General features: G+C 33.9%; 1 protein-coding gene and 2 pseudogenes across 2 annotated transcripts in view; 2 read left to right on the top strand and 1 right to left on the bottom strand.

Moving 5' to 3' along the window:
* The first annotated feature begins 25254 nt into the window (after positions 1 to 25254).
* Positions 25255 to 26416, top strand: LOC149142728 (uncharacterized). The gene is made up of 2 exons (XM_089453239.1): positions 25255 to 25464; positions 25571 to 26416. Exons 1-2 carry the CDS (start codon positions 25269 to 25271, stop codon positions 26113 to 26115), a joined length of 741 nt encoding a protein of 246 aa, XP_089309365.1. The 5' UTR covers positions 25255 to 25268; the 3' UTR covers positions 26116 to 26416.
* Positions 26417 to 39058: 12642 nt separating this feature from the next.
* Positions 39059 to 39900, bottom strand: LOC149142727 (dirigent protein-like; annotated as a pseudogene).
* Positions 39901 to 70183: 30283 nt separating this feature from the next.
* Positions 70184 to 72089, top strand: part of LOC149142726 (stem-specific protein TSJT1 pseudogene) — a 2025-nt pseudogene continuing 119 nt past the window's right edge. Inside the window, exons 1-2 of the transcript XR_016265099.1 lie at positions 70184 to 70390; positions 72065 to 72089. The exon at positions 72065 to 72089 is cut by the window's right edge and continues 119 nt beyond it. The product of XR_016265099.1 is annotated as a stem-specific protein TSJT1 pseudogene (transcript). The remainder of the gene's footprint in view (positions 70391 to 72064) is intronic.

Raw genomic sequence — 72089 nt, 5'->3', positions numbered from 1 at the left:
ATTCCCCAAATGACTATGAAAGATGATTTGTATGTATCCCTTCTCATCTCTTATGACTCCACCATAACCAGCCACTCCAGGGTTTCCTTTAGAGGCTCCATCTATATTTAATTTCAAGAAACAAAGTGGAGGAGGTTGCCATAATTCCTTACCCATTATTATGTAGCTTGCGCTCTTGCTTATGCCTTGGGGGACCGGCAACTGGAGACCCAATTGCAAAAGTATATGTGCATCCTGGTTTAGAGGAGGGTTTTCTGGGGGTTTCTTTAGATAGGTACTTACAGTTTCTTTGAGTTGTCTTATAATCTGAGCTATGATGCTCTGTGTTGAGCCAATTCTGTTCTTGAAAATCCTGTTATTGCGTTCTTTCCAGACATCCCAGATCAAAAAACCTAGAATCAAAGTCCAGGCTTTGTTGACTGTTTCATTTTCTAAGAAATATTTCTGCTAATGATTTAAAGTGCCAATAATGCTGGAAGCATCCCTTTCAGTTTTCCTGAAGATTAAGGCTACCTAATTCCACAAGGTAGAGGTGAATGGGCAGAGGTTGAGTAGGTAATCCATCGTTTCTTCTTGTAGACCATACAACTGGAATCTAGATGGACCAACTAGACCTCTTTTCTGAAGATTTTCCCAAGTCAGAATCTTTTTATGATGCACCAACCACATGAACAGTTTAATTTTCATCCAGTGCGAGTTCTGCCATAGGTCCTTCCATATCTTATCAGGGTTTGGAAAGTCAAGCCCAATGGAAATTCTTTTGGCTTCTTTGAGGTTGAAGTTGCCTTCATTGTTTCTTCCCCATCTTAGTTGGTCAGACAATGTAGATGTTAAAATATTTCTTTGTTCCAAGATGACTGCAAGAGCTTCTACTTGGGCCTTCAAAGGGGTTTCTTCACTGTATCCCAGGTTCTTCCATGTTCTCCATTTATCCTTGTATCTTGTTTGATCCCAGAAATCACTTACCCTGAGTAAACCTTTATTTTCAGTGTCATTCTTAAGATTGGCTAATTCTTTTCTACACAGGTTAGGTTCTAGTTGCCAGTTATCCTCCCAAAACCATGCTATGTTTCCATCTCTGATCTCCCAGAAATTTTTCTTCTAAACTATGGCTCTATTCTCCCAAGCACTGTTCCAAATATGGGAGCCCTTGATGTGCCCAAACATCCGAATATGATCCCTTCTTGACAATTTTTTGCATACTTCTATTTCCAGAGCTTGGCCCATGGGGTTGCCGACTCCTTTAGACATCTCCATCAAATCTTTGCCCCCAATACTTTGCTAAGAGTTTCAGGGTCATGAAGTCTCAGACCCCCATGGTTCTTAGGTTTGTAGAGCTTATCCCAAGCTACCAAAGCCCATTTCTTTTTCTCTTCCACTTTGCCCCAAAGAAAACCTCTTTGAATATTTCAGATGAGTTGCAAAAATCCTTTAGGAGCAGGAAGAGCTAAAAACATGAAGGCAAAAATAGTTTGCAGGACAACCTTTGTAAGCACTAGTCATCCTGCTAAATTCAAAGACCTACTTGTCCATTTCCTGATTTTATCCTGCAGTCTATTAGTCACTTGCTCCCAAACTTCCTTGCTTAGAGGTTTATCAGTTATAGGTATTCCCAGATATTTGTACGGTAACTAATCTCTTTGAAAGCCAAGAATTCTAGAGAGGTTTCTCTGAATAGCAATGTCAGTATTAAAAAAGAAAATTTTTGATTTGGTGAGGCTTACCTCTGTACCAACGGCCATAGCAAAGTCATTCAGGATTTGTTTGAACACTTTAGCTTCCTTGGCCATGGGTGTACCCTGCAGCATAGTGTCATCCACAAATTGTTGATGAGTCTAGGCATCCCCATTTGGGGTGAGTTTGAGACCCTAGATTCTTCCTTCTATATTGGCAGATTTAATCGCTCTTCCTAATCCTTCCATCATGAGAATAAAGAGGAAAGGGGAGAGTAGATCTCCTTGTCGGAGGCCTCTGGAAGGCCTAAAGGTTCTGGATGGAGAGCCATTAAGCAGGATTGAAAAATTAGCTACAGTAACAAGGGTCGTTACCCATCTTATCCAGTTGTGGTCGAAGCCGTACGCTATTAGTACTTCCCCAATGTACGACCAGTTGAGCTTGTCATAAGCTTTTGCTAGGTCAAGTTGCATGATCATCCCCGCTTGCTTCTTGCTCTTAAGAGAATGAACCACCTTGTGAGCTTGAATGATGTTGCTTAGAATTTTCCTTCCTTCCACATAACCAGTTTGCTCCTTAGACACAAGCATTGAAAGTAGGGGCTTGAGTCTGTTTGAAAGTATTTTGGAAATAATTTTGTACACCACATTGCATAATGTTATGGGTCTAAATCTATCTGGTGTCATAGCTTTTTCCTCCTTTGGAATCAAAGCTATGAAAGAAGTATTAAGTGCCCTCAAAATGGTTTTGGATCTTCTCGAGTCCTCCACAACTTCAAGGATATATTGTTTGACTATTTCCCAGCATGCTTTGAAGAAGTCAACATTGAACCCATCCGGTCCTGGAGCTTTCCCATTTGCATTTCTTTAATGACTTCAGTAGCTTCCTCTTCAGTCACTGGCCTGTTAAGATTGTAATTGTCTTCCATGGTTACAAGCTTTGGAAGGTACTTTGTGAAGTTGTTGATAAACTGTTATTTGTCTATGAGAGGCTCCTCTATTATGCTTTGGAAATGTTGAACCAGAGCACATTCCATTTCTTTGTGGGTGTTGAGCTCTTTCCCTTGAGTGTCTCTGAGTTTTGAAATCTTGTTATGTGACCTATGATCCATGGTTTACTTGTGAAAAAACTTTGTGTTTCTATCCCCTTAATTAAGCCATTGCACTCTCGATTTCTGCCTCCAGACGATCTCCTCTTGTTGGCATCTGTCTTCCCATTCCTATTGAAGAGTATCACCTCACATTTTCCTTTCCTCGTTAAAGCCATCTGTGATAAGGATCTGATTGATTCCTTATTGTTTTTGTTCAACCTCTCTTTTAGCTTTCAAAATATTGCCAAACTCCTTTTTGTTCCATTCTTTAAGCCTGAGTTTGATGTCTTTCACTCTTTTTTGTAGAAGGAACATATTAGTGCCTTGAACAGGCAAATTTTCCACCCACCATTTACCAATATTACTGATGAAGTTAGGGTGAGTGAGCCAGACATTTTCAAACATGAAAGTTCTGTTCCTCAGAGTTCCTATAAAAGAAGCTTCAAGTTGGATAGGCCAGTGATCTGAGCCTCCAAAAGGAAGGATTGATGCAGTTAAGTCAGGGCCAGTGAGAAGGAGGTCCTCCGAGATTATAAATTTATCTAGTTTAGAGGCAACTTGAGAAGCCCCTCCCCTCTTATTGTTCCAGGTGAAAGTACCATTTATTGTCTCCGTGTCCACTAGCCTCATGTCATTTAGGAAGTTCTGGAAGGAAATGGAGTCTCTGCCTAGTGTTTTGGTCCCGCCTTTTTTTTGTAAGAGATATAATCATATTAAAATCCCCTCCCAAAATCTAGGGCATAGTAGGATGTCTCTCTCTCAACTCCTCCAGTGAGGTGAGAAGCCTAAGTTTGTCTTCAAGTTTTTAAGGACCATAGACATTTGTGATCATATATATTTCCTTATCACCCAAAGGTTGGATCACCATTGAAAGGTAGTGCCTGGATGCTTCAGCATCCAGGATTCCAAGTTTCTAGGGATTCCAGAGTGTGAGAATCCCGCGTGTCGTGTTGTCTGCTTTAAATTCTAGATACTCATACTTAGTGAGCCATTTGCTATGTATCTCTCTAATTTTATCTATTGAACATTTTGTTTCCTGGATAAACACCATGTCTAGTTTTTCTTCTTTTATTCTATTGCTAAGATTTCTTTGTTTCCTTTTACTTCCTAGACCCCTAATGTTCTAGGTTGTGAGCTTCATAATGAAAGATTTGTAAATGAGTAACTAGTAAGATCTTTCATCTTACCTGGGTTAATCATGAGTTTCCCACACTCTGTCAGCAACTCATTCTATCTTTTCCTTCCTCTTTTCCTATCTGGGTTCTTGGAAGAGTGTCCTGATGTTGCCTCCATCGTTTTAACCCCTCTATTTTCTTGGTTGTCATGGTTTCTTTTGACTCCAGAACCCTTTGCTTGAGATCTCTAGAGGAAGAGTTGTTGTACTCTGTCAAACTCCTCTTGTGGTAGAGAATCAATCCCTTTGGTGGTTCCCTGCTCCAAGAACTTTTCTATATCAAGATTCTCCCTCTCAAGAATCTCTTGTAGTTCGTGGTCCTCTCTTCCAACTTCACTTGGGTTCATCTCATGGTCCCTGCCAACTTCCATGATGCTTGGCAGATCTTCCTTTAGTTTGTTGTTCTCAAGTACATCCTCCATGCTAGCATATTTTCCCTTCTCTATAGGATTATCCTTCGATGCTTGGTTCATCGCATTTTTCCCACCTTCTTCTTCTGCAATCTTGAAACTGTTATGACTTGGGTGTTTATCCTTGCTATTTTTCCTTTGGTACTTTTTTCCTCCTTTCCCTTTGCCTCCCATCTTGGTAAAGCCTTCAGGGTCTTTGCCTTTGTTGGTTTTCATATTGTCCTCCAGTTTGTTTAAAGGGTAATCTCTGATGAGGTGCCCTTGTTCATGTCCTTTATCGCATCTGAATGTGACATGTTCATAGTCCACTGCCTGCACCCATTCTTCATTCTAAACTTCTAGAATGATTTCATCCGGAATTACTCCTGATAGGTCCATTTCTACACATATGTGAGCAAAGGAGGTGTATTTTCTTTGCAGAGTCGCCTCTGATTTTTTTAAAAAATGACTTAATTTATTGCCTATGGCCTTTAAGGATTCAGACATCCAGTAATCTAAAGGTAGGGAGTAGAGTTGTATCCATACCAGTACTGATGTGAATGTGAATGTTTCTCGTTCTGGGACAAAATTCATCACCCATGGTCGCATGTAGAGGCCAGCTGCAGCATAAAAGTATGGTCCTCCTTCAAACACTCTGTCTTTGTCCTCTAGGTTTGTGAACACCACTGTGAAGAAACCCTTGGACCCAAGGTGGAGGGTTATTTCCCCCTTAGATTTCCATTGGTTTCTTATCCAAACCTGCAAAGCCTTCTTCGTTGGCCATATCCCCATAAATTTACATATAACTGCGTATGTCGCCATGTGATCCATGTGCTCCTATAGCGCCAGATTATTTAAAACAACCCGGGGTTTAATGGTTGAAGTGGGTTTGCAGAGTCCTGTCACACTCCTGTGTTCAACTCTCTAACTGCTGCCTTATGTTCTCTTCTCTCCTCTAACTTCCTCATGATTCTCTTCCTGCTCATGAGAACTGATGTTTTCTGGCTTTTCAATGCTGAACCTCTTCGTTTCTGCCTTCATTAGTTTTTTGAAGCGATTCGAACCTACTTCCTTGCTTCTATTTGCCACTACATGGCTATAGGAGGGAGTAGAACCCCACCAACTCCCCCCCCCCCCTCCCCCCACCTCGCCCCTCCATGACTACCAGCAATAATCCCATGTTCATCCAAACCCTCGTTCTGCACTTTCCCCTCCAAAGCTCGCACTCGTCTCCCTTTTGTTTAACTTTATCTCAATAAATAAGTAAAAAATGTTAACATTTAGCTATATTGTTTAGATAATCATTTAATGAGTTTTCTTCCCAAAAATCACATCAAAACTAAACCCTTGTTTAACTTTAACTCAATAAATAAGTAAAAAATGTTAACATTTAGCTATATTGGTTAGATAATGATTTAATGAGTTACTGTGATGAATGATTTAGAGCCTACTTAGTTAATAAACAACAAATTATTCTTTTGATAGGTTCATTTTTTACATGTCCATTACTTAATAATGAGATATTTCAATAATGAGCTCAATAAAAATAGGTTAATGATTTATTTTGGTAAATGAATTCATTTTAATGAAAGTATATGTAATTAATAAACAATAAATTCAAATGAATTTGTGTTTAAAAAAAATTAAATATAAAAAAAAATAAAAAGAAATAAATAAATTATATTAATTTTTTTATATTATTAATTATTTTTAATATAAAATTTGAATTTATAATCAAACTAAGAATAAATTTCATTCAAACTAATTCATTTATATCTTAGAGATAATATTTAAATTTATTTTAATATAATATATATATTATAATTAAAAAAAACTTTTGTTATGGAAAAAAATATAATATAATAAATTAAATTACATATATATATATATATATTTTAATTGATTTATATGAAAGAAAAAAGACTGAATTTTATACATAATAAAATATTATATTAAAAGAGTTTGTGGTTTAAATAATTTTAATAATTAAAAATGTATTTAAAACCTCACGTACAAATCCAGTAAGAGGTAACAACACCAAAATGTATATGGACACAAACATTAAATGCCAAACGGTGCTGTCAAGAACCCAAACTCATGGCCGTCGGTCACGACTAGTTATTACGGCCATTGACATTGAAAATTTAGTTTGATGGTGGGCGCCGAAAGAGAGTAGCGACATATTATCTAACGTTATGTCAATATTTCGACTGCAACATTTTCAGGTTTGCCAGCTCTACTCACACCAAATAATTATTATAACTCTTCCATCCTTTCAATTGATACAATTCTTTAACATTTTCATGTCGGATTGCTTAACGATAATTCTTGATCTCGTTCGTGTCATGTTGTGCTGGGGAATGGATGCACATGTGGCCATGAAGTGCCAGAGGGGCAATGATTTTTCTGCCAACAGAACAGCGAGCGTGAATTCTTACGGATCCTTTGTAATCCACTTGGACAAAGTCGAATTGGGAGATCTGTGTTCAACCGAGGTTGTGATGCCAAACAACAAGCTCTGCTCCTCAGCAAAGACTTCCGCTCCCTCCACTGCGGAAAAGTTGAGCATCTCAACTCTACTTATGTGCAACCATGCAAAAACCACAAAGGATCAAAGGCTCAATTAGGCTCAAAGGATCAAAGGGTCAATTAGGCTCAATTTCAAGTTGTTTATCAATTTGCCCAAATTCCATGTTACATCTGAGTTTTCAACTTTTACACCGTAGTTTTCAACCCTTATTTAAGTCAAAGCAACCACTTGATTCTGAATTGTTACCAAACCAAAAAAAAAAAAATTGCCCAAGCTTCTTTCTTTGAATCTTTCTTTGTCTTCCATCTTCAAGCCCAAACCATTCCCCAAGCTTAAACCATTATTCAAACTTGCACCTATTTTTCCTATGGTGAAACCTAAACTATTTCTGAAACCTAAGTTTCTCAAACCTAAACCTCTATTCAATCCTCTTAGTTTCCTAAAACCTAAACCATTACCCAAGCCCAAATTCCTCAAACCTAAACCTTTACCCAAATTACCACCAAAGCCCAAATTCTTGAAATCCAACAGATTTTTATTCTTATTTTCCTGATTTCCTTGGATCTGTTAATTTGTTTTTAGAAGCCTCTCCAAAAGAAGCTTTTACTTAGAATTTATGTAGTTTTGTGTTTCTTCCTTGGATTTTTGTATTTCTTGCTTTATGAATTTTTGTAATGGTTCCTTGATATATTTTTCTATTTATTCCTTGACATAATTTTGTATTTCTTCCTTGACATAATTTTGTATTTCTTCCTTGTTTTCCTTCAACTTTTGTTTCACAATTTTACCTAATCTTTGCACTTGAAATAATTAATTTTCCAACTTAGTTACCTAGTATTGTACCTCTTTTATTTCTTCATGAAAAATGAATGAATCTTCTTGAGGTTTAAGTGTTGAAATAGATTTTGAAGCACCCATAGGAGCCATTCAAGTAAATAATAATTCTTCTCTTTTTTCTCTTTATCACAAATTTTCAATGACCAAAAATATATATTCCAATCAAAGGTTATCACTATAGTAAGTTTCTTACTTTTCAAAACTTGAAACTATAGATTATTTAGATGGCTAAAATTTATCTTGATGTGTCAATGGAATTCAAGCCCTTCTGAGTGTGAATCTCCAATTTAATGGTGGGCTATTCTTTATGTCTTCTCGCCAATTTCATTGGTTTGACCAAAATTTGATGTTCTAACTGTAAATTATTGTAAATTTTCTAAAACTTATATATTTTTTGGTCTCTTCCCAAGAGTGAACTTGTATAGCATGCCACATATCCAATTTTTTAAATATGATTCTAAAATGTCTACATGCATTACCTCTGTATGTCTCCTTAGATCCCTAAAGATTTCTTAGTTAGAAACTTCTCTAAAAGAGAGTTACAACAAAAATCCAAAGAACATTCATTTGAAACTAATATCATGACTTTTCACCATCCTTAAATTCCATCGGATATTTCTTATAGTGAGGTAGTATATGAAATTTGTATCAAATGTAGGTCTATATCTCTATTTTAGTACAAAAATTTGTGGTCTAAATATTCCTAGAAAAAGAATTATTGTGAAAGTTTTAGGATCACTTGTTTGAGATTAATTTTAATACAAATAAAAAATCCTAAATTTCATAATGTATTTCTTCAAAATTATAACAAAAAAATATGAAATTTTTATGAGATGTATCTCTATATCGCTACTTAATCTAATAAAAACCCATGGTCTCAAACCATTTAGATTAAATTTTATAGCAAAAATGCCAATATTACTTGTTTGAAATTGATTTCAAAATCATTCTCAAATCCTAGCTTCCACAAGGTATATCTCTAAAATTATAGAAAAACTAAATCTAATAGTTTTAAGAGATATACCTTGCGACCTCTTCTTGTTATCCTCAAAACTTCACCATCCAAAACTTCCTAGAAAATTGTTATAGTGAAAAAGTCAAAACTATTTTGAAGCAACAAAGTTCAAGGTTCATATGCTTTAATACCAAATTTTATGAAGTATGCACGTTAGAAATGATGAGAAACTAATAATTACAATCCACTTTAAAGGGGAAACCTCCTTTTATAATGAACACACCCTAAGACTAGGTTGCTTCTATGTTTGTGTGTGAGTGAGAGAAAAAATATATAATTATAATGAAATGGTATAGCGAAAAGTTATTTCTAACATGACCATATAACTCAGTATATAGGGATTAATAAGGAGTTTTAGTGTTGACATAGGGCTTGGCTATGGCTTATCATGGCACTTGTTTATGGCTTGTGAACTAACTCTAAAATTCCCTTTACTCTTATAGCATTTGATGGTAATTTTAGGCATTATGTTTTTTGTATGCACAATATTCACAAAACTCAAGACCTTAGAGTGTAATCAAACATAAGTCACTCTCCCCAATATGTCCAAGTCTTTGATGTCATAACGTTTTCTTTTCTATAAATACAATAGGGGTTCTTTCTTCTTCCATTTCTCCTCAAACTATCTTGTAGGATTCCCTTCTAAACATAGTATATACCACTACATCACTCAACTTCCTTACAAATATCAAGTTTCTGGTTGACTATGGAATGTCTACAACCATATGGAGTGTTCTAATCCTTCCAACCTTAAGTAGCAACTTGATTTTCCCTTGTCCTATGATTGTGTCTATTGAGTCATCTCATAGGAAAACGTAATTTCTATCATACCTTTTATATTTGAATATCCATTCCATATGGGGATTCATATAAAAGGAAGCACCTAAGTAGATTAACCATGATTCATGACCTTCATGTTTGTTTAAAAAAGCCTAGTACACATTCCCTCTTTTCTCTAAGGAGGCTTTGCCTTATATGGAATTAACATCATTAGATCCCTTCCTCCCTTTTATCAACACTTTTGGATCTATAATCCTTCTCCTAATCACTAACTTTACTACATTTCTAGCACTTCCTTAATGATTTTTCTAAAGATTTAGATCTCCAAGTCTACGAGTTATTTTTATTTCTATATAGGGAACATCCTCATATAGATAAGTCATCCATACTGTGAATATCCATGGTTTTCCATTTTATTTGTTTTGATAACATGGATAAAACAATGTCATCAAACATTAATGCAATTACATTACTTCCAATAGCTATAATTAGACTATCTCATGAATATGGAAACAAACATAATAAATTAATTCGCTTAATTTCATCTAAGATTTTAATATTCATAAACAATAACTAACTTATTATTTTGAGATTCCATAGATCAAAGAATTTCCCATTAAATTACTAAATTTCAATCTTAGAACTAATCATCATTATGTGTCACATGAGAATCACCAACATAGATATTATGTTCAAACATTGTTTATCACAAACTTAAGATAATTAAATCCTTAGCAAAGAAATGCATCTCAGCTGAACCAATAATAACTACTTAGAGATCTACCTTGGAAGCACTTGAAAGTCGCAACAAACACCTAATTGGTATCTATTATTTAGCTACCAAGCCACATGAAATATCATACATTGGAATTCCTCAAACATTTAAATACGCTTCATCACATCCAATACCACCAACAATAAACCCATCACTAACCAAACTAAGGTTATCTTAACTACTCAAACTATAAAGGCCACATTAACCCAATCTATGAACCCTTACAAATTTTGAATATCATCTATTTAAACTACTAACAAAACATTATCTATAATTCTAATTTGTAATGATATAAAAATTGCTAATTTCCAATATATATTGCTATTTGATAATTTGATTTTTAACCTTATCATTTAAGAAATCCATTATTCTCAAACTTCCTTCAAATAAAAATCAAATATCATTAAAATATAAATACACAACAAAAATAATTCTGGATTTAAGACCTCTGTGGTTGATTATTTTTGAATTAGTCACCGGAGAATCCACAGTAAGAACCATTTTCTGCCAACGTTTCGAATCCCAACCGGGATCCATCATGAGGACAACTTGAATGCTTAGATAGAAGAAGAGCAGACTATTAGGGTTTAAATAGAAATGAGGAGGGGAAAGAAGGGAAGAGAAGGTCGGCTCTCAATTTTTGAGAAGTCGGCTCCCTCATGATTAAATTGAATAATTAATTTTAATTTTAATTTTTTTATTTTTTTTTAAATAAATAAATAATTATTAGTATAATGATTAATATAAAAATTAATATAAAAATTAATTAATATAGTAATTTAATTATATTAATTATTTATTATTAATTATATTAATTATTGTTAGATTAATGTAATAGATTATTATTACTTAGTATAATTAAATTATTATTAATCACTATATTAATATAATTTATTATTATATTAATTAATATGATTCTAATGAAATTGTTTATTTTAATTTATTATTATTTATTTAATATAATAATTAATTATATTAATTATTTATTATTATTAATTTTATTAATTATTATTAATAATTATTAGTTAATATAATTGATTATAACTGATCTCCAAACCACTCTCCCTGTTGAGATTAAGTTATAATAATCAATAACTGATCTCCAAACCACTGTCCCTGTTGAGATTAAGTTATAATAATCAATTATATTAACTAATAATTATTAATAATAATTAATAAAATTAATAATAATAAATAATTAATATAATTAATTACTATATTAATTAATTTCTATCCATCATTATACTAATAATTAATTACTATATTAATTATTACATTAATAATAATAAATTAATATAATTAATTATTATATTAAATAAATAATAATAAATTAAAATAAACAATTTCATTAGAATCATATTAATTAATATAATAATAAATTATATTAATATAGTGATTAATAATAATTTAATTATACTAAGTAATAATAATCTATTACATTAATCTAATAATAATTAATATAATTAATAATAAATAATTAATATAATTAAATTACTATATTAATTAATTTTTATATTAATCATTATACTAATAATTATTTATTTATTTAAAAAAAAAATTAAAGTAAATTAAAATTAAAATTAATTATTCAATTTAATCATGAGGGAGCCGACTTCTTAAAAATTGAGAGCCGACCTTCTCTTCCCTTCTTTCCCCTCCTCATTTCTATTTAAACCCTAATAGTCTGCTCTTCTTCTATCTAAGCATTCAAGTTGTCCTGATGATGGATCCCAGTTGGGATTCGAAACGTTGGCAGAAAATGGTTCTTACTGTGGATTCTCCGGTGACTAATTCAAAAATAATCAACCACAGAGGTCTTAAATCCAGAATTATTTCCCTATACAGAGGGGATACCTGGAGTGAAATCAATCTACTCAAAAAGACTAGAGCTAAGATAGCAAGAAGAGCTGCTGATCTACATTTTCTTATCAAACACCCGCATAATCTCAACAGACAGTGGTTTGGAGATCAGTGGAAGCTGGTTTCCCCTGATCAAAGAAAAATTAACCCATTATCAATATAATAATAATAATAATAATAATAATAATAATAATAATAATAATAATTAATAACCTTATTAAATTCATATTATAAAAACATCTATTTTAAACATAATAATAATAAGCATTAAATATTTATTCTTTCTAATAATTATATAAGTTATTAATAAGTCAATAAGGATCAATATAATTAATTATTATATTAATTATTATATTAGTATAATTAATTATTATATTAATAACCATTAATAATAATTATTCATATTATTTAATAATAATTAATATATTAATTAATTATATTATATTATTTAATTATAGTTATAATCACATTAATTAAATAATTAATTATATAGTAATTAATTATATTAATTAATAATAATTAATTATATTAAGTTATAATAATCAATTATATTAACTAATAATTATTAATAATAATTAATAAAATTGCACATGACGTGCATGATGTAATGGCTGGGGCGGATGGCTTTCACACCCCCCAGTCAAGTTCGAATCCTGTGGAGGTTCTAAAAAAATTCGAAAATGAGTGGGTCCTACCGAAGCTTACAAAAAAAAAAAAAAATTAATAAAATTAATAATAATAAATAATTAATATAATTAATTACTATATTAATTAATTTCTATCAATCATTATACTAATAATTAATTACTATATTAATTATTACATTAATAATAATAAATTAATATAATTAATTATTATATTAAATAAATAATAATAAATTAAAATAAACAATTTCATTAGAATCATATTAATTAATATAATAATAAATTATATTAATATAGTGATTAATAATAATTTAATTATACTAAGTAATAATAATCTATTACATTAATCTAATAATAATTAATATAATTAATAATAAATAATTAATATAATTAAATTACTATATTAATTAATTTTTATATTAATTTTTATATTAATCATTATACTAATAATTATTTAAAAAAAAAATAAAAAATTAAAATTAAAATTAATTATTCAATTTAATCATGAGGGAGCCGACTTCTCAAAAATCGAGAGCCGACCTTCTCTTCCCTTCTTTCCCCTCCTCATTTCTATTTAAACCCTAATAGTCTGCTCTTCTTCTATCTAAGCATTCAAGTTGTCCTGATGATGGATCCCGGTTGGGATTCGAAACGTTGGCAGAAAATGGTTCTTACTGTGGATTCTCTGGTGACTAATTCAAAAACAAAAATAATAATAATAACAACATTACACTTATTCTTAATAATTACATCAAACAAATTTGTTTCTATGAAAATGTATAGATACTAAACAATTTTTTTTTTTAACTTTGTTTCCATAAATAAGGAAAAATAATTACATTTATCTATTTTACAAAATAATAAATTAATGAGTTTTTTTCTATAAACATGATAATTTTAGTTAATAATAAACAAATTATTCTTTTTATACTCTGAGTTAATAATGAGATATTTAGATAATTAGCTAAATAAAAATAAAAATAGGTGAATTAGTTATTTTGATAAATTAACTCATTTTAATTAAAGTATATGTAATTAACAAGCTATAAATTTATCTTTTAAAATGTATTATTTTATATTTATATATATACAAGTTTAAAGGAAATACACATTTAATTTTAAAATGTCTTATTTTATTTTATTTTATTTTATTTTATTATATTATATAATATAATATATATATATATATATATATATAATTTTAAAGAAAATACACATTTAAAAAAATTAAATTTAAAAATATATAAAATTTTATAACTATTTTTATTTTTAAAAAAGTATAATTTGAAGAGTGTTTGGGCCTAAAATCAAAAGGCTTCTATAGTTTAGTATAGAGGGATGTTGTAAGATGTTATAACATTAATAATGCAAGTGTTTCCATATACTATGGAGGAGATGTTTAGAAAGTTGTAATATGGATGACATTTAAACGAAAGGTATAGGGTTTCTACATCCATAAAAGGGAAGGGGCTTTTGAATTTTTTTAATAGGAGTAATGTTGTAATTTGGATAATGTTTATGTTTAATTTAAATTATAATATTTATTTGTATATATTTTTATTAATTTTTTACTTATTAAGAGTTAAAATGAATTAAATCTCTTAAGATGTAAATTTATTTGCATTTAAGATATTTGATTTTTTTAATAGGGTTTGTTAAATAGGGAGTTGAGATGGATTTATCACATTTCTATATATAGAATTATTTTTATTTCTAATTTTTATTAAAATCTTAATAATAGATATAGCTATAAAATGAATTAAGTCTCTTAAGATGTAAATTTATTTGCATCTAAGATATTTGATTTTTTTTAATAGGGTTTGTTAAATAGGGAGTTGAGATGGATTTATCACATTTCTATATATAGAATTATTTTTATTTCTAATTTTATTAAAATCTTAATAATAGATATAGCTACATATATATTTGATATTTTTGACATGTTTTATAACCTCAGAATGAAGGCTTTTATGATTCATGATTCAAAGAAAAAAAATTCTGGATAAATCACATTGTTGTTTTAGGATCGACGTGTTTCAAACCTACTGAGGTTCATCATGTTTTATAATTTCTATGATTGAATTTTTTAATGTGATATACATAGCATTGATTTTATTTAAAAAGAAAGAGAAAGAACACTTACAACAATGTAGAATAGGAAAACCCTAGCTACTACCCTCTTGCTCTTGAAATAAGCCTTGTGGCTCCTTCGTAACCACCTCAAGCCTTTGTTAACTATCATCTCTCGACTCTAGGCTATAGGAATTTACAGGGTAAGTTCCTTAGATAGAACACCAAAGGACACTACTCACAAACATATCACAGATCAATACACCAGTATTATTGACGTGGTTAAAACCCTCAAAGAGGGAAACAATCCATGGTCTAAGCCAACGCAACCACTTCACGCAATTTATTAATGTAAAAGAAAGAAAATTTACGTAATATTCTCTCATGAATGGTCCCCTAAAAAATGACCCTCCATGCTCTTTAAATAGAGATCATGGACCAATCGGGTGTTAAGCCACAGATCAAGTGTCGGTAATACCAAGAAGAGAATGAACCGTCAGATCACTTCATGTCTAGAACATATCGTGACCGTCGGATTGTAAGTTACAAAAAGTACATACTAAAGGAACACACTTTACCTAACTATACACTAGACTGGGTTATACTTAATTATTTCCTATGTGTAAGAATATCCTAACATCCCCCCTTAAGAACAACTTGGGATAAGATTGAAGGATGTAAAAACATGACACAATAGGAGAAGGAATGAGGCAGTAGAGCCTGTCCCCCTTAGTGACAATTTCCTGAACTCCAACCATAAATCGAAGTTTAGTAAACTTTGCCTTTGTGACAGCCTTTGTAAAGATGTCTGCAACTTGATCATCGGTTGAACAATGTTGCACTTCAATAACATGGTTATGAATGAGCTTTCTCATCAAGTGCATGTGTAGTTCAATTTGTTTGTTGCATTTTTGTTGGACTGGATCTTTGCACAGTTGAATGACACTTTGATTATCACACCAAAGTGTAGTCGGATGTTGCTATTGAAAACCAAACTCTCATAGGATCTGATGAAGCAACAAAGCTTCCTTATTAGCTTCAACGGTGCCATGATACTCTGCTTCTATGGAAGAAAGAGAAATGACACTTTATTTCTTGCAAGCCCATGGAATAGGTCCAAAAGCAAGTGTGAAGACATAACTTGCAGTAGAGTTCTGATCATCATGGTCACCAGCCCAATTAGAATCAGTGAAACCAACCAATAGAGGAGATGCTTCTGCACTGTAATGAATCCCAAACTAATCCTTACCTCGAACATAACAAATTATTCTTTAAGCTAATTTCCAATGACTTTCATGTGGGTTTTTCATAAATCGAGAAACAAGGCCAACAACAAAGGAAAGGACAAGACAGGTATGGGTGAGATACAAACGTTTTCCAACAAGCTGATGGTATAAGGTAGCATCAACTTCAAGGGAAGTACAAGTCACTGAAATTTTGACTCCAGACTCGAAGGGAGAAGTAGCTGGCTTTCAGTCTTCCATGTGAAAGTGGCGTAGAAGATCACAAGCATACTTGGACTCAGAAAGGGAAATACCTTCTTTGGATTGCAATAATTCAAGACCAAGAAAATAATGCAACTGTCCTAAATCTGTCATTTCAAACTTATTTTTAAGGTTGGACTTGACATGGTTTATAAGGGTTGGACCACTACCAGTAGGGATAATATCATCAACATAAAGAAAAAGAGTGATAAGGGACTTACCCACTTTCATTGTGTAGACAGTATTGTTAGAATGGCACCTAGAAAAGCCAATGTCTAAAAGAAAGCTATCCATTTTTGCATACCAAGCCCAGGGAGCTTGCTTGAGACCATAAAGGGATTTCTTAAGCCAACATCCAAGGCTGGAGTATGTTTGTATAAAGAGAGGAGGTTGTTCCATATAGTTTTCTTCATGAAAGTCCCCATGCAAGAAGGTGGATTTAACATCCATATGATGGACTTCCCATTTGAAAGAGGCAACAAGGGAAAGAACAAGGTGGATATAGTTCATTTTGGCAATAGGGGAGAAGGTTTCAGTATAGTCAATGCCTTCAACTTGTGAAAAACCCTTAACAATAAGACTAGCTTTATGTTTATCAAATTTTCCATCTGGTCCAAACTTGGTTCTATACACCCATATGCATCTAACAAGTTTTCATCCCTTTGGAAGAGGAACAAGGTCCGATGTATCGTTTTCCAATAATGAAGGATATTCTTGATTCATAGATGCATCCCAATCTGGATGGCCTGAAGCTTCTACAAAGGTGGCAAGATCATAATTTGTTGAAGCTTGAGCTAGTAAAGAAGAGCTTCTATCAAACTGATAACGTGTATGACGTTGATCTGTAGGATCACCTGCAAGAGCACCTATTGCATCCCGAGTAGCACAGACCCATTTTGGAAGCTAAGGAGCTGAAGGAGGATCCCGAGAAGGTGGAAGAGGATTGTCATAATCTAAAGAAGGAATATTTTTAGAAGTAGAAGGGATAGAGAGAGGTGGCACATTTTCCACACTAGGATCGTAGACCAATATATTTTTAGCAAACATTACATCTCTTCTAATGATAATATTTTTGGATTTAGCTTTAAGAAGTCTATATCCTTTGACATCTTCAAAATATCTAACAAAAATACATTTTTCACTCTTAGGCTATAAGGCTATATGTTTCTCATATGGAATATGGGTCCATGCTTCACTTCCAAAAACACGAAAGTGACTTACATCTGGTTTAATTGAGCTCCATGCTTCTTCTGGAGTGATACTCTTTAAAACGTTAGTAGGAGTGTGATTTACTATGTATTTGCATAGTTAATTATTTCTTCCAAAAAATTAAGACTAAGTCCTTTAGATTGAAGCATACAATTAGCCATTTCCTTTAAGATGTGATTCTTGTTTTCAGCTACACCATTTTGCTGTGGAGTATATGGAACAGTATGTAGGAATTTACAGGGTAAGTTCCTTAGATAGAACACCAAAGGACGCCACTCACAAAGCATATCAAAGATCAGTACACCAATATTCTTGATGTGGTTAAAACCCTCAAAGAGGGAAATAGTCCACGACCTAAGCAAATGTGGCCACTTCAGGCAATTTAATTCCATGCTCAGTGCAAAAGTTGATGAATTTGTTGTTAACATATTGTGTAACATACCTCTTTGGCACCATATTAGCGACCACATATTATGGCAAATACCTTCTGGACACAGTATGAAAAACCACAGGCTGTGTTTATGCACTATTTTTAACTTGGATTAAATTTAGATGTAACAGTTGTCACCTGCATTCAAATATAATCATTTCATAACAAAGTTAGCATAGGCCACTCTACCCATGCATACATCACATCACAGAGGAAGAATCAGTCATGATCATTCAAGATCCCTCATTCTAGTTTCCCTCCTTTGTAGATTCATGACAACATTAATGGAGATAATGTCATCAATATACTGTGACTAGATTTACCATATAGCATGTTCATATTCCTATTATACTAGTCAAAATTACCACTGACATCTATCTTATGCAATACAAATAAATAGCTAAAACGAGCCTCACTGGATGAAATTTATCTTATGGTGCATGATGCATAGATTACATAACCTGAACCATAGGCTCTACCATTTCAAACCAAAATCAATAATCCTACTACCACAGTTGCATGTAATGTTAACATGTGTATCTTAGGAATTATGCACAATTAGTTAAAAGAGCAGCATTGGATGCATAATTCATAGCATAAATAACCTACACCATAGTTTATATAATTGAGCCTTAACCACAGTTAACCAATTTACATAGCGGACTCAAGCACGATTATTCACTATCTCAACAAAAGACATGATAACACCAATGCTGCATAAGATCCACATATTATGTTTCTTTAATAACCTTAACTAGGATTGAATTTTTATGCAATGACTGTCACAGACGCTCATATATACTCAACTCATGCCCACAGCTAACATAGGCAAATCTACTTATTCATAGAAGTTATATGTACATTATTCAGTAAATTTATATGTAAGGACAATCTAAGCAATTTCTCTTATATGCTTCAGAATTGACAATATAGAGAGTAAGAGTCAACATACAAACATCCCCGGCGACTAGATTCTCTAAAAGGATGTCACTTGGAAAAAACCGAGCACCTCCACCCAACCTAGAACTGTCTTCCACCAGTTCACCCTAGAGCTGAGAGTTCTTCCCATGGATCAACTGCCCCTGTTGATCTTTGCAATGGGTATTTAATACCTTCTTTCATGATATGGTTTCTATTAGCGACATCCCGCTTTTATGGATATTTTTATTCAGTTTCCTAGCCTTTTCTCACAAAAGCTCACCTTTCTCTACCACAAGACTTTTCCTCAAAAAAACTTTCCTTTCTCTCCCATAAAGCTTTTATGTTTTTCTCCATGGATATTTATCTCCAATCCATCCAACCTATCTAGAATTGCATCTAGAAGCTTTATCATGAAAGAATTATCCTTTCCCATTCACCAATGGAACTTGGCAAGAATCTCATCTCTTGGCGTCTCACTTTTCCAAGTGATTAATTAATTTATTTATTTCATAAAGTATTTACTTTTCATATTACACATCAGACCTAGCTTTTCTACGCTTAGGTTTTCAAAATTTTACACATAAGGGAGGGGTGTTACATATTCTCCTTCGTTGTCAGATCTTAGCTTAAGAATTTGATGTCCATATTATTTCTCAACAAAGGCCTTAAAGGCCAAGAACATGTTAAAGACTTCATTCTTGAGTTTGAAGAAGTATACCTAAGTGCGTATAGAGAAATCATCAATGAAAGTTAAGAAGTACTTGTAGGCAGAGAATGAAACAACTATAAGTGGACCACATAAATCACTATGCACAAGTTGTAAAGGGGTTGAGGCGTTCTAAGATGCGCATTTTTCAAAACTATCCCGATGATGTTTTCTGAGTACACATCTGGAATAAACACCATCTTTACAAGATACCGTAGGAAGTCATCTCACCATATTTTCTTGACATAGATTTTGAAGGGAGTGATAGTTTAAGTGGCCAAATCGTTCATGCCAAAGTTTTCTCACTTCAACATTATGAGAAACAAATACCGAGGGAAGAGTTGATGACCCAAAGTTGTTAAACTTATACAACCTTATAGAATCATCAGCAATGCCAGTAGCTAAAATATGTCTAGGATCTCTTTGGTCATTAATTACAACACCATGAGGTGAAAAATCAATGGTTTTACGTTCACGTGAATGAGTTATCTGATATATAGATAGAAGGTTTTAGGATAAGGTAGGAACACATAATACATCATTAAATTGACCATTGTTTAGATGAATAGGTCGAGTCCCTACAACACTAAGAGATCTATCATCACAAACATATATATTTTTGGTGTTACAATCATTTAAAGAAGAAAACATGGCTTTGTTTTTGTACATGTGATAAGAATCTCTAGAATAAATGAGCCACTCGTGAGAATGAGGAGAAGAAGATACATTTATTGCATTAGCAGACCGAGATGCTTGACAACCACATGCATAAAGTGTTATTCCTAAAGATGAAGTTGAAGTTGAAGTTGAAGAGTGCTGCAAATGGATGTTATGCTTCTTCATTGTTGCTTCCAAGGCTTCCATATTCTTCAAGCATTTGGATTCTAAGTGGTCATCATGATTACAAAAGTTGCAATGCTTATTAGTCTTCTTCCCTTTTTTTTATTTGCCTTATCATTTTGTTGAGTTGATTTTTCATTGTGAGATTGAAATTGCTTAGGACCCTTGTTTGGTTTAGGACCATTCTTTTTAGGATGCTTCCTCTTAGGATTCTTTGAACTTGGTTGTTGTTGGGATGCCAAGGCTTTCTTAGAAGGGTTTTCAGTATTAATAAGACCAAGATGTAAGATTTTTTCTTGTTCTCTTATTAAATAATCACAAAAGGCATCAAAAGAGGGGGACTTGTAGTCTTGTCCTTGAGAAATAAAGGCTTCTCTAGTAGAATGGAAGGTGGAAACAAACACAGAGTAGGGTGGTCCTAACTTAGTAAGAATGGAATAGATAAGGTTGACATCTTCTTTCTTAACCTTAACATCTTCCAAGAGAATTCTAAGAGTCTTGAAATTGGACAAAAAATCTTCAATGGAAGAAAAATTATTGGAGTCCAATGTAAGTAACTCATTTTCAACTTGATGGGCTCTAATTTCATTTTTAATTCCAAAAAAATTATTGAGCTTCTTCATTGCTTCATCAGGGGTATCAATTTTTGCGATATGGAATTTAAGGTCTGGAGAAATAGACATCCCTATCAACCCACGTGCTTGATCTTCCATATTTTTTTATTTGTCTTGCTTATCTTCATCTTGAGGTTTAGACTCTTGGCCTAAGACTATTCTATAAAGACCTTTACTTCTAAGTAAATCCACAATGTAGGATAGCCATTGGAAGTAGTCGGTGTTGTCAAAATAACTAGGCATGGAATTTCCATTTTAAAAGAAACTGAACTTGCATATGCTAAAAATAAGTGTTCAAATGGAAAGATCTCGAAAAATTAGGCCGATTAAAAAAGAACAGTTTTGAAAACGGCTTCCGAATGAAGAAGTTATGTCTTTTTGAAGAAAAGTTTTTGAAGATGCCAATGAATGATGTGAATGTTTGGAAGGGGATGATAATGTTATATTTAAAAAATAATTCCCTCGGCCCCTCCAAACTTAATCTAATTAGCTCACTTTTAAAAAAAGATTACTTTATGTAACTCACTTTTATAAATAAGTGAAAGTCACTTTTACAATGGTACTTTATGAACTATCTACTAAATTGTAACTTTAATAAAAGATAAAGTGACTTTAGAATTATAAGTGAATCAATTTTTATAATGAGTGAGAATAATTTTACATGAAGTAACGTTAAAACATAAGTTACATGTGTTTTTTGAAAAAATAACTCAACAAAAAGAAAGACTTGAACCCAAGACCTTTATTATCATAAAGCAACTTTAGAACTTGTGAGCTAGTTTAAAAGGTTAGTAATTTTTGGAAAAGAGGAAGGGTTTTATTTATTTATTTTTCACTGAAGCTTTAGGGTGCGTGCTTACTTGAAAAACCCCTTTTTGCCTACAAAACAAGAAAACAACCGCATAAACCAAACGAACAACCAAAAGTAACCAAGTCTTACAACTTAAAGTTAGGTTTGGCCAGAAACTAGATGTTTTTCTCAATGTTTCTGATTTTCCGAGATCACACTAAGGCACGCCGGAAAATAGCATATGCATGAGAAAAATCATTTCTTTCCGTTTTTGGTTTTCCCAGATCACACACACTTGCGGGGAAAAATCATACACAGAAATGAAAGGTATAGATTCAGAAATAATAATGAAAAAATTATAGAGGACTATAAACCGAAATAAACATAGATAAATAACTATAACTGCAAATAAAGACTGTATACCTCCAGATCTTAAAAATGTCATAGCTAGGGCTACCAGAAACGTTTTCGCGTGAAACAAATGGAGTTCCTCACTGGAATGGATGCTTCTAACACAATATAGCAGTCCTCTTGGCCTGAAAGTGGTTGAAAACAGTAGATCTAGGAAACAACAATCAGATGTAGTTGTGTCGGCTTTGGATTTGGATCACCAACGGATACGGTCCTCGAATAGCTCTGACACCATATCAAAATTTACAGGGTAAGTTCCTTAGATAGAACACCAAAGGACACTGATCAAAAATAGATCACAGATCAGTACACGAGTATTCATGACATGGTTAAAAATCTCAAAGAGGCAAACATTCCATGCCCTGAGCCAACGCGGCCACTTCAGGCAATTTATTAATGTAAAAGAAAGAAAATTTACATAAGCTCCTCTCATGAACGGTCCCCTAACAAATGACTCTCCATGCTCTTTAAATAGAGATCATGGACAAATCGGGTGTTAAGCCATAGATCAAGTGTCGGTAATACCGAGGAGAGAATGAACCGTCGAATCACCTCATGTCTAAAACATATCGTGACCGTCGAATTGTAAGTTACAAAAAGTACATACTAAAGAAACACATATTACCTAACTCTACACTAGACCAAGTTATACTTAATTATTTCCTATGTGTCGGAATATATTAATATAGGCGCCCTGATCTCAAGCCCTAAATTCAACAACGAATGTGACGTTTTCTACCTCTTTGTGAAACCTCTGGATGGAACCCCTCTTTGTCTCACAATGAACAATAACTCAATGATTGCAGATATTAAACTTTGAATTTTGAAAGCAAGAGTTCTACCCTTTTCTCAGTTTAAGATTGTGTATGGTATGAGGCTACAAATTGACTCTTCTATGCATGCTTTAAGCATAGGAAGGGACGCTTTAGTCCTAGTTTCCTTTGGTCTCTTGGGGAGTGCCTGAGGCCAAACCCCTTCATAATCACAAACCTTCCAAGCTTCAACTCAAGCAAAAGTTCCAACTCTGGGCCTGAACACCCATCACAGAAGGAATCCTTCAGTGAAGCAATGAAGGATGGTGGTTTCAAATATGCTCCTAAAACCATCTTAGGCCCATCCTTCATCATTGAACATTCAGAGGAAATTCCATCTATTAAGGTAACTGAAGATGTCTCTATTACGCATGCCTTTCTTTATGCAAAAAATGCAATAATCTATGAGTTTAATGGGTTTTGGCCTCGAGCTCCAGCCTTGAGAGATAGGTTGAAAAAAACCTGACCAACATATCACTCTCTCCACCTCTGTTCTAAGGGATATTTTGTTGTTTTCTTCAAAAACCGAGAAGACCGTCTAAAGGCTCTTGAACAAAGACCTTGGTTATGGGGGCATTCATGCCTCTCTTTAGAACCTTGGTTTCATGAATTCAACCCTCTAGACATGGAGGCATGAAGATTCACATTTGGGTTAGGCTGTCCAAACTGCCTATTATTGTCTTCAACCCTCAGTCACTAGAGGAGATATGCAACACTCTTGGGAATTTCATCAAGATTGACAAAGAACATCTACACATTTGTAAGAATTTGTGTAGAAACGGATTTCAGTGATGGCCTTCGAGACAAAATCTGCATAGATTGGCTAGAGGACTCCCTCATGCAACCTCTAAACTATGGAATCACATCCTTTAGATGCACATCTTGCCAAGAGGCTAGACATCTTCAACACAACTACCCTTATTCTTCCCCCTCGAGGCCACAAAAGAGTCAAACCTAGAAAGGTTGGTAAGTTTCTCAATCTTCCAATCAAAGACCTACTTCTCTAGAAATTCTAGTCTCGCAGCCCCAAGCGACCAATGAGTCAACCCAAGAAGGGCCTTCTACAAGCACACAGATCCATAAGTCTTCATCTACCTCTCTCTCCTCCAAATGTCACCGAGACCATCTCCCTTGAGGAGGAAGATAAGCATTCTCACACTTCGAGTCAACCCATAACCAAGATCATCTGGAAACCTAAAGCTCAGTGAGAGGTAGTTCCCTCTCTAGAGGCAGACCCACAGAACATGGATTATCCTTATATCATCTCCAAGGAGGACAAAAACATCCTCATGAGTCTCACAATTTAGATAGCTACAAAGAAACAAGTTTCGTTATAGAAGTCAACCCTCGAGAGAGTATAGCCATAATGGCTAACACAAGAACCTCTTCCAACACCTCAAGTTCGATCCACTTTTGGAAAAAAGAAAGGAAAAGAGGAATGTATCATATCTACCGTGGTCACATTGTCCTCTTATTTTCTTAATATACTTGAATCAGCCTTAAGATGCTCCCATCAAGAACTTTGCCTTGTATTTTAGCAAATGATTAATAAAATTATACTTAAAAAAACACTAATAATAATAATTTGGAAATTGATGAATACAATTCAGATAAATATGTATATGTGAAAAGATATATAGATGTGTGTGAGAAAGCAAAAATAAAAGACCTATTACATAATAATTTATAATAAAAATATTATATTAAAAAACGTTATGTGGTTTAAACAATTTTAATAATTAAAAATGTATACAAAACTGCACGTACAAATTCAGTAAGAGGTAACACCACCAAACTGTATATTTGAAGATGGAAGCAAACATTACATGTGAAACGCTGTTGTCAAGCACCCAAACTCATGGCCGTCGGTCACGACCCGTTATTATGGCCGTTGACATTGAAAATTTAGTTTACCTGATTAATAAACGATGGCCAACTCCAGCGCCGAAAGAGAATGGCGACATATTATTCAACGTTATTTCATTACGATGGACCATTTCCACTTTATTTCATTACGCTGGTCGTTGTAGTAGGCAGTGATGAAGGCAGCATGTATCTACACCCTTCCAATTTTATTTTCAAGACCACTCTTGATTCTCAACACTGAAGCTTTTTGGAGATTAAATTCTCAGCACCCAATGGAGATGGAGGTATATATCCATCAAAGACCATAGGGTTTGCAATCACATGCATGCAGAGAGCATCGACATTGCATGCCGTCAGAAATGGGGAACTTCAAGATTTGGCCAGCAGCACCTGTTCGAGCAAGTCTGGTGGCGTTCATCCTCATTGTGCTTAGCCTTGCAGAACCCTGCAATGGCAGTGACAATTCCAGTAAATCCAACTCAGTAAATGGTAGCGTAATCTTCGACTGCAACGACTGCTCGGAACAGCACCTTGCATTTTCAGGTTTGCGAACTCACCAAATAATTATTATAACTCTTCGATCTTTTCAGTTGATATATGCTTGCGATAATTCTTTTGCCATTTTCATGTTATGTGATGTGAGGAACAGATGCACATGTGGCGATGAAGTGCCACAGGGGCAATGATCCGTCTGCCAATGGAACAGGAAGCGTGAATGCTGACGGATCCTTCGTCATCCACGGCCTGGACAAAGTGAAATTGGGAGACCTGTGTTCAGCGGAGGTTGTGATGCCAAATAACAAGCTCTGCTCTTCGGCAAAAACTTCTGCTCCCTCCACTATAAAGAAGTTGGGCCTCTCAGCTCCATTGATGTGCAACTATGCAGAGACGATAATGGATCAAAAGTTTTTCAAAATCCATCCTCTCAAACCCAATTTCCAGTTGTTCATAAATTTGCCCAAATTCCATGGGGCACCAGAGTTTTCAACCCTTACCAACTCCATTCAACCAGACAGCCACTTAACTTTCAATTGTTCAAAAAGAAATCTTTACCCAAAATTCTTCCCTTACCTTCCATCTCTAACCCTAAACCATCCCCCAAGCCCATTTTCCTTAAACCCAAACCATTTCAGAAGTCCAACTTTTTCGAGCATAAACCATTATTCAAACTTCCACCTATTCCTCTTATCCTGAAATCTAAACTATTTCTTAAACCTATGTTTTTCAAACCAAAACCTCTGCTCAAGCCTCCTCCCATATTGAAGCATAAAGGGTTACCCAAACTCAAATTCTTGAAATCAAAATCCTTACCCAAATTACCACCAAAGCCCAAATTCATTCAGCCCAAACTCTTATTTAAACTATCACCAATGTTTAAGTTCTTCAAACCCAAACCCTTACCAAAACTACCATCAAAGCTCATGTTCTTGAAACCTAAACCCTTACCCAAATTACCACCAAAGCTCAAGTTCTTGAAACCTAAACCCTTACCCAAATTACCAGCAAAACCCAAGTTCTTCAAACCTCCTCCTCCTTAGCTAAAATTACCTCCTCATAATGATAAGAGTATTCCCCCCTTTCACTCCCTTACGTATTCTCTCTACTTAATAATACTTTCATTTTATCTTCCTTTAGTATCATATTGTATCATTTTAATGTAATTGTTGTGTTTATGATCTATTATATTTCCAATTTTTAATTGTTCTATATAAGATGCATTACAAATTATTTTTATGATAACATATTGTTTAAATATTTGCGATATTCTTAATATTTAATTGTCTAATCTTTATATCTAATTCACAATTTTAAGTAAATTCATGTTGGTTAGAAATTTATTGTTTACTTATAAAATGACAAAAAATAATAATTTAGCCACAATAATAATGGTTGATGTTCACCAATACATATCAGTGGATGATTCATCTAACATTGTAAATTTAAAAATTGCAAAATATATCCTTTCCATTTTCCTTTCATGGTTGAAAATAATTCAAACAATAAATTTGCATTGGCTATAGCAACTAAACAATTCAAGTGTTCCTCCATGACCACTAAATAAACTTGCATTTGTATTTACATCTAAGATCTTAAAAGAGCATGGGATCTAGACCATGTATTCACCTCCTTTATAGCTCTAGTAACTTGCACATTAATACATTACCATGCCAAAAAAACATAACCATAACCTTGTTAATCTTCTATCCACATGTTATACAATATTATGTTATATGTGAGATACATTACAAACTATTTTTATAATAACACATTCCTTAAATGCTTCCAATATTCTTAATATTTAATTGTGTAATGTTTATATCAAATTCACACTTTGAAGTAAATTCATATTGGTTATAAATTTATTGTTTAGTTATAGAATGACAAAAAAAACTATAAATCTCTACAATGTTATACAATAATATGTTTTAATGTATTTCAATTTAAATTTAGCCATAATAATAGTGGTTGATCTTCACTAATAGATATTAGTGGAAGATTCAAAAAACATCATAGATTTAAAATTATTATGAGAAAGGTCTCCTTTCCATTTCCCTTTCACAAGTCAAAATAATTAATAATGCAAACAATCAATTGTGGTTGGCTATAGCAACTAACACTACTACACCAAGGGTACTTTTAAGACAATTTTTTAAGACAAAAGAAATTTTGTCTTAAAAAATCACTTTTTATTTTAGTTATTTTATATTAAAATTTAATATCAACTGAATTTTCTTAAATATAAAATTTAAGACAAAAATAGGTTGAGACAAAAATATTTTAAGACAAAATTTTATATTTGAGACAAAAAGAGTTTAAGACAAGAACATTTTAAGATAAAACTTTAAATTTAAGACAAAAACTGTTTGAGACAAAAATATTTTAAGACAAAATTGTTTAAGACAAAAATATTTTAAGACAAAACTTTATATTTAAGACAATGGCCACATAAGATAAAACCCATTTAAGACAATTAACAATTAAGACAAAAAAATATCAATTTAAGACAATATTATCTAACAACTGCAAAATTGACTCTGACAGCATGTCCTAGTCTGCCATCTTGCAGGCTACTATTGTCTCGTGGCTATACTGAGGTGGTTATTTCACTTACCATTCACCTTATATATTAAAGAAAATGATTTTTTGGGCTCTTAGTTTTGTTGGGGTAGTCGACTCTGAAGAACGCGAAAATTTTTTCTGGCAAGATTTCCTGGACATCAATTCCACTTTGTCCCTTCGATCTCTGCTGATACGATTAGAGACAACTTCTATGTTATTTCATTCACATGGTGAGTCACTGTGGTTCTTAATATTGCAGGGAAGTTGATAAAATAACTAAATTGTGGACTCCTTCTCTTGGTTATGTGGTTTAAGCCTTGATTTTGAATTTCCCTTAATATGCATCCCCTCATACTTTGGATCTAACTCAGGGTAATCAACTACAAGAAATATTGCAATGTGGTTGCCTTACAATTGTGTGGATAGTTGAAGTTCTTCCTTCATTTTTAAGTCATCATTAAACACACAGATAAGTGTACATTGCATATATGTATTTCCTTATGGATTGTAATGAATCTTGTTACATTGTGAATGGTGCAAGATCTTGCGTGTTTGTAAATGTAAATGAATGTCTGAGTTTTGACTCTCACTATATCTTCATGATTAGAATGGTCTCATGTATGCACATGAATTTTAAAGTGTGCCTAGAATATGTTATTCATTAGTATGTGCATGGTGAATGCACAATTATGTGTTCATATTTAGTTAGTTGATTTAAAAATTTATGGGTATACTTAGTTTAACCAATCCCTACACTAGTTATTCTGTCAAAACTAAGAATTTACATATCAGGAATTGGGCCACAAGTCTTCTTGAAACTGCAGGAGGGTGGGTGCACAACAATTATAGTTATGCTTTATGAACATAGCCTAAGTTTGTTTTTAGTCCATATATGATATGTTTTCAAGGTCAAGAGGAAGTGGGTGAACATGACTTTGTTGACATGCTAGCAGATCCAACACCTAGTTGGCATTGGTGAAACCACACCGTAGTCGAACCATGTTTTGTGTATAGACAACAACCATAATCCATTGACCCTCGTGATCAAATCTGAGTTAAGGGCTGGGTCTATACACTTGGCCAAATTTTCTTTTATTTTCAGTGAGAATCCTAAAGGCCAAGAGTGTGGTCCAGGTAGAACTCGGAGTGTTGGGAACATTTTTAGCCACCCATCACTAATATATTTTTTCCGTACAACACCCTAAGAGTGTAAAAAATAATATAAATTTTCTACTACTGATGTATTCGCACTCAGAACAAGAGATTACAAATTTCCTCTACTTTATGCGAAATGGAAATCATAATTTAGAAACACATGCAATGACATGCAACCATCAAAACAACACAATAACACAATTATTTATAGGGAAACCCAACAAGGAAAAACCCTTCCACTACTTTTAATTAATCATATGAGAATGAGAAACTATTACAATGTCTTGCTTCAATCCTAAAGGAGACCATGCACTGTAAACTTGTTCTCCTACTGATTTTCCTGCTCTGAGCAACACTTAGTCAATTAATGGCCCCATCTTTCTCCTCTTTCCTTGCACAGTTCTTGAAGAAATTAGCTCCTAAACAATAGGGGAATTCACTATTCCCTTGTGAAAATCCCAAGTAATCAATCACCTGTCTCAATGCCCAACATGTACACTCAACTAGTATACAATTAATAATTACAATGTGCCTTTACCTCCACTTTAGTTTAGCAATACAAATTCCACTCATATCTAGGCTATTTTTTGTCGATTGACTAGTTTAACTGAGAGATCATTGAGTTAACAACAATTCTACTACTCAACTGACCTTCAACTGACTCTAGTAGTTGCTTAAGCTCAGTTAACTTAGTCAAACTAAAAATAACTGAATTTGATTGCTAAATTTTACCAACACTGCATGCACAACTCTACTTCTAGCTTATAACTAGAATTTACTGAGTAAACAAGTATACAAGGCCATGTCACACACGTTAACTGCCATTGAAAATCGAATTACTAAATTTAACTAAGGAACAAGTCAAATTTTGCCTTTCGTGCTACATTTTCTAACACTCCCTCTTAGCAAGAAAGGGATTTTGAACTACCCATAGCCTGCACTTGTGGAATTTGAATTTTCCTCTTGACAATGCCTTTTTAAATATATCTGCATCCTGCTTCTCAGTTAGAATGTACTATAGAATCATAATTCTCCTCTCCACACAATTTTTCAAGCGATGGTACCTGATATCAATGTGCTTGGACCTATCATGAAATACTAGATTCTCAGAGAGTTTGATACAACATTTATTATCACAATAAATCATTGTTGAATCCATCTAGTGACTTAAAAGACCCACAATTATTGTTTTCATCCATATGCCATCACATGCTTCTTGACATGTAGCCATGTATTCAGCTTCTGTTGATTTGAGTGCCGCACACCCTTCTTTCCTACTATACCAAGAAATAGTTGCAAACCAAACATTGAAGATAGCACTCGAAGTACTTATCTTTTCTGATGGACTGCCTACCAATCTACATTAGTGAATCCTTGGAGCATCACTCCCTTTTTCCTCCTATACCATACCCCATACTCAATTTTTCCTCTGAGGTACCTCAATACATGCTTTGCTACCTTCCAATAAAGCTTGGTAGGCTTCACCATGGCTTGACTCAACTGATTAGTTGCATAGTGTATGTTGGGCCTTGTGTTCACCAGATACATCAAGGATCCCACAAGATGTCTATAGATGGTAGCATCTACTACCTCTCCCGAAGAAGCACTCTCCTTCCTCCAGTTTGTAGCTAGAGGTGTGTCCATAGGCTTGCAGTTCTCCATGTAAAACCTCAGAAGTATTCGAAGGCATACTTCCCCTAACTCACAAACGTCTCACCATCACCCTACCATACTTCTAGCCCAAGGAAGTAATGTATTAATCCCATGTCCTTCATCTCAAATTATCTTGCAAGGTCCTCCTTGCAAGACCGAATCAACTGTGCATCTCCTCTGAGTATCAAATCATCAACATACAATACCAAGATAAGCAACTTTCCATATACTAGAATGTGATAGAGGTTGGCATCTGCTTCACTTTTGGTGAATCCCAATCCACTCAGATATGTATAAATTCGATTGTACCATGCTTAGGGTGCTTGTTTGAGACCATACAGGGCTCTTTTGAGTCTACACAAATCTCCAAGTCATATGTCTCAAATCCCTCTTGTTGCTCTATGCAAATTTGTTCCTCAACAACACCATCGAGAAAGGTGGTTTTCATATCCATTTGGTGGATCTTCCACCCCATCTATGTAGCTAAAGCTAGAATGGCTATGATCGAGGAATATATTTCCACTGGTGCAAATGTTCCTGGGAGGAGTCTTTGGCCACAAATCTAGCCTTGTACTTCTTAATGCTCCCATCAGTTACATGCTTCACTTTGTAGATCCATCAGGAACCACCTACTGACTTGTTCTCTAGCCTTGACACCACCTCCCATACATTTTTCTTCATCTTGGAGTCGCACTCTTCCACCATGGCATCAACCCACACTGGTTGAGAAACTGCTTCCTCAAATGAAGAAGGCCCTAACTCAATGAGCTCTGTAATGAGAGACATATACCAAATGTACCTATCTAGTGACCTCCTCTAGGTTGTGCTAAGATGAAGGAGCTCCCACATGCTCCCATTCATCATGTACCAATATGCCAGCTTCTTTGGTTCTCTTCCTACCCTCTACAAAATATTATCATTGAGTGGGTGCCTCCACTCGACCTCTTATTTACTCCTCTACATGTGGTTGCTCCAAAACCTCCTAAAGCTTTGCATGAGGCTCCTCCTTAGGAATTATAAGCTCCTCCTATGGTGGGATACTCAATTCTCACTCTAGAGAGCATCTCATAGCTTTGTCCTCATCAAATTTGACATCCCTCCTCATTACTATCACCTTGGGTGACGACAAATACACCCTATAGTTATGTGGTGTCTCTATGTATCCTACAAAGAGTCCCATCTTAGTTGCAGGCTCAAGCTTCTTCCTGTTATCCTTGGAGATGTGACAATACATAGTAGCTCCAAAACTTCTGAAATGAGATACAGTTGGCTTCCTCCCATAGAAAGCTTCAGGTGTGATCATGCCAAGTATTCTATGAGGACTCTAGTTTTGCAAATAAACATTTTTTTTGCATGCTTATGCCCATAGGTGTAATGATAGAGTGTGATCATCCAACATGGCTCTTGCTACTCCAACTATTATTTTGTTCTTCCTTTCAACCACCCCATTTTGTTGTGGGTTATGGGGTGTTATCAATTCTCTTCTAATACCCTCTTTAGCGCAAAAGTCCTTAAAGGTGCTAGATACATATTATCCTCCATTATCACTTCTCGGGGCTTTCAATTTCTGACTAGTGTCCTTTTAAACCAATGCTTTGAATTCAAAAAATTTTGAGAAAAACTCATCCTTCTTTCGCATGAAGAAGATCCAACATTTATAATTGTAGATCACAGTTGCACCTTTGTCATCTGTACCTTTTCTAATAAAAAAATAGCTCCCTTCTTTACGCCCATCATTGTAAGTACCATTCCATTCTTCCTAAATGTAGTGACATTGAATTAGGTAGTACTTGTGAATCCCTTTTTTGGGCTCAAATTATATCAGAAAATAGTGAATAAGATGGTTGTATTATTTAAAGAGGCCTTCATTACATAGAAAAACAATAATAAAAACATAGTACTAAAAATGTCAAAAGTTTGGTCTCATAGAACATTACCCTAGACCTTTAGAGACAATGAAATGTAGTTATAACATGTTAAAGAATTGATCAATTCAATTCTAGTACTTGTAATTCAATTCCAGTACTTGTAATTTTTTAGATAACACTTGTTATAACATAGTTTCAAATAACACTTGTTGTAGAATATGTTCGTTTCAATGCAAAAATTATGCAAAGAAACAAGATTTAAATTAGTGAGGTCCATGAAGTTACTTTCCTTCCCACAACCTTCAAGCCCACCTGACTAAATTTGTGACCCAACCAACTAGGAACAACCTTTCCGACATCCTAGCAACCTCCACAAATTCCCTAACCCTCTGTGTCGAAGCACTAATTGCCACCCATAATGTTTTCAAGCCATGTGCTCAAATCATGAAGTTCCTATCACCTCTCTTATCCTCCTTAGAGAACACTTAGTATCCAAACTCTTTCAACTATATTCCTCTCCTATCTCCCCAAAACTTCAACAAACCGAAATATCGGAAAATGACTAGATTTCCTTCTCACTATCGTCTCCTTCCAAGACTTATTCCCTCTTGTTCCTAAAAATATTTATTACCCATTAATGGTTCACCTACCCATTCTTTAAGTCCCATAACTGACATTCTCTCTCCGCCCCCCACCCATCAAATTATAAGAATTAATACACAATAACTAATCAAACAATTTTAGTTATTTAATCAAAATCAAAGAGTCATGAGAGGGCCAAAATTAATTTAATATTAAATTATTCATAAATTTATACTTAAAATCGTAGTCAAGCTTAATCAATCTTAAAACTAACCATAAGCTTAATAATTAATCAATCATCTAGCATAATAGACCATAGAATACTAGCGTATCCATGTGAGTTATGGGTATGTAGATAACATACAGATACCTTGTATGTATATTATTAATATCAACAAGAAATTACCAAGCAATCAATCTTTTAGTAGGTATGATAATAACTAATCCTAACATAAAATTCTTGGGGAGTGGATGTTACAAATGGCTCCATTATATTTTATCATATATATCTTATATATAATTAATATTTGTCTATTACTTAGTAAATGAACTATTGTTCATTTCATTTTTTAATTTTTTTCTTCCTCACTAACAAATGTATTAAAAGTGCTAAGGGAGGTTGGTGTGCAATTGTCAATCCCCATAGATTTACTCCCTTTCGTGGTCTTCAAATGGATCACAATTGTAAGTGGAAGTTAAAATACCAACTAGTAACCATAAGGGAATTAATAAGATTTTGTATCGAGAACTCTATGAACTCTTTTGCAAGATAATTTACCAATTGAACTAATCCTTATTGCTACTAGCTCTTAACTAAACCTTTGACACTTTATTATTAAAATCATTGAAATAAAAAACATGTATAATTAGTGGTTGATGTATTCCAATTTATCAAATAATTTAAAAATCACAATATCAATTAGTTAATAAGGGAAAATTTACTAATGACACGAGGACAAATATTAGAAGTAGCTTATTTTTATGGTGTGCATGGAAATTGTTTTAGACCTCAATGCATTTTGTTTCTCCATTTAGTTTAATAGGTTCCTTTCTTGAGAAACATATCAAGAACTAACATCTATTAATGACTTCTAAATATATAAATCGCCATAGTGGAATGATATTTGTTCATATTGGAATTGCAGTCCACTACTACTACCTATTAGGATTAGTAAAGGCACTTCATTAAATTTAACATATCAATTCAAATTACACAAGTGACACCATATGAAGAGAAAAAATTAAATTGAGGTTGTTTTTTATCATATTTGTATTTAAATTATACATTTATCTTTTAGTTAAGTTGGGCTAGTTTAGAGAAAGAAATCTACTTTCACTACGGAAAGGGGTCAAACAAGAAGTTATTTTTTTTTGCAAGGAAATTCCAAATACATTATTGCATTAGTTTATTGGTTGTCATTTATTAATATGAGCATGCAATTGAGGAATGGAAATGGCATCCAAATGAGAGACCATGAAATTAACAAACCTTCAACTTGGTGTGAGATCTCTCCCTTATACCCTCATTTCATAGGAGTTTCTCCTATGATATGGTGAAACATGTATCCCAACATATACTAAATTAAATTAACACCCAATTTTGCACTAATTTAGATATTATATCTTGTACCAAATGGAAGTAGTCTCATTATGGCCCTCCATATCAACATTTTCTTCAATAAGTATCTTAGGCCAGAAGGTAAATCAGTTCTTCCATATAGTTAGGTCTTTAAAAGTGACCTACATATTTACATGTATATTAGATCCTTTAGATATATTATGGCAACCAATCATCAATATTTTATGTTTTTCTATGCAAAATCATTAGAGAAGTGGGTGGACATGCAAAAGGCCTTTTTCATGATATACTACATGAACTATAGATGATGAAAATCAATGTCACTCGTCACTTTATCTAGTTTGTCTTGTGCTAAAAATATCAAGATACCATTCCATAAGTGAAGATATTTTCAAGATCCCCTAGAGGAACCACTAATGAAGATTATCCCAAATAATAAGCACAACACCCTTTGTCAAAAGTATCTTCATCCCAACATGATCTCTCACACTACTATGTGATATTGCATATATTTTCTTTATTGATGCTTATGGATCTTATGTCACCCCAAAATTAATAGATCCTCCTAACAATATTTTCACTCCCTATATAGAAATCATAATAGTAAATATGCATTAACCTTTGCCATAATAGTAATGGATATAAAAAAATGGAACCGGAAAAAATCTAATCCTTCTAAATGAGAACCAATTGTAACTCTAACACCCTTTATATATTGTGCATGATCAAAATTTCTTTTGTTTCAGACTCTTTTTCAATTTGTCTAAATGTATTTTCCTATATTTGTTCAATAATTTGTGCGTATTATCTCAATATTAAATATTCATTAACCTTTGTCATAATAGTAATGGATATAAAAAATGCAACCAGAAAGAATCTAATTCTTCTAAATGAAAACCAATTATAACTCTAACACCCTTCCTATATTTTTCACGATCAAAAGTTGTTTTGTTTCAAACTCTTTTTCAAGTCGTCTAAATGTATTTTCCTATAGTTGTTCAATAATTTGTGCGTATTATATTAATATTAAATATGCATTAACCTTTTCTATAATAATAATGGATATAAAAATGCAACTAGAAAAAATATAATTCTTCTAAATGAAAACCAATTGTAACTCTAATCCCCTTTATATATTTTGCATGATCAAAAATTGTTTTGTTTGAAACTCTTTTTCAAATCGTCTAAATGTATTTTGCTATAGTTGTTCAATATTTTTTGTGTAATCTAATTCTTTTGAATGAAAACGAATTGTAACTCTAACCCTTTATATAAATAAGAACCAATTATAACTCTAACCCCCTTTATATATTTTGCACGATAAAAAATTGTTTTGTTTCAAACGCTTTTTCAAATCGTTTAAATGTATTTTCCTATAGTAAAACTATAATTTTTGCAATACAAACAAGTTTCCCATAGCCAAGGAAAATTTTAAGGATGGAAAATTATCTTGAAGCTTAAAAACATTGGCGAATCTCACTAATCCCTAATATACAAACTATAAATTTTTTATTGATATATTTCTAAATTATTCAAATTTAAAATGATTTTATATATAGTGTCTATATAATGTTGGCGATTCTTAAGGTAAACTAATTTTAAACTGTAAAATGTGGGCGAATCATTTTTCGAAAAAATGGAAATTGGCAAAGCTTTTTTTTGGAAAAATCATGGAAAATTAGCTCACCTGCGAATATTAGCCCCTAAATTTTTCCATGCCCATAGCCCTTTGGATTTTCTATTCTTTCTACTCGCTCGCACAATTGATTCAGTAGAGGGGAGCCCATAACCAAAGGGTGGATTTCCTATTTGGATTTTATATTCTTTCTACTCGCTCGTGCAATTAATTCAGTAGAGGGGAGCCCATAACCAAAGCGTGGATTTCCTATTCTTGCCACTCGCTCAATTGATTTAACAAAGTTGCTCAATTGATTCAATAGAGGGGAGCCCATAACCAAAGGGAAAAATGGAGAGCAGCGTGGAGATTGCCAAAAGTCGTAGAAGCCACAGTAATTGTTGTCCCTCCTCATCTTGACACTGTTAGCAAAACCATAGGATTTTCTCTTAGCATTCATGGTGTGTAGATTTTGGAATGAAGTGCTCACGCAAAAATACCAAAATCTCAGGTCCCGTGCACTCCTCCTTTCTCTCATTTTTCCTCTTCAAACATGCAATCAAGCACTTAAATATTTCTAAATGTATGGATCAATTACAGGACTAAGATGTCCAGTTGCCCTCCAAATCCCTTAAAAAAATATTTAGGGAACTGTAACCAACCACAGGAATGTATTTCAAATCTAGAGTTTGTAGGGTTTGTGAATAAATGTACTTTGTTGGAGGTTGTTTCCACTTCCATACCTAATTTGCATGATTTAGGTGTTAAGGCCTTGGTGGTGTTGAAGTAGCAATAAGCAGATCAACTTGAATAAGGCCCCTACATAGGCGGGTAACTAGCATTATATATGATATTATGCAAACCGAGAAGCAAAACTCGCAGCAAAATCGTGGCTTCCAGCCCCCCAGGTAAGAATATTCCCACCCAAGGCTCTGTATCAATATAGATCGAGATTGAGTTAGAGTATATAGGGTTGAGGTATATTTTGAGGGTAGTGGTTCTGCCGAGGTCTAGGCTCAAGAGTGTAGAAGTTCTGCGGTTCCATCGAATTATAGATAAAGTTTTGGAAATTCCAACTTCTTTGTGCCTGCCCCGACTGAGAACCTGAGGCCATTGAGAAATCAATATCATCTAGTGGTTGTTAAGGGCATGTCAAGCCTTATTATAAGGTACTAGCTGTAGTCATTGCATTAGAGCTACATGTACTATAATCCTTAGAGACTTTTTTATTTAGTCTATAGCTCTAGCTCTAGTCATAGAGATATATAGATTTATAAAATGATTGCATTACTAGGGTTTGTAAAATCGTAGCCCTATTTCTAGTGGGAAAATCCTCAAATTTTCCTACCTGTTCTCCTTCTCAGACCTTGACTACACTTTGTAGTCTTGTACGCAACTCCTCAAAAGATAAGATCCTCAATACTTCCAAATCACACTCTAATGGTAGCCACTTCCACTGGAATGCCACCAATGAAAAACACTCTACTTATGTTGTAGTAATCTGCAAGTTGCAATGGTGTTTTGGAACGCAATTAGAAATCACCATTCAATTCATAACGTTGTTTGCCATTGATGATGGGGGCTAATTTTGAGAGGATTATTGTTCCAGTAATGTTGATTTTCCCGTAGTGGAAAGATCCTTTTGGATTGGGACGATCTGCACTGGTTTTGAAGTTCCATCTGTACAACAATAGCCATTTAAATTTTGAGAACTTGATTATATAGGATAGGTACAAACTCCTAGATATTTTAAAATTCAACTTTTTTTAGCCGAGATTATTTGGGGATGCCTCCTTCTTGAACCTAACCTAAACAATATAGGCTAGATCATGCTTCGGGAAAATTGAACATGGGTAGATGAGATGGTAGGCCACAATCCAAACTACTCAAATGGAGAACCCATTAAGAATTCTTCAAAATTTATTTTTAATATCTATGCCCAATTTCCATGATGATCTTGTATCTATATTTTCTGGTAGTCGTAAAACAATAGCAATCATACAGATATACATTCATATATCTATCTATATGTAAAATATATACGATTATCTCACACATACATTATGCTAAAACCAAAGTAAGCATGGCAAGAACCAAACCTGATGGTTATGGCTTGGTTCACAGGCAAATCAAACTTGGTTGTTGGACCCCCTAGAATTGGTCCAGAAACCTACTTCTAGGAATTGTTGTAGCGAAAAATGCCAGTATTAAAAATAGCAAGACTTTTGAAATGGACAGATGCAACAATGTAATAGTCCTGAGATGGTTGATCTGTAGTGACCAGAACAGAGCAATTATGTATAAATAAACATTCATGAATCATTATTAACATCGTGTGATATTCTTTATCTCTCTAATACAAGTGATTACACCATATGGCACCATATCGAGTGTTTTCTCTCTTATTTATGGGTTGCATTTTCTATTTTATTCAGAGCCAAAAAGCAGTGCACACACTAGCAGTAGGGAAGTTAGCCCAGAATGAGCTACCAACAGATTAATAGAATACAGTGATGGCTAGCAGATTAACAAAAGATGCAACCATATATGCAATACGACTACCTGCAAAAACGAAAAAAATAACATAGCAATACTCAAACATTATATCATCATCTAAGGGATATATTAGTAGCACTCATAAAGTGTGATGTTCAAACGGAGTCAGAAATAAGCCTCTCCCTCAAACGTATCGGTGAAAAGGGTGGTGATCCCTCTTGCCATGAAAAAATCACTGGTGCCTCCCACCACAGATAAATCCCTGTATTCAACAGTGGCTGGATCAGCCCCAGCCAATGTGATCATGCCTTTATAATCAGTACAGTTGATCACAATCATGAATGAAAACCAAGCACTATAAGTGTTCTTCATGTCATAGAAGTATAATCCTTGAGCTCTGCCCATAGGAGGGGAGTGTATATTGTTCTTGAGTGTTAGAGGATCATCGAAGACTACCATATCTCTGAATCTGTGATCGTGGCCACTAAAGAGAGTGGTAAGGTTTCCTCCATGAGGAGCAACCACAATGGTAGCTATTGCGTTGTGCTCGTTAGAGCCATTGTAAAGGATCTCATGATAATACAAAACTAGATTCATGCAAGGCTTCAATTGAAACCTAGTGTTCTTATTCCCCCTTCTATTATTGGATGCATACTGGAGCCCATAGTAGAAAAACTAGAGCGCACAACAGAATTGATAGAAACAACAAGCTCAAGAGTTTAGCACTTTTTACGCAGCTTGCCATGCTCGAATTCTATAGATAGGGAACTGGTGAAATTTATGCCCAGATCATAGGCATAGATGCAACTTAGAAAAGAGAAAGGAAGTATGTGACTCAAACTATGTGAGTTCCATCTCTATTTCTAATCTATTTATAGACGATTCTAGGAGTGCAGCTAGTCTCAAATAAAAGAGTATAAAAATAATTTTTTTCCCTAAGTCACAAATAAAAGAATACATACATATCCCATTAACACTAAGATAGTGGCCTACGTAAGCTTTACGAAAGGGATTAAAATATTTTAAACTATCTAATAATTTTGCATAGTCGAGTAAGGATATCTTCATAGAGGAAATTGAATTGATTTTGATATTTTCCTAAACTTGTGGTAGGCCGGGAAGTGTTATAACAGGAATTTTGAAATGGGCAGATGCAACAATGTAATAGTCTTGAGGTGGCTAATCAATAGTGACCAGAATAGAGTAATTTTGTATAAATAAACATTGATGACTCATTCTTAACATCATGTGATCTTTTTTATCTCTCTAATACATGTGATTACACCTTATGGCACCATATCGAGTGTTTGCTCTCTTATTTATGGGTTGAATTTTCTTCTCTCCAACATGCTTATGGACTCTCTCTAGGGCACTTATGGATCAGCTATAGGGTGCACATGTTAGAGTTTTATTCTACTGCCCTAACGCTCTTTTATGCCCTTGTTGATAACATAAATTAGGGCTTGTAAGGTGGTTCCATTTGATCCCTTCACTCTCTCCTTTATTCATTTTTCTATCACTTAGGATTCTATTCCTATTGTTTTCACTGATATTTTTTGTGATCAAACTTTTTATGCAGAGAAGTGCCTAACATGAGGAGGTTTCCTTGTTATTTTTCATGGTTTTACTAGCTAGAGAATGCACCATTGTTTTATGTGCCTATTTGGAAATCTTGTGCATATAGGTGGTGCACCTAATTTTGTAGACCCTAGTCTTCCCTTTTCATTTCTATAAAATAAATGCGAGGGTATGGGTCAACAATAGAAATTTGATGTTCAACAGTTTAATGGTTTTTTTGTAGCAGATTTTCATGTGCATAATTAATGACCATTAATGACAAGTTTTGATAAGCAGCTATTGAGTTATGTAATTTTTTTCTACAGTATTTGTTCATAAATTCGTTACAGATAGTTGTTTTTAGAGGTTGTTTATTTTAGGTTGTACACGGAGGTGGATTCAGTGCTTGATGTTGGTACCAAACTATAGCCTTACTGGAAGGAATCAACTTCAAAGCTACTGCAATTGATCTTACTTCTCTGGCATAGAATCTAATGATCTGAAGAAAATTGCATCCCTTGATCAATAAGTTAAGCCATTAACAGAGTTCTCTGAAAATATCGGTGATGAAGAGAATGTGATAATCTCTTCCAGTGCGTACTTCTTCCTTGAAAGAACAAACAACATTGCACATGTTGCATAGTTTTTTTTTTGTAAAGATTCACAAGTATGTCTCTCTAACCACACATTCACTTTGATCTAGCTTCACTTTGTTCTTTTTTCCTTGAAATAGCAAACAACGTTGCATATATTGCATGGTTTTTTTGTGATTATTCACAAGTATCTCTCTAACTGTGCATTCACTTTGAAAAGAAATGTTACATGGGGGGGACATGGTGGGTGGCAGTGGGCACACCCCCCATGCTTCCCATGGTCCCAAGACAAGGGAATTCAGTGGGAGATGTTTCCCCATGTCCCCATTTTACCAAAATTTGGGGAAACATTGAAGGGGACATATCCCTTTTCCAGGGGTTTCCTGACACCGCCCTCCAAAAACGTGGCACTCCTAGTTGTTGCCCCATAATTTTTGTCCAATGACCTTAGAAGAAGTACATTTAAAAAATTACAAAAATTCAAAACCCTAAAACAAATGTAAATATCTATTTCATGCTTTTATTATTCATGTTTTTTACTTGTCATTGTTTCTCATATAATTGAATTTTTATTTTTATCATTTTATACAAGGGTCCCTATGTTTAGAGCCCCAACGACGTTACCCTTGGTTTTCCTAAAATTTGGGGGCTGTCTTTACACGTCCCTGAGACATTTCTTTCACAGAAAATTGGTGGAACATTATTGAAAAGTAATGAATATGGAATTAAAGAAAGAGAATATTTATGGTTTTATATTAGAGACATATTAAAAAGAATAAAGAACGTGGATTCCTATAATGATTGATCATTGCCTATCACAGGCTAATTTTGGAAATATATTTTTTCTGCCTAGAGTAAGCCCTACTCAAATTGCACTTATGTTGATTTTATCTTCTCTTTTACAATATGTAAAGATTTTTGGTTTTGTTTGGTGAGATATTGTATTAAAAATAACATTTTAGTATCCTTGTTAATCACTTGGGTTGGTTGAAGTCTCTAGCAGATTGATGTGATAACTGCCATAAGTACATAATTTTTTATGTAGCAAACCTTGCAAAAATATAATGTTTACAACATATTTTATGGTAGGAATAATTTAAATGCATCAAATAGTATTTCCAAAATTACTGGAGATAATTTGTTGAAAAGAATCCAATCAGAAGACTTGGATAACTGCCTAAAAAAGATAGGCATGTTTTCAGTCATCCGATGGGATTTGTTGAGGCAGAGCATTTTCGAGTGAAGTTATATGATGAGTCCTTATCACAGGTCTAGCCTTGTGAGAAAGGTGAAGGTGCAGAGCAACAATTGTTCTTCCATCAAGATAACTAAAAATGCTCTAAATTGTCCATGTTGTCAAAACTCCATGAATTAGGAAACATTCTTTATAGTCATTAGATAGCAATAAGAAGGATTTATGCAATCTTGTGCATCTCAATTTTTGATAGCCAGTAGTAATGACACTCTTAAATAATCACCTGCATTATAGAAGAACTTGTTGCTACTATATGAACAAGTCGCAAATGTATTGGATGCCACTAGGTGTTTGTCAATGTCAAAGTAGAGAGAGAGCTTTGATATGCCTTTTGAATGCTTGATGTGATTAAATGGAGAATGCTTGTTATTCCTTGTAGTTTCTTGGCTTCTTTATACTTCCTAGTCTAGTTGCTTGTTATTCCTAGATTTATTCCCTATTTTCATAAGTCTGATAAAGATTGGGGACATCTTGATATTGAAGAATCATTGCCTCTTATTCTGCATGTGACTTTGAAAGAGCTTTCTTAGTTTCCTTTTCTCCTTTTCCCAAGTGCCCAGTCCCCATCCTAACTTGCCCATCTTTCATACTTACTATTTTATCACGTTAGGTTTATATTTGTGGCTTAACATTAAGATCCTTTCACTAGAAATTAATGCAGTTAGCTTCAACCTCTTCCAATGACTAACCATTTTAACACAAATGATTCGATCTCTCATCAACAGTCCAACAATAATTGATTGCAATTCCCAAAAATAATTCAAACCTTTCTATAGGAAATTCCTGTAGCTAGTGTCTAACGGAATCACAGTTGTAGAACCAATTACTAGAGCTAGACACATACGAATTTATGTGTGTATCTTCACACTCAAATTTCATTCATCACACATAAACTGCTCTAGCATGTAAATTGTTAGCATCCATCCGATCAGATCTTATTCCATTTCCATAGGCTATTAGAGGTATTGGATTGAGGGGCCCAATTGAAGTTTCAATACATCAATGTTCACATGCTATGGATTTGAAGGAATGTGCAAGATTAAGTAATTGCTAATGTTCAACTAACAGAGCATAGCAACTAGAAATGCGTAAACTTCCTTAGTTGTCCTTGATGTGTGAAAATAATTGAGTCCTATGAATTATTCTGTTTCAAACATTGGACTCCTATGTAGATATTACTTGGCAAAGAACAAAATGCTTCCAGCAGACCCCGAACTTGGCTAGTTGTAAATGGGACAAGTAATTTATATGTTTCTTACACCTTAGAAGTTTGATTTTGAAATTGCATGATTATAGTATTCAATAGACTTATTATAGTTATAGCCAGTTATTTTTCTAGATGCCACTTATAAAGACGATAAATTCATTCTTCTATATGACACACATATTTGCACCATACAAAAAACTTACTGGGGTTATAGAGCCAAATTTTCTCCTGGAAACAATGTTTTTCTGCCTATTCTATTTTCTAAGTTACCAAGTTTCACATAGGGGTTCAGATACAGATCCATCAGGTTATTGAAAAGCCAGGTTTTGGATTTCTCACGAATAAGGCTCTATAGGCTAAGCTCTTTTGGAGATTCTACTCAGATAAGGATAATCTTTGGAGCAAAATTCTGAGAAGCATGTAGATTATATGAAAATACGACACAAGAGAGGTTTTATTGCTAACCGATTCATGTCTTGTCTATTATTTCGAATTTCAATTTTCTCCTGGAAACAACATTTTTCTGCCTATTACATTTTCTAAGTTACCAAGTTTCACATAGGGGTTCAGATACAGATCCATCAGGTTTTTGAAAAGCCAGGTTCTGGATTTCTCACGAATAAGGCTCTATAGGCTAAGCTCTTTTGGAGATTCTACTCAGATAAGGATAATATTTGGAGAAAAATTCTAAGAAGTGTGTAGATTATATGAAAATATGACACCAAAGAGGTTTTATTGCTAACCGATTCATGTCTTGTCTATTATTTGGAATTTCTTGAAATCTTGTGATGAAACTATCCAACCATAGAAGTTTGACTCTTGGAAGACTCTAAATTCTTCCAGGAATGTTTAGTGTGAATCACAATCTCCTTTGTCTGTCCCTTCATGTGGATCATGTTTTTGACATACCTTGAACTAATTTAAAGGAAACTAAGTATCTATATCTATTGTTAATTGGTATTAGAGAAGAACAAGAGAAATCAACATCAAATAAGATCAAGAGAAAGAGAAGACAATAAATCAAGCAAGCCATAATGTATAATGTATGAAGCCACAAATAAAGGGCTTTACATGGAATTATTGATGAAACCCAAATACATTAAAGAGTTTTACCCGGATTTGCTATATTTGGAGAAAGTGCTGGGGAAATATCAAATTTAGGAGAAAGTAGATAGATCTATTAAATAGGGAGAAAACACCCACCTTTTTTATCAAGGCCTTACTCCCAACCTCCCTACAAGATTACTTCCTGCTACAGTTGTTTGAAATTAACACTATACATTCAAAGGAGTAATCATTTGATAATGAATTAGAATGTTGAGGCCTTTGGGGTACAATTCAAAGAATTTTTGTTATTTCCTATCCTTAAGAAGATTCCAGAGTTTTCAAAGAACTTTTGTTATTGCCTATCCTTGAGAAGATTCTAGAGTTTAGATTAGGTAGGTTTATGTTTGCAGGTCTTACCAGTAATTCCTAAGTTCATTGTTGTATCCTTGGGGGAGTGATTCAGAATTTTGTGGTGTCAAATAATAAAATTCAGACATTGCAACATAGATTGACAGTGTGTTTTTAAGAACAGATTAATTTTTGTTCAGGTGTCTTGAGTCTGTACAAGTTCAAGGTGTAGAAGAATTGTCATATGGAAACCCAAGTTTAATATTTGCTCAGGTCAGAACCCTAGTCAAAACTCTATTTTTGGACAGGGTAGGACAAACTAAGTGTGGAATGTTGTGGAGTAAGTCATGGAGTGGACTGAGTTATTGGATTGAAGTGAGTCAAAAAAATGAGTGAGTTAGTGCTGATGGTGTGCAACAATGAGGAGATGAATGAGGATGAAAGTTTTTTGAAAGCTTTCCAAACTTTTACTCTTTTTGTGAAGAAGATAGAGTGGTGTGAAGTCTGATGGATGAATTGGTGCTACAGAGTTTGTTGGGGCATGAACAAATGGACTTTGACTCCTTTTGGTAACTGATCTAGGAAAATATGAGCATGGAAATTTGCATGCAATTCCTAATCAAACCTACCACACTATTCTTTGAATTTCTGAAAGAATACAGGGAGTTTTTGGTTCAGACTATTCACCATAGTTGGGACTATAACCTTCTCTTTTCTTACACGATTAATCTAGAACAAACTAGTTAAAATGACATTGATAGGATCACTATAGGCCTTTATCTCTTAAAACTTTTCACCTTCACCATGTTGGCTCTAGAATAATTACTCTGAGAAAAGAAAAACATGGAATAATTTCTCAAATAAGACTCTATAAAGTGGTTTAAGAAACATGGGAATCAATATATAAATATCAATGATAATTTGTATCATTCACATATGCATAATAATGAGTAGTGTCCTCTGAGTATCATGAATGGAAAGTGGTCCCAAATAGAGTATTCTGTAGGTACTCATAATGTTGTGAGCTATTTAACACAATATATATCCTCAAATATCTCAATTTGAATGGAAACAACATTAGTGTCTTGAAAGATTGACATTTTCTTGTGTGTTGTGGACACTTCTTGCAATTTTTACAATGGTACTTGTTGTTTCCATCGAGTAGTGAAAATAGGAACAAAAGGATTATTTATATGCAATCAACATACTACATTTCAGGTATCCATTTCATTCATGAATATTTTGTAATGTCCCAATGATTCTTTGGCTATTTGGGCCATTTTAAGGCCGTTATAAAGCACACAGTCATCTGTATGATGTTTAGATGTCTCTTTAGACAATCATCATACTACCTTTTAGGTATCTTGTTTTGCATTTCCCAAAGACTTGCTTTATTTGATTGGGGAGTGATTATTTATTCACTAAGATCATATTGTTATTAGGCCAAGGAAACTCATGAAAGTTTTTTTTATCAAAAGACTCACCAACAATTTCACCTTAGGATTTGCCTTACACTGAAAATCCTTAGTTGCTTGTAGGATGTTTAAGCCGCCAGTTATCCTTTTATTTTGTGTATATCTTATCTTATATTTATACATGACATTATACTGTGCTTCTTTCTAGAGTAAGACCTTTTCAGCTGCAGGAGCATCATCAACATCAATTGCTTCACTTGTTCAGGTTTTATGACCTTTTTTTGAAGAATTAGTCAAATAGTGATGTTTTTGCACATGAATTTTGGTTTAAATTTTTATTTCCTCTATTATAAAAACTAACAACACTTCTTTCGAATGTAGACTACCCAAAAAATTACACATCCAGCTCCAACTTCAAACCCTATAGAAGCTGCATCTTGAGTTGTGTCTCAGCCCCTAGCTGTGTGAGTCAGAAAATGCCCATGTTCTGTTTGTTCTTAATATTGGAGATCATACTTGTTCAATTATATTAGAGATGCTTATTGTTGAGTAATGAAGTGATAGTATTCTTGTACATAAGTCGATGCACATGTACAATTGTAAATGTCCTGTAATCTTTTTGATAAACATGGCTCCTACAACTTCTGTGTCATCTCCTGAGACTACAACAGTGCAGTAAGTACACTGGGAAATAATTTCTTAGTTATAAGAATTTCATATTTACATATTCATTAGTCTCAACTTTTCGGACCTTGTTTCTCCTTCCATATACATGCTCTTGTCATGTTGATAAAGCTGCTTATATTTTCATTGTATTTCTGTCTTGTCATAGAGAAAATGTTGATCCATATGGTGAGGCAATATCAATATTAGTAGCTAGTAGTATCCTTGAACAAACAATATAGCAGATTCTTGATATGGATGGGGGTAGCTGGGACAGAGACACAGTTGTTCGTGCAGTTAGAGTAGCTTATGATAATCCTAAGCAAGTTGTGGAGTATTTATACTCTGTAAGATTAAATACTTTGAAGTTTGGAAGATACTTTGGGTTGTAGTGTTTATTATATCACAAACTTTGTGGCGATGATGGTTCTATCCATTTACACAAAAACAAATTATATCTTGTAGGGAATTCCCGAGACAGAAGAAATTGTTATTCCTGTTGCTCACTCCCCACCTTCAAATCTAGGTGCTACTGATCAAGGTACAAACAATGTCATAGCTGGTGAATCTGATTTGGCTGAGGCAACAACCCCATCTGGTGGACCTAATGCTGCTCCATTAAATCTGTTTCCATACGTGAGAATTTTGCAAGATATTTAGTTAATTCATGTTTCATCGTATTTTGAAATTAGGCACTAGCTCATTGTTGAGTTGAATTCTTCTTCCATTTGTAGGGTCTTCCCAATTTAGGTTGACATCCATAATATTGTTCATCTTGCTCCACTCTGCTTTGTAGGAAAGGCACTTGACTTGGTTTTGCAACACACCACCAAAAATATCTTTGACAATGTTATCATGCACACCCTTTGATGCCTTACCTCCATGATTGTTCCATGCTATATACAACTTAACACATACATCATTGCAAGCCTCAATCAAGTAATGGAGAAATTCATGAGCATTTTCCTACCCCCTAAAATGTGTCGCAAATAGCTCTCAAGAGCTCTATATATTTATAGGAGCATCATGCAGAATGTCACATTTTAGAGACCTTGAGATCCAGTTTTCCACCAACAAGAAGGGGCAATGATAGTTTAGAGATTTGCATACAAAGAAGCATTAATTTATGAGGAAAAAATTGACCAAACGATTCATGAAAGTGAGACACTAAATCACAGTACTGAGATAACATGCATTACCGAGAATTTTGAATCCCATGGGAAAGCTCCAAAAAATTGTTGTTGCCACGTCATTTCCATGCCATTTATGGCTCTCTTGAAACGCTAATTTATGCATCTACCATGCTATGTCTCATGATTATTGGATAGTTTCCATGGATATTGTTAAGCAAAGAATAATGAGCATAGCAAAAAAAGTTGCTTCTCATTCTTCTCCTGCTAAAATAGTTTGAATTTTGATTCATGACTAGTTCATCATAGGTTCCTATATAGATAATTTGAACTACGAGAATGAAGCCTTCATGTAGAGGCCAATCAACAAATAGTAAACCTATGAAAGTTTGACGCAATGTTATGTAATCTTATTAAAATGATCCTTCCAACCATCATTTCATCATATGAACCATTCTCCATCGCCACATATGCACTACTCTCCATTGCCAACATACCCAGTAGTCATCATATAGTGAAATATTATCTCATTTAGGAATTTCATCAAACATTTCATAGAATAGCTGCCTAACCTCATCCAACAAGATTTCGTTGCAATGACTGTCAGCTATATCACTGTATGTAATGGAATTTAGCTTATAATATTTTCTTAGCATCTCATAAATAGTTTCTTAGCATCTTTGAGCCTACCTATTATGTATGATCCATCAATTAGGGGTTTCCATGTGAATGTGTTAGGCTCATGACCTTTCTACAACATAACAATGTTCTAAAGGTTATGATGTTTGGAACATTACCCATATACATTTATTTCTTCAAATATTTTGAATATATCTTGCATACTTTCAATTACTTAACCAACAATTAATACTACAACAACCATAAACTTATTCATATACTTGAGAGGATGATTGAGTCCATTTTTTTTGTTCCCTCTCTTCATGGATCCTTGGTGGGATTTCTGGAGGCCATAATTACCCATACAACTATCAATATACCTCTCCTCTTTGCCAAAACTATGGACAAAAGTTCCCTTGATGGTCTTTAGTTTTGTTCTACCCTTCTATTCTTGCTTTGTGTCTATGTGGGCATTAGGATATTGAAATAAAAGGAGTTATGCATAGTGAAGTGGCTCCAAACTTATATGTAGGGGGGTGACCCTCCTCTGCCTCTGATATTCTACCTTGGGAGCTGAATGTTATTGACTACAACTATGAACTACACAGGGGATCCTATATGGTGAATGTTCCATATGTGTATACCCACATGGGATTCGCATGCCCCTGACCCTCGAGATATTGGTGTGGTCATGAAGTGGGATACAAAAAATGGTCCCAGAACCATCCCATTTTTTTTCCAATTTTCTTTTGGTGAGTATATTTACACTGCATTTACTCCCATTCTTGTAATTTTATAGATTTTTTTTTCTTTTGATTGAACAAATTCCATAATGCTAGATGAATGTAAGATTCCATGGCCTATTCCTATTTTGAGCCTATTTTCAATTACAAAACATAACAATATTACAAAACAAGAGATAGAGGGTTTTGACGCTAAAGGAAGATCTTAAGGACATTAAAGAAATTATAAATTACAAGGATGGAAAGCTAGAGCTAGGTAAAATGTTATAGAAAGTTAAATCTTTCATCTTTATTGATAATGTTTTGGGGGAAAAGGAGCTCAACCAACTTTTTCCAGAGGACATTATTAAAACAATGAAGGTCAGTTTCCTTCTTACTAGCCGTGATGAGAATGACTGTAACCCATGCACAGTTAAAAGGAGGGAAGTCTATTATATGAAACACCCTCCATGTACTAAAGCCATGACCCTTTTAAAGACATAAATGGACAAGAGGGATGACAAAAAGAGACAAAGAGATTCTAGTCCATTGAATGAAAGTGAGCTGGATGAGACGGTAAACTTCTACGATGGTGTTCCAAAAATTTTAAAAGTGGTGGCGACATTCATAGTAGTGGCAGATAACCAGAAGAAAGCTTTTCAAATAATGAAAGAAGAAAATATGAAATTGAAGGGTAAACAGTTGGAGAATATACAACGCTATGTTTTTGCTTATGACAATTTTCGTAAAGAATGCAAAGATCCATTTCTTGATATTTGCTTATTTTTCAAAGGAAAAAATTGGGAAATTGTTGAAGATATTGTGGGAATGTCTGAACTAGATACTCTAGAAAAATGTGCACTTGTAATGAAAGATGCAAATGGCCTTGTAAGTGTGCACGATGTCATTTTGGGACTTAGTCGCCACAAGGCGAAGGAAACTAGGCTCAAATTCACTAGTGCATATGAAATTAAGAAGTTCCTAAATTGCAAAGTAGAGAAGGTAGGTACCAAATGTACGAATTTAAAAAAAAAAAACATTTTGTTTCATATAATGTCTATAACTCTATATTTACTCAATTGTGTTTAATGGCGGACATTCAAAACATAAAGGGTCTTTGGTTGAGTGGAAATAAGGATTGATTGTCTATATCTTCAGAAAAAATAGCCTTAATGTCTAAGTCATTGAGAATTCTTCACCTTGGAAATTTAATACAAGTGGAAGGGACATGTAAATGACCATTGTAAAAATTGATTTTTTTCCAAGGAGCAGTTCCTTGTCTTTCGATTGATGTGAAGGAGGTCACAGGCTTGAAATATTTGAAAAATATTTGAGCTATCAACCCAAGGATCTGAAACTGTCTGAGGCAAGTCTCTGTCTTCTATTTTCCACCCTTTGAATCATGATAAAATGTGGTGTTTTATTATTTGTAAATCACTTAATTATGGTTCACTTATACATAGCATAATTTGCAGAAGCCATTCGATCTTAGACATGTGGAGTTTGATGGAAGGCTTTCCCATGCCTGTGAAATCTATTCGATGGATTTGGAATAATTTCTCAAATATGACTCTGTAAAGTGGTTGAAGAAATATGGGAATCAATAGATAAATACCAATGACAATTTGTATCCTTCACATATGCATAATAATGAGTAGTGTCATGTGAGTATCTTGAATGGAAAGTGGTGTCAAATAGAGTATTCTCTAGGTACTCATAATGTTGTGAGCTATTTAACACAATATATATCCTCAAATATCTCAAGTTGAATTGAAATAACATTAGGGTCTTGAAAGATTGACATTTTTTTGTGTGTTGTGTACACTTCTTGCAATTTTTGCAATGGTACTTGTTTCCATCAAGTAGTGAAAATAAGAACAAAAGGATTATTTTTATGCAATCAACATATTACATTTCAGGTATCCATTTCATTATTTAATATTTTGCAATGTCCCAAAGATTCTTTGTTTGTTTGGGCCATTATAAGGTCGTTATAAAGCACACAGTAGTCTATATGATATTTAGATGTCTCTTTAGACAATCATCATACTACCTTTCGAGTATCTTGTTTTGCATTTCTCAAAGACTTGCTTTATTTGATTGGGGAGTGATTATTTATTCAATAATTTCGTATTGTTATTAGGCCAAGTCAAGTCATGAAATTTTTTTTTATCAAAAGAATTACCAACAATTTCACCTTAGGATTCACCTTGTGCTGCAAATCCTTAACCTATTGCTTGTAGGATGTTTAAGCCCTCTGTTATCCTTTTATTTTGTGTAGATTTCATCTTATCTTTATACATGACATTATACTATGCTTCTTGGCAGAGTAAGACCTTGTCATCTATAGGAGCATCATCAACATCAACTACTTCAATGGTTCAGGCTTTCTGAATTTTTTTTGAAGAATTAGTCAAATAGTGATGTTTTTGCACATGATTTTTGGTTTAAATTTTTATTTCCTAGATTATAAAAAATAACGATAATTATTCTTTCGAATGTATAATACCCAAATAATTACACCACCAGTTCCAATTTCAATCCCTGTAGAAGTTGCATACCCAGTTGTGTCTCAACCCCTAGCTGTGTGAGTCAGAAAATGCCCATGTTCTGTTTGTTCTTAATATTAGAGATCATACTTGTTCAATTCTATTAGAGATGTTCATTGTTGAGTAATGGAGTGATAATATTCCTGTGCATTTGAAGTCAATGCACATGTACAATTGTAAATGTCCTGTGGTCTTTTCGATAAACAGGGCTCCTACAACTTTTGTGTCATCTCGTGAGACTACAGCAGTGCAGTAAGTACACTCGGAAATAATTTCTTAGTTATAAGAAGTTCATATTTACATATTCATTAGTCTTAGCTTTTCAGACCTTGTTTCTCCTTCCATATACATGCTATTTTCATGTTGATAAAGTTTCATATATTTTCATTGTATTTCTGTCTTGTCACAGAGCAAATGTTGATCCATTTGGTGAGGTAATATCAATATTAGTAGCTAGTAGTAAGCTTGAACAAACAATTCAGTAGGTGCTTGATATGGATGGGGGTAGCTAGGACAAAGATACAGTTGTTCATGCACTTAGAGCATCTTATGATAATCCTGAGTGAGTTGTGGAGTATTTATACTCTGTAAGATTAACTACTTTAAAGCTTGGAAGATACTTTGGGATGTAGTTTTTATTATATCACAAAATTTGTGTTGATGATGGTTATGTCCATTTACTCATAATCTTTTTTCTATGTTGTAGGGGATTCCCGAGACAATGAAAATTGCTTCCTGTTGCTCACTCCCCATCTTCAAATCCAGGTGCTATTGATCAAGGTACAAACAATTTCATAGCAGGTGAATCTAATTTGGCTAAGGCAACAACTCCATCTGGTGGACCTAATGCTACTCCATTAAATCTGTTTCCACAGGTGAGAACTTTGCAAGATATCTAGGTAATTCATGTTTCATCATATTTTGAAATTAGGAACTAGTTCATTGTTGAGTTTAATTCTTCTTCAATTTGTAGGGTCTTCCCAATTTAGGTTCACATCCATAATATCTTTCATCTTGCTCCACTCTGCTTTATAGGAAAGACACTTAACTTGGCTTTACAACACCACCAAAAATATCTTTGACAATTTTATCATGCACACCCTTTGATGCCTTACCTCCATGACTGTTCCATGCTATATACAACTTAACACATACATCATTGCAAACCTCAATCAAGTAATGGGGAAATTCATGAGCATTTTCCTACCCCCTGAAATGTGTCACAAATAGCTCTCAAGAGCTATGTATATTTATAGGATCATCATGCAAAATGTCACATTTTAGAGACCTTGAGATCCACTTTTCTACCAATAAGAAGGAGCAGTGGTAGTTTAAATATTTGCATACAAAGAAGAATTAATTTATGAGGAAAAAATTGACCAAATGATTCATGAAAGTGAGACACTAAATCACATTGTTGAGATAGCATGAATTACCGAGATTTTTGAATCCCATGGGAAAGCTCCAAAAAAATGGTTGTTTCCACGTCATTTCCAATGCCATTTATGTCTCTCTTGAAACCATAATTTATACATCTGCCATGCTATGTATTATGATTATGTAATATTCCTAATTAGCCATGGCTAATTGGAATATTCAATTTTGTTCAATTTTTGCCTTCTATAGTTATTTGTAAATAAAAATTGAGGAAGGAGGACATAACTCAATTTAGAATAAAAAGTCACTTCCTAGGTAGCACAACGTTGTGACTTAAATGGGAGCCAAGGGGGCCAAAGGGGGACGAATAAATGAAGCCCACGCAGACACATGGAGAGACTGTGCAGGAAGGAAGAACACATGGCAAGAGGAGAAGCACGTAGGAGGAGGTGAGCCTAGGGATTGTGAGAGGCCGAGGCTATAAAATAGAGATGAGCCCCCTCATTTTGGATCATTCAATTATGTGCATTTTGAGCTAGTCTTTTCGACTTTCGAGCACACTCGTTGTTTAGCTAGTCTGCAGCACTGTTTAGTGCATTGAGTGTCTCCATTTGGAGATCTCACCCTTAGCTCGGGGGACATCGAGTGCCTACTCGGGCAAGGTATTTCCTCGGAATTTTAGCAGTAGTTTGATCATCATTCCAGCAGTAGTTTTAGTAGTTTTTTGGAGGACTGCGCAGCATTGGGAGAGAGACGCAGTTCCTTTTGGTTGTAGTGCTGGATTGGGGTTTGGTAGGTGGATTTATGCTAGGAGATTGAGCAAGGGTCCATCTCTTGTCTCATTGGAGGATTTTGGCAAGGTTTTAGGCAGTGTTTCAGGCATAGTCTAGAGGGGTTTCCTTCAGTGGCAGCGCAGGGCATTGGGGAACTGCGCAGAGCCCCAAGAGGGTGTTTTTTGGGGGCTGGCCATTCCAGGAAAGCTTTCTGGGTTTTCTGGGTTTCTTGATTAGAGCCCAAATCCAGAGTTTCAGCTTTTTCCGAGGAGGGAAGTAGCCCCAAATCATCATTTGTTTTCTAGCAGCAGCAGCATCCACGCAGAGAGGCCATTCTTGTCATTCTGGGGGTATTTCTTCACTTGCATTGTGCAAGTCGAGGCACCATCTGTCTAATCACCTCTTGTACTCATTTTATTGCTCATTATAATAAATGGCTTAGCATTTCTCGCTACATTTCTTGTTTATCTGCTTATATTTATGGTTTACATTATTATATGTTGTTCCGCTGTTATTCTATCACTTCTAGGTTATTATTTCATTTGCATATATTTGGTTGGAGTTTTTGCTAGGGTTTGAGGAATATTCTAGGTTAGGAATATTACAGATTATTGGATAGTTTCCATGGCTATTGTTAAGCGAAGAATAATGAGCATAGAAAAAAAATTTCTTCTGCTTCTTCTCCTACTAAAATAGTTTGAATTTTGATTCATGACTAGGTGTTAGGCCCCTACACTAGTAGTATAGGGGCCTAATGTTAGGCCCCTATACTACTAGTGTAACCCCTTATTGTTATTAGTACAACCCACTTATTATATTGATGTACCCATGTAGTGCTCATATTTTTACTACTGTACCCCATAGAAGCCCACTATTGTTATTATTGTGCCCTTACATTTTTATTGTTATGTCGGCTCTGATTATGGTATAACCCCTTAGACTCCTATATATAGAAAGGAGGTCTTTTCATTTGTATCATCCAAGAATTGTTCATTTATGTAATGTAAAGGAGGTTTCCCCCTTGAAGAGGCTGAATTCTAAGGCGTTCATCTATCTTTTCTATCTTTCCTTGAGCTGGTTTCATAACATTTGGTATCAGAGCTTTGGATTCTATGGTTTCGCTGCTCCAAATAGGTCATCGTGGTATTTGCGCTATAACTTTTTTTCTGTGACGTTTCAGAAGTCGCAAAAAAAACCCATTTGATAAGAAATCGCGTTGAACCTTGGGTCCGAATTTCAGATCTTTTCGCGCGATATTTTCGGAGATATGATCTGAGGAAGTTGGTCTTTTTGCAGACTCCTGAATTACACTCAAAACAGGTGACCTGGGGAAAATCGTCATAACTTTCTTTCTGAGCATCGGATTGAAATTTCGTAAGAATGTACAGAAAGAGGACGGACTGTAGCTTTCTTGTGAATATTTTTTAGAGTCAAAGGTCAAAACAGTGACACGTGGCACTTCATACAAGTTCGCTCTACTGAACTAGTCTATAATCAGGTCATCTTGGGAGATTGTGCATAACTCTTTCTTGGAGAATCCAATCTGGATCAGACTTGTGGAATTAGAAAGAGGACACAGAGGGCTACTACAGGACACAATTTCAGAACTTAAAGATCCAAAAGTACAGGGTTACAGTCGTTTCAAGGTCAAACTCCTAAAATCAAGAAAAAGCAAGATGAGGAAGTTTGATGGCAAGGATCCGGTAAATTGGATACTTCAGATGGAGCAATATTTTGATCTACATGGTGTACAACTGTTACAAAAGGTATGTATTGCATCTTCATATTTAGAACCAGATCAAATTTTGTGGTATAAAGGGCTTTGTTCTCGTAAACAACTTGTTACGTGGTCAATTTTCACGGAGGAAATGATAGCACATTATGAGGATACAAAGAGCAACACCTTCTTTAGAGCAACACCACAACAATTGGAAAGAGTAAAAGGGTTTTGTGACATATTGGAAAGAAAAATTATGGAAACCAGGAAGCATACCCCTCACAACTATAAATATGGAAGTGTTGTTTCTCCTAGCCTTCCACAACCTACAAGGGTTACACCACAACAATTGGAAGAAAAAAGAGAAAAAGGGCTTTGTTACAATTGTGATAGAAAATGCACTAAAGGTCATAAGTGTGTTGAGAAGAAATTATTTTACATAGAATATGAAGAGGAGGAAGAAAAGGATCAAGAAACATCAAAAGAAGAAGATATACGCCATGACCCCACCCCAGAGAAAGAAGAAATGAATCAAACGATATATTGTAAAGCATTGGCAGGAATTACCACTCCTCAAACTCTCAAGATAGAAGGACATATAAAGAAGAAAAAGGTGCAAGAAGTGAAATATCACATCGAGAAAGAAGAAATGAATCCAACCATATCTTGTAATTCATTGGTCGAAATTAACACTCCTCAAACTATCAAGATAGAAGGACATATCAAGAAAAAAAATGTTCAAGAAGCGAAATATTATATCGAGCATCAAGAAATGAATCCGACCATACCTTGTAAAGGATTGGAAGAAATTACCACTCCTCAAAATCTAGAGATAGAAGGACATATCAAGAAGAAAAAGGTTCAAGCAGAGAAAGATCACATCGAGCATCAACAACAAGTTCTCCAACCTCTAAAGGATAACACCACTTCAGTGCAAAATCAAACAAAACAACAGGTAGATCAACATTGTAGTGAAAAATGTTTTGATGTAGATGATTTGGTATTTTTACTGCTACATCTCAAGCAAGCTATTTATGAGAAGGAAATGTTGGCAATACTACATGCACTTAAAATATGGCGACCTTACCGAATGGGAAGACTCTTCAAGGATGAGGATGTGGAAGAATTGTTTTGTGCTATTTCTATTATCCAACCAGATTGGATAGAAGAAGCAAGGGATGAATGGAAGAAGGACGAAGAAGTATGGCCACTTATTCAAAAGTTGCAAGAGATCCCAATTCAAACAATATTGCCAGAAATTGAAGAGGAAGGAAAAATCATATTGGAACCTGGAGCAGTCACAGAAACGAGAACCCGACAGCTACGAAATCGATCAATTTCAGAGTATCTCATCAAGTGGAAGAACTTACCCATTGAAGATTCCACATGGGAGGACAAGAATTTTATACAGAAGCATCAAGAACTACTCAAGCGTTGAGGACAACGCTTTTTGAAGGAGAGGGGCATGGTAGGCCCCTATACTACTAGTGTAACCCCTTATTGTTATTAGTACAACCCACTTATTATATTGATGTACCCATGTAGTGCTCATATTGTTACTACTGTAACCCATAGAAGCCCACTATTGTTATTATTGTGCCCTTACATTATTATTGTTATGTCGGCTCTGATTATGGTATAACCCCTTAGACTCCTATATATAGAAAGGAGGTCTTTTCATTTGTATCATCCAAGAATTTTTCATTTATGTAATGTAAAGGAGGTTGCCCCCTCGAAGAGGCTGAATTCTAAGGCGTTGATCTATCTTTTCTATCTTTCCTTGAGCTGGTTTCATAACACTAGGTCATCATAGGTTCCTATATAAATAATTTTAACTACGAGAGTGAAGCTTTCATGTAGAATCCAATCAACAAATAGCAAACCTGTGAAAGTTTGACGCAATGTTATGTAATCTTATTAAACTTATCCTTCCAACCATCATTTCATCATATGAACGATTCTCCATCGCCACATATGCACTACTCTCCATCGCCAACATACCCAGTAGTCATAATTTCATGAAATATTATCTCATTTAGGAATTTCATCAAACATTTCATAGAATAGCTTCCTAACCTCATCCAACAAGATTTCCTTGCAATGATTGTCAACTAGAGCATTGTATGTAATGGAATTTAGCTTATAACCTTTTCTTAACATCTCATAAATAGTTTCTTGGCATCCTTGAGCCTACCTATTGTGCATGATCCATCAATTAGGAGCTTCCATGTGAATGTGTCAATCTCATGACCTTTCTACAAGATAACAATGTTCTAAAGGTTATGGAATTTGGAACATTACCCATATACATTTATTTCTTGAAATATTTTGAATGTATCTTGCATACTTTCATTTACTTAACCAACAATCAATACTACAACAACCATCAAATTATTCATATACTTGAGAGGATGATTGAGTCCATTTTTGTTGTTTTCTCTCTTCAAGGATCCTTGGTGGGCTTTCTAGAGGCCATAATTACCCATACAACTATCAATCTACCTCTCCTCTTTTCCAACACTATGGAAAAAAGTTCCCTTGATGGTCTTTGGTTTTGTTTTACCCTTCTATTCTTGATTTGTGTCTGTGTGGGCATTAGGATATTGAAATAAAAAGAGTTGTTCATAGTGAAGTGGCTCCACACTTACATGTAGGGGGGTGACCATCCTCTACCTCTGATATTCTACCATGGGAGTTGAATGTTATTGACTACAACTATGAACTACACACGAGCTCCTATATGGTGAATGTTCCATATTTGTATACCCACATGGGATTCTCATGCCCCTAACCCTCAAGATATCGATGTGGTCATCAAGTGGGCTACAAAAAATGGTCCCAAGGCCATCCATTGTTTTCCCTATTTGCTTTTAGTGAGTATATTTACACCCCATTTACTCCCATTCTTGTAATTTTATAGATTTTGTTCTTTTGATTGAAAAAATTCCATAATGCTAGCTGAATGTAAGATTCCATGGCCTATTCCGATTTTGAGCATGTTTTCAATTACAAAACATAACAACATTCCAAAGCAAGAGATTGAGGGATTTGACACCAAAGGAAGATCTTAAGGACTTTATAGGAATTATAAATTACAAGGATGGACAGCTAGAGCTGGGTAAAATTTTATAGAAAGTGAAAGCTTTCATCTATATTGATAATGTTTTGGGGGAAAAGGAGCTCAACCATATTTTGCTAGAGTACATTAATAAAGAAATGAAGGTCAGTCTCTGTCTTATTGAACGTGATCAAATTGACTATAACCCATGCATACTTAAAAGGAGGGAAGTCTATTATATGAAACACCTTCCCTGTACTGAAGCAATGACTCTTTTAAAGAAAGAAATGATAGGAGGGATGAAAAAAAGAGACAGATATTCTAGTCCATTGAATGAAAGTGAGTTGGATGTGATAGTAAACTTCTACGGTGGTATTCCAAAAATTTTAAAACTGGTGGCAGCATTCCTAGTAGTGGCAGATAACCAGAAGAGAGATTTTCAAATAATGAAAGAAGAAAATATGAAATTGAAGGGTAAACAGTTGGATAATATAGAGCCCTATGTTTTTTCTTATGACAAATTTCATAAAGAATGCAAAGATCCATTTCTTGATATTGGCTTATTTTTCAAAGGAAAGAATTGGGAAATCGTAGAAGATATTGTGGGAATGTCTAAACTGGGTACTCTATAAAAATGTGCACTTGTAAATAAAGATGAAAATGGCCTTGTAAGTGTGCACGATGCCATTTTTGGACTTGGTCGCCACAAGGCGAAGGAAACTAGGCTTAAATTCACAAGTGCATATGAAATTTAGAAGTTCCTAAATCACAGAGTAGACAAGGTAGGTACCAAATGTATGAATTTAGAAAAAAATATAGATGTTGTTTCATATAATGTCGATACCTCTATATTTACTCAATTATGTTTAATGCAGGACATTCAAAACATAAAGGGCCTTTGGTTGAGTGGAAATAAGGATCAATTGTCTATATCTTTAGAAAAAATAGACTTAATGTCTAAGTCATTGAGAATTCTTCACCTTGGAAATTTAATACAAGTGGAAGGGACATGTAAATGACCATTGGAAAAATTGATTTTTTTCCGAGCAGTTCCTTGCCTTCTGTTTGATGTGAAGGAGGTCACAGACTTGAAATATTTGAGCTATCAACCCAAGGATCTGAAACTATCTGAGGCAAGTCTCTGCCTTCTATTTTCCACCCTTTGAATCATGATAAAATGTGGTGTGTTATTATTTCTAAATCACTTAAGTATGGTTCACTTATACATAGCATAATTTGCAGATGCCATCCGATCTTCGACACTGGGAGTTTGATGGAAGGATTTCCCATGGCTGTGAAATATATTCGAGGGATTTGGAGTAGCTTAACAAGTTGCGAATATTGACATTGACGATATTTGAAAAGGTCGTCTAAAGAACTAGGTGATGAAATGAATGGCTTGCAAGAATTAACTCTTTCATGTTGTGAATCAATTGAAGAACTTCCACTCTCTATTTCAATCCTTAAGTTAAAAATACTGAGGGTAAATCATTGTTCAAATTATAGAGATTTTATTTAGAGATTATAGATCCAAATCAGCTCATGTCTTTCTTTGTTCTGAGCTTTTAGTTGAGTGAATTTTCCATGCAACCTCCTCCTGCCATAACATCATAATGCACTTGTTAGTTAGGCTTCATCCTTTTGCTTCATTGCTTTTGTATTGTGCTATATTTCTACTTGTACAATGTATGAATTGCATTAAAGAATAACCTCCCTTACAATGAACAAGGATTTTTTGGGGATCCATTTTAGACATTAATAGAATTTATATGCTCTTGATTTTGTAGGTCAAACATGTTGTTCTTTCACTACCAGAGAGGTTTGGTGAGCCCGAGTGAATTGTAAGATACTCTAAATTTTGCATTATGAATGTCAAATTAGAATAGTTATTTGGAAATTTTCTTTTTAGATTTGAAGTTTCTATAATCTCTCACAAGAAAACTAAGTTTGCAAAGCCTGCATTTATGGTTTTATATATTCTTTGCTATCTGGCAGAATTGCTTTCTATTTTTCAAATATAAATTAAAATCTTTCTGACTTGTTTTCTTGTAAGGCCATTAGTAGAAACCCTCCTATCTTGACATCGACTCTTGCAAGTACCCCTTTATTTACAAATGTTAGTCTTATGAATATAGATTAAAAGTAAGCATGGCCTTGCAACACCCAAACACCAAAAACCCATGCACCTTTCTCGGGACCTACTTGTATGCTAAGTCTTACAATTTTTCTTTTAATAAATCATTTTACATACTCTTGTTGTTTTTTTGCACAGTTATAATCCTACTCCTTGTCTTAAAAGTTACTCTGATATTGAGGTCATATTAGCCATGGATTTGCTTCTCCATGCTTCATATGATATTGTTGATTTCTCTATCATGTATCTTATGGTCAAAATTTTGTGTATTGTATTTTGAGAGACAAACTATTTTCCAATTTGCATACAAGGAATTAACTTTTGTCAACTCTATTTCCAAATTTCCACAGGAGGATTGTTTATCCTTAGATGGTGACAAATGGCATTAGGTGGTTGGAATTATGGTTTCAGTTACTTTTGTGAAGGTGTTCCTCATAATGTATTGTCGAAACTTTATTAATAATATTGTGAAGGCATATGCTCAAGATCATTTCTTTGATGTGATTACCAAAACAATTGGTCTAATTGCTACTATTCTAGCAAGTACTTTGTACTAGTGGATAGATCCTGCTGGAGATATTGTGGTAAGCAGTTCATTGACCTTTTGCTTTACAGTTCATAGTTTGCAACTTTTCACATGTTATGCTTATCTATTTTGTTGAGTGTGCACCATGGTTTCTTGGCACTGGCTACTGAAGAGTAGTTTGTCTTCTATTATGTCATCCTCTCCTTTTTATAATCAACATCCACTTGTTTAATAAGAAACTTGTTGTTGTTTTTTTCATTACCATGATATCTCTTTGCATTTAGTAGAAACATAGATGACATTTTTAGCACATGTTCTCGGTCATCGATACTCTTCACTGTCATAAACAATGGCTGGTGTGGAACTCCCAAGGCATAGAGGGCCCTGAATAATTGTAGAGATAGGATGGAGCCATGAATCTATCGAGCTTAAAATTCAAAGGGAAAACATATTCCAGGTCTATTAACTTTTAAGTAGGGAGAACTGATTGCAAAGGTGCAAGAGAAAATATCCACTCCATTTCATTTATTTGTCTTTGATAATGACTCAATCGCATATTGTGGATTCACAAAGCGTAATTATGTTTGTTTTACGTTTATAAATCAAGAAATTTTGTTGTAGAATTTTATATGGGTGCATATACACAATAATGTACACATACATGTGTGGATAAGAAGATAAAGACAAATAAGTCTTAACATGGAATGAAATCCCAACACAGAGATATGCCACTGTAGCAAGATAACGTGTATACATGAACATTTAATTGTATACTAATATAAGATTTTGATTTTTTTGCTAGAGATATAATCTGCCTCTCTTTGCACCTTTTGGGCATTTGCTAGTTTTAGTAAGTTAAAAATATGGTCTGCATGATTATAGTTTTTATAAATATTATAGATCATGTGTGATATATTTTTTTTAAATCAATGACTATAAATGTAGTTTTCAGGATTTCCATAACTTTTCATGTAATTCTTTAAAGTGTGCTAGCTCAATGGAAAAGCGTCTTCCTTACAAGCAGGAGGTTAGTGATTCGATTCCACTGTGCCCTAACATGAATTAATCAACGATTTTGTAGTTTATTTTTAATTAAATGTTTTTTATATTGATTTATTTCAATGGTGAGATATTTCTGGATTCATTGTTTTATATTGTCTCTAGAGAGACAAAATTGATCTTTAAATAAAAAATTTATTGTCTCTAGAGAGACAATAGCTAGTATTAAATACATATTGTCTCTAATCCAAGTGTTGTCTCTAGAGAGACAAAAATGAAATTGTCTCCTAAGAGACAATAATGCTTGTGTTATATATTGTCTTTATAAAGACAATTTTTTAAGACAATAATATTTAAGACAATATTTTTTAAGACAACAATCTTAAGACAATAATTTTTAAGACAATAATCTTTAAGACAATATTTTTTGAGACACCCGCTTAAAGACAATACACAAGTTTTTTTCGTCTCAAGTTAAGACAATTTACCCAAAAATTGTCTCAAATATTGTCTTAAAACCCCCCTTTAGGTAGTCGTGTAAAAAATTAAGTGTTCCTCCATGACCACTAAAGTAACTTGTATTTTCATTTGTAAAATTTTAAAAGAACATGAGAATTAGATGATGTATTCACCTACTTTGTAGCTCTAGTAACTTGCACATTAATACATTACCATCCAAAATTAATACATAACCACCATTGTAATAATTTTCTATCCACATTTGATGTTTTCTTTCATTTCTACATTTTTTATTGCACTCTTAATCCCAATAATGACACGTAAGCTAGTATAAATGTGTGAACTTAAACTTGTGGATGTTCGGTATCAAGAGAAAAAAAAATACCCTTTACTAAGAAGTTTCTAAATTAATCATATTAGAATCTATAATAAATAAAATTTGTAATTAAATTTAATACGTTGAAAGCATGTTATATTGAGGATATGATAATATTTTGATAGTTTTCTAATATATATACACATTTTTTGCATTTTTAGGTTCTACTGTTGCTAGATGACATTTGTCCATCAATTTCCCCAAATACCATGTGACATCTATGTTTTGAACTGATATCCACTTGGTACACCAAAAGGAACAATTCAACCCTCAATTTTTAGAAAATAAATCCTTACCCAAACTTCCTCCCTTGCCCAAATTCTTCAAACCTAAACCCTTAGCCAAATTACCAGCAAAACCCCAAGTTCTTTAAACCTCCTAGTCCTTAGCTAAAATTACCCCCCTCTTCATAATCATAAGACTCTTCACCTCTTTTCATTCCCTTATCTATTATGTCTATTTAATCATCCTTTCATTATTTCTTCCTTTAAAATCATATTGTATCAACTTAATGTAATTGTTATGTTTATGATATATTATATTTCCAGTTTATAATTGTTATATATATGAGATGCATTATAAATTATTTTTATGATAACATATTGATTAAATACTTACTATATTCTTAATAATTAAATATCTAATGTTTATATGGAATAATTTTAAGTAAATCCATATGGGCTATAAATTTATTGTTGGCCTATTAAAATATTAAAAAAAAAAGACAAAAAAAAAATATGTATATCTCTACAATTTTATACAATATTATGTTTCTATGTATTTTAACTAGAATTTAGCCATAATAATAGTTGTCGATGTTGAACACTTAATGAACTTGACTTTGTATTTACATCTAAAATCATAGAAAAAAACATGGGAAATAGACCATATGTTAATATACTTTGTAGCTTTAGTAACTTTCACATTAATATACAACCACCTAAAACTCATAACTACTATGGTAATAAGTTTTTATCCACTTGTTATCTACTCTGTGATTTAAACCTTTCAAATTTTCCTAGTAGTCCTAATCTTAGACATAAACTAGTATAAGTGTGTGCACTAAAACTTGTGGATGTGAGAAGTTCCGTATCAAGAAAACAAATACCCTTTAATACCAAGTCTCTAAATTACTCACCAGAGAAATTATGTAAATGAAATTGTAATTAAATTTTATGGAAATGAAAACAAAGTTTAATAACATGGTGACAATTTTCTTATGTAAATATATATTCTTTGCATTCTTAGAGTCTAATGGTGTTACATGACAATAATAGTATTTTTCATGGATTTATACAATTTATAAATGGAATATTTCTCTTGTGAAAATGAGGCATACTAGTTTTTAGATTATGCAATAAACTAATTTATACTAAATATGTTCATACTTATATGATTTACTTGTTAGAATTGTCTTATTATCGTCTTTGAACTTAGAAATTACTTTTAATTGTATTTATTGGTTAAAGATTTCATTTCATTTGTTTTTATGTATTGCAACTCACACTTAGTCACAATAATAATGTTTGAAATTCACCAATAAATATCACTCAAAGATTCACTTAACATCATAAATTTAAAAATATTATAACAAAGACATTTTCCATTTCCCTTTTAGAGTAAAAATAACGAAAATAATTTAGACTATAGAAAATTGAGGTGTTCCTTCATGACCAATAAACGAGCTTGACTTTACATTTACATTGAAAATCTTAAAGAGCATGACAACTTGACCTTATGTTAACCTATTTTATTTCGTTAGTAACTTAAACATTAATACGTAACCATCCAAAACTAATACATAACATTCATGGTAATAAGTTTCTATTCACATATTATCTATTCCTTGATTTCAACCTTTTTTATTTACCTCTTAGCCCAATTATGAAAATATTAGACGTAATCTAGTATAAGTGCGCACATCTAAACTTGTGGTTATTCCGTATCAAGAGAAAAATTATTGATACCAAGTTTATAAATTGGTCATAAGTAAAACCATGAGAAGTGAAATTGTAATTAAATGTTATAAACTAAAACAAGTTGTTGAAGATTTGATAGTAATATGATAGTTTTCTAATAGACATACACATTCCTGGAATTCTTAGGGTCTAATGTGTTATGTGTTGGATGATAGTAATAGTATTTTTCATATTTTTATATAATATAGGGATGAAATATTGTTCTTTTGAAAATGGGATATATTTATTTTTAATTAGTATAATTAATTAAGTAATATTATGTTTATATTTAATTATTTAAATGATTTTTTTAGTTTAATGGTTTTATTATCCCTTTAAAAAGTAGAAACTACTATTAATTTCAATCACTACTTAAAGTTTTTAGTTTTTCTTTGTTAAACATTTAGATAATCCTAAGTACTTCAAACTTAGCTTCCATAAAAAAATTCTTAGCATTTGACACTCTTCTAATCTAATATAAAGGTTATCCTTTTCAAATTGAATTTTGGAGCTTGATTCATATTGTTTTTTATTTACTGATCTTACATCCATCTATCATTAGCATTTTATTATTACTTTCCTTACAATTTAGTTATATATTTCTTATTTGATTTCAGTATTCAAATAATTTTGGTTCTTGAATCTAGTTTCACTTTAATTTTTTTAATTTACTTATGTTCTCTTAAATTTAATCAATATTGTTCACTATTATAAAATTTCTAACACATGGAACTCTAACTGAGTCTTAATATGATTATTAGTTTACCTTTACGTTTAGATCTCGGGCATTTTTCTTATTGTTGTAGTTTTTGTATACATTTATATCTCCCATAAAATGTAAACCACATAAAATATATTATAAATAGAAATAAATATTAAGTACAAAAGGGAAATCTTAGGATATTTATTTTATGCAAAACCTTATTCTCAGTCTCTCTATACAATTACTATTCATGGGAAATATGATAAGGGAAGTAGAAGACATTATGGACTTTGAGAGTTAGATAATATTATGTCTTATCATCTCACATGCAATATAAGTTTGTTTCACTGGTGTTACATGAATACCATTTTTGGCATCAACTTATTTGAAGTGATTGAGCCAAAATAAATAATTTCAATGTATGCTAAGGATCTATTGATATTGTGACAATTTTTAATATCAATATTCATTCTTTGCATTCTTGAGCTTCTAACCATGCTGAATAGCAATGGGAGTACTTTCCAAAGGTTCATATATTGTGTGAGTGAATCTTTAGCTTCTCACCCTTGAGATATAATGCTTTATGTTTTTTTCCATTAGTTATTTTAAACTAAATCCATACCTATTTGACTGTTTAAATAACCTATATATATTAGATGTCCATCTTCCCATTATGAACCCCAACTTTATATTATTGATCAATTTCTCTAAATTCCATGTAAAACTAGATATATTAATACTTGTTATAAAGTTTTTAAGATCAAAATGCCCACTTAACCCTTATTTTTCAAACATATTCTATTAACCTCCTCCTAAACCTACACTCCTCACCTTTATTAAATTCTTATTCTAATCCTACACTCCTTACCTTTATTAAAATGCCATCCTAAACCTACACTCCTCAAACATAAACAGCTACACAAATTACCACCCTTACCCAAGTTCACACAAAATTACCCCTCTTCCCATTCACACAACCTCAAACTTGGTCACCCATACTTACATCTTCTAACAAACAATTTTCTATTTATTTCCCTTTCACTTCCCATCGTGATTTGATTTAATTGTGTTAATATGATATGCCGTAGTTATAAAATGTACTTTTAATTTCTATAATATATCGTAGTTTCAACTTTTACTATATTTTAAGTTATAAGTTATTACTATGACCACTTTTCATTTTGATATCTTATTATTTACTTCCTCCCCTCTCATAAAAGTAGTATCATATTCTTATAGGATCTGTACAATTGTAGTGGTTGAGTTTATAATATATTACATTTTCCATGGTTATTTATGTGTATTCTTAATTTACAATGGCTATTTAAGTAATATATTATAAGATATAGTGATATATTATAAGATACTATTATAATAATATATAGTATTAATGCATACTAAATTAATGATGGTAAGTGATATAACTACAATATAAACTTGTAAATTAAACATGTAAATTTTCACCAATTATTTATTATTTATACAATTTTAACATATAAACATATAATTATAGACACAAACATATATAAATGGAATGTTAAATATTATTATAAAATATATTTAGGTCGATAGGCCTTCTTATGCATCAACAATTGTCAACACTTTTACCCTAAGCTGTAAATATAATTATTTATTATTTATACAATTTTAATATATAAACATATAATTATAGACACAAACATATATAAATAGAATATTATTAAAAAATATATTTAGGCCTTCTTATGCATCAACAATTGTCAACACTTTTACCTGCTCTGTAAATATAATTATTTATTATTTATACAATTTTAATATATAAACATATAATTATAGACATAAACATATATAAATGGAATGTTAAATATTATTATAAAATATATTTAGGTAGATAGGTTTTCTTATTCATCAACAATTGTCAACACTTTTAACCTGCTAGTGAAGCACTCTCAACCGTTGATTTGAAGTGTGACTTCTTTTTCCAAATATCAGTTGAGTTGCTTTCTTTTCACCTCAAAATTCTGCTGTGCCCTTTGTGACATGGCAAAATATTTTTACTGCTTTTTCCCAGCCTTTCAATACCTAGATTTTCTCCATTCTGGGTTATACTGACTGCAATCTTTAATTTCTTTACAGATATCTGACGAAAGGGCGACCACTGCGCTGAACGCAGGGTCCCTTTCCGACCTCTCAAGCATAGCGAACACAAGCCTTTACGGCTTGGAAGATTACCACAGCATCGAACATGGGTGTTGTCAGAGCAATCCGTCTCTGGTACTCTCCCCCGGACGGAGAGATTCCAATTCAACTTAAACTCAAGAAAGGAGACACCAGGCTCGGCTTCGCCATCAACTGAATGGACGAGGTTGGAGCTGCGTTTCTCTTTTCCTTTCGATTAATAATTTATTCTTTGTTGAAGCTTCTTTTCTTCCTTCCTTTTCTTTAAAGAATTGAGGCTTCCTTCGGTTTTTTTAAATACTTGATGCTTCTGTGACTAGAATTAATTTGTATTCCATCTTTGATTATGATGGATTCGAGGCTTCTGTGATTAGAATTAATTTTTAATTCATCTTTGATTATGATGGGTCGAGGCTTCTGTGATTTTGATATATGCAGGGTTTCTTCTTCATTTCTTCTGTCATGGACGATCTGGGTTCGAGCTCCGCGGCGTCTAGAGCCGGAGTGACCGATCTTTACAGACGCACACGATGCCAGCAAGCTCCTGGTAATTTCCAGAATCTCCAACGAGAAGATCGTCCCTTGGATGGTCTCATCGGCAGCCGCCATTCGGTGCTTCGACTCCATTTCCCTAAGCCAGAAGCTCTCGCTGCACCGCCACGTGCTCCGTCCAGTTCTGATCCATTTCATGCTCTGGGACGACAACCCCCTTCTGAAAATTCCCACACAGACAGCCCGAGCACCTTTACCGATTCCTGTCAACATCGAAAGCATTACCCTGACGGAGTTGCCTTCGATTACTACTGGTGATGATGACTCTGAAGGTGCAAGAGTTGTTAGCAGAGATACAGTAGGGGAATTCTCATTCCGGAATCTGTCATCCAGGAACTGGGTCTGAGTCCGATCACTCTTTGACATACCTTCGGTTAATTCAGAGCTCGTGTCCCTACAGTTGACATTTACACAGAGTAACTCAACAAACGCTGTCGGTGGCATCCATGATCATGAACAGTAGGTCCGGTTTTCCTTAACACGCGACTGTGTATTATTGGCCAGATGACCACTTATTTATCTATGTCTAGTGGCTTTGTTGCGTAGTCCTCTTCGTGGATGCCTCTTCCTCTGTACAAATCTCTTTCTGCCCTGTGTGCGCGTGATATAAGTATCGATGTTCTCCCCAACACAAGACTCTGACAGACTGGCATTATATGGACTCTGTATTCAATGTATCATGGCCATGGACTCTTTTCAAATTAAAAATAAATTTTTATATATCTCCAACACTTTTACCCTGCTCCGTTCGATCAGGGAAGACACTTTCAACCGTTGATTGAAGTGTGATTGTATTTTCCAAATATTGGTTGAGTTGCCTTCTTTTCACCTCTAAGTTGATTTGAAGGGAGTAGTCTACCTAGGCAGAGGAATTGCCCGATTTCCGTTTGCCGCCCAGAAAATTGTCCGGTTCCGGCTGTCGGCAATCCCTCCGCCCTCTGCCACCCTCTTCCTCCGCTCCGCATTCACTTCCTGATTTTTCCACGCAGATCGGATCGGAGCTGGCAATCCTGAAATTTTGCTGACAGATCGCCGCCGCGGAGGAATAATGCCATTGCCAATTCGAAATGGAGGAATTGCCCGATCGCGGGCTGCTCACTCACCTTCCTCCTCGACTCGGCGCCTCCCGCTCTGCAATTCCTCCGCTCTGCTGCTCGCCACCCAGGTACACTGGACTAACACACCATACCCAAAAAAATGTCATTTGTTATTGAAGTATCAGGTTTGTTCGGCTGTTTAAATTTCCTCAGTCATATTAACCGCCAGTTTGGAGCCATTAAAACCCTGAATCATTTGTAAAAGTTCAACAGTTTGCAAAATTGCGAATGTCAGTTTTGGATTAGTTATGGATAAAGTGCATATTCGAGGGCATCATGGATAACATAGCGGTGTTGAGGCAACGATATGGTCTGAACAAAAGTGCAAATGAAGTGGCTATTGTCATAGAAGCGTATCGGACTCTCAGAGATCGGGGCCCCTACCCTGCAGATCAGGTCGTCAGAGATCTCTCTGGAAAGTTTGCCTTCGTTCTTTACGACTCCACCTCCCAAGCTTTCTTCACAGCAGTGGTACGCTTGTCGTTGTTATCCCTTCATTTCCTTTTTTTGGTGCGGGGGGGGGGGCGGGTTGAGATTTTCCATTAAAATATCTAAGATAAACCCTTAATTTTTTCTTTTTGACCTGCTACATGCACATTTCCCTCTATCCTTCCTGTTACATTTCCCTCTATAATAAATAAAATAGAGGCTTCCCAATATTTTTCTTATCCATCTCTGGAATTTTAGTACTCTTTTCATCGAAATCATATTTCCTGGCCGCGCAATTGACAGGGGGGGAATTTAAGCCCTGCCTCTTTTATTTAATCCACAGGTTTACCATTTCACTAGTATAGACAGGTGGATCTGCTGACCCTACAAACTCCTTCCCATTTCTTCTCTTTTTTGGATTAGCCTTACATTCTTAGATGAGTTATGATGAGATCCTTTTGAAAGGAAGATTTAGCAAATTCAAATTATAAGCCTTGAGAAAAATCTGTGCCATAACTTTAGCTTTAAAATTAACTTGTGGCTTAATGGAAATGTAGAGATTTTTCCAGTCAAGTGGCGGTCTTTTGGCGAATTTGCCACATACAGGTTTCAGGATCCATCCTAACTGGCAATGGTTTGATAACAGCAACATATTTGCAGTATACATTAATCTGGTTTATGGATATAATGACTAGAACTCAGTGACTCTTCTAACGTGAATATACTCTGAAATGAAGTAGATAATAGATCCTTTTTAAAACTAGAAGTAGAAGTACATGCCTACTCTTTTAATATATATACTGCATCTTTTTCTTTTTTCTGTTGTAAGGCACTTACTATCCTTTTGTGGTGTAAGACAGTTACTATTTTGGAAAATTTACAAGATAGACCTGTCAAATTCATGACTTTCATTAAGGTCACGGATGAAAGAAGGTGTCCCATCATTACAAATTGCTATCCATACCCTAGCCATATAGCTACAAGTCCCAAAAGCTAAAACTAACCTGGCCTACCTTACTGATCATAGTTGAGAAACACAGCAGAGTTGGCCATCCAAGAGAAACCCTGTAATATAAAGAATATCTACATTGTTACTCTTGTTAAAGCCATTGTTAAGATATAGGCTTCAATTATTAGGACTGTACATAGAAAAGGATGATCGGATTATTCTACTGAACTTGATGATATGGTAACATAGTGATTCAAGTCAACATACTGACTCAACTCAGATCTTAGTCGTTCAACCTGACTTTCTGCTTTAATGGACTCCTCAAAGTTCGGGGATCTGGTGTTAACTCTGGGGAGATTGTTTTTGACTTGCCAGTTTAATATATGGGACATGATATAGGAGTTTGGCTCGTGAAAATACCTTTTTGCTAAAAGCATTTAAAATTCTTACATGATGGTTGGTATTCCTTTGCAAATGTATGGAAAAATTTTCCCAGGTCCTGCAACACTCCTATTTTGCTTACAATATTTAAGCATGAGTTATTTGCCAATGGATTTGTTCTCCTTTGTTTGGCTAGAGAGGTAAGGGGAAAATAGTTATTCAAAATCACGTGGCCAATGAACACCTTTTTCCCAGAGAAGTCTGTTCATACATCAGATTTCCATAGACCCCAAAAATGTTGCACTGAGTATTTATTTGAATAAAATCTTTCCTTAGAAATTGTGGATTTCCTGGCATTCTGACTCGGACACTATTTTTATTTCCAGGATGCCGATGGTTCAGTGCCTTTCT

The sequence above is a fragment of the Pinus tabuliformis genome, chromosome X, assembly GCF_031772625.1.
Source record: "Pinus tabuliformis cultivar Carrire ecotype Pingquan chromosome X, CPIR1, whole genome shotgun sequence".
Lineage (NCBI taxonomy): Eukaryota > Viridiplantae > Streptophyta > Pinopsida > Pinales > Pinaceae > Pinus > Pinus tabuliformis.
The sequence above is the reverse complement of the archived record's forward strand: the minus strand, read 5'-3'. Positions and strand labels throughout refer to the sequence as shown.

Coding starts and splice junctions, on each gene's coding strand:
- LOC149142728 (XM_089453239.1), top strand. CDS start 25,269: ATGCCGTCAGAAATGGGGAACTTCAAGATTTGGCCAGCAGCACCTGTT. Junction 25,465..25,570: donor ACAGCACCTTGCATTTTCAG/GTTTGCGAACTC, acceptor TGTGAGGAACAG/ATGCACATGTGGCGATGAAG.